Genomic DNA, 71665 nt, shown 5'->3' with positions numbered 1-71665 from the left:
TTCTCACTTAGAATCATAGAATCATAGAATCATTGAGGTTGGAAAAGACCTCTAAGATCATCGAGTCCAACCGTCAACCCAACACCACCATGCCCACTAAACCATGTCCCTAAGTGCCTCATCTACACGTCTTTTAAATACCTCCAGGGATGGGGACTCCACCACTTCCCTGGGCAGCCTGTTCCAATGTTTCACCACTCTTTCAGTAAAGAAATTTTTCCTTATATCCAATCTAAACCTCCCCTGGCGCAACTTGAGGCCATTTCCTCTCGTCCTATCGCTTGTTACTTCGGAGAAGAGACCGACACCCACCTCGCTATAACCTCCTCTCAGGGAGTTGTAGAGAGCGATGAGGTCTCCCCTCAGCCTCCTTTTCTGCAGGCTAAACAACCCCAGTTCCCTCAGCCGTTCCTCATAAGACTTGTTCTCCAGACCCCTCACCAGCCTCCTTGCCCTTCTCTGCACACGCTCCAGCACCTCAACGTCCTTCTTGTAGTGAGGGGCCCAAACCTGAACACAGTATTCGAGGTGCGGCCTCACCAGTGCCGAGTACAGGGGCACGATCACTTCCCTACTCCTGCTGGCCACACTCTTTCTGATACAGGCCAGGATGCCATTGGCCTTCTTGGCCGCCCGGGCGCACTGCCGGCTCATGTTCAGCCGGCTGTCAACCAGCACCCCCAGGTCCTTTTCTGACAGGCAGCTTTCTAGCCACTCTTCCCCAAGCCTGTAGTGCTGCATGGGGTTGTTGTGGCCGAAGTGCAGGACCCGGCACTTGGCCTTGTTGAACCTTATACAGTTGGCCTGGGCCCATCGATCCAGCCTGTCCAGGTCCCTCTGCAGAGCCTTCCTACCCTTGAGCAGATCAACACTCCCGCCCAGCTTGGTGTCGTCTGCAAACTGACTGAGGGTGCACTCAATCCCCTCATCCAGATCATTGATAAAGATATTGAACAAGACCGGCCCCAAAACTGAGCCCTGGGGAACACCGCTCGTGACCGGCCGCCAACTGGATTGAACTCCATTCACCACAACTCTCTGGGCCCGGCCGTCCAGCCAGTTTTTGACCCAGCGCAGAGTACACCTGTCTAAGCCGTGAGCCGCCAGCTTCTCTAGGAGAATGCTGTGGGAGACGGTGTCAAAGGCCTTGCTGAAGTCCAGGTAGACCACATCCACAGCCTTTCCCTCATCCACTAGGCGGGTCACCTGGTCATAGAAGGAGATCAGGTTGGTCAAGCAGGACCTGCCTTTCATGAATCCGTGCTGGCTAGGCCTGATCCCCTGGTTGTCCCGCTCATGCCTTGTGAGCGCCCTCAAGATGAACCGCTCCATAATCTTCCCCGGCACCGAGGTCAGGCTGACAGGCCTGTAGTTCCCCGGATCCTCCTTCCGGCCCTTCTTGTGGATGGGCGTCACATTGGCAAGCCTCCAGTCATCCGGGACCTCCCCTGTTAACCAGGACTGCTGATAAATAATGGAGAGTGGCTTGGTGAGCACTTCCGCCAGCTCCCTCAGCACTCTCGGGTGGATCCCATCCGGCCCCATAGACTTGTGAGTGTCCAGGTGGCGTAGCAGGTCATTGACTGCTTCCTCTTGGATTACGGGGGGTTCATCCTGCTCACCGTCCCCGTCTTCCAGCTCGGGGGGCTGAGTACCCTGAGGATAACTGGTCTGCCTGTTAAAGACTGAGGCAAAGAAGGCATTGAGTACCTCAGCCTTTTCCTCATCCTCAGTGACAATGTTCCCCCCTGCATCCAATAAAGGATGGAGATTCTCCTTGGCTCTCTTCTTATCATTAATATATTTGTAAAAACTTTTTTTGTTGTCTTTAACAACAGCGGCCAGATTGCATTCTAGCTGGGCTTTTGCCTTTCTCATTTCTTCTCTGCACGACCTAATGAGATCCGTACTTCTTGTACGTACAAGTCAGAAGTTTCTTCATTAAGATCAGGAGTAAGATCAGCCCTTCTACTCTCTCTGGGGAACTGCCCGCTGGAAACTGGAGCAGCAATTTTCCTGGAAGAACCTCTTTCTGTGATTGTTTTCCCTTGCAATTCACGTACCCGTGCCCCTAGGGCTGCAGTAGGTTTCCCATCCCACTTCCTCATGTCCTCTCCGTGGTCACGCAGATAAAACCATAGGGTGCCCCGTGGTGTGCACCCTTTATATTCTCTCTCTTGAGCAAAAGAATGCTGACTCCTAATAGCCGAGATATTGGTCCGTACAGGTGAGGAGTAGGACCTACCCTCTCTGAGTTGCTGGATCTCCCGGGACAGTTTCTCCACAGCCAAGATGAGGGAGGAAGAGAGACTTTCCTCATAGTGCTGGAGTTGACCAGCCAATTCATCCACTGTTTGTTCCTCTCCATCTTTCCAGGTCATCACTGCCAATGAATTGGCATATGACGATGGTGCGCTCCTTATAAACTTCCGCCACATGGGTCATGTGCACTGCACTTGGCTTCCCTACCCTCTAATTCCAGGCTACTGGCTCCATTATCCCAGCATCGGAGCAGCCAGGTGACAACATGCTCACCTGGACGATAGCTGAAATATTTTCGTATATCTTGCAGCTCACTCAGGGATAGAGGTCGGGTGGTCACTGCCTCGTTTATGAGTTCTTCCTCTTCTTCCTCCCTCATCAGCAGCCGGCTCTCCTCCTCCTCTTCTCGTGATGGCCCTTCTCCAGGGTAGTCTGCCTCGTACACTTATTCCTCCGGCTCCCTTTTAGAAGAAGTTTCTTCCTCCCTTACTAAACGAGCTGACTTCAGCTTCCAAGATTTCTTCTTGTGTACAGGGGCGACTGATATCGGCACAGGTTGGCTCTTTGGATCAGCCACAGGGCGTGTCGCCAGGGTCTGAGTGGCCGCAGTGCCTGTCGCCGGGGTCTGAGTGGCCGCAGGGCCTGTTGCCAGAGTCTGAGTAGCCACAGTGCATGTCACCGGGGTCTGAGTGGCCACGGGGCCTGTCGCTGGGGTCTGAGTAGCTGCAGAGCATGTCACTGGGGTCTGAGTGGCCGCAGAGCATGTTGCCGGGGTCGGAGTGGCCGGAGTGCGTATCGTTTTACCGTCAGATCCAGAGACCTTCTCTTCCCTTTGAGGGTACTGAATGGTGTTGAACAGGGCTCGGTAGGCATGGGCCAGGCCCCAGCACGTTGCAATGATCTGCATCTCTCTGGAGTTGCCAGGGTGACAGCATACTTTGTCCAAATATTCTACTAACTTTTCAGGATTCTGCACTTGCTCAGGGGTGAAGTTCCAAAACACTGGGGGTGCCCATTGGCCTAGGTACTTGCCCATCTTGTCCCACACACCCTGCCACTCATAACTATTCAGCCTTGGGGCAGATCTCTGGATGATATTCTTAAATTGCTTACCAACTTTAGACAGAACCAAAACAATATTCCAAAGAAATACCAATAGAAGTATCTTAACTACCCAAGGCTGTTCAAAATACTGAAAAGTTACTGTAATGATGGAGGAAACATCATAGAAGAAGGTGGTGACACTGCCATTCTGTATTTCCTCTGTAAAAAAACTCTCAGAAAAGTTACTGCAATTGCTAGTTGTCTCCACGAAATGGTCTCCGTGGTACAGTAATGGCTTCATTGCAAAACTTACATACCACACTAAGGTCAAGGTCAATGTTCTAAAAACAAACCTCACAAGTGAAACATCACTATTCACTGCAGACCACAGCAAACTGCAAAAAACCAACACCAATCTTTAACATGTACAGCAAAAAAAGGAGCACGATGCAGATTACACAAATCGAGAACAGAGAAACCAACATTGTGACCCACAACTATTAACAGATATAAGTTCCTTAATACACTCCCGTTAATCTGTTATTATCTCAAACCCTTCGTGCCCCACGGTGGGCGCCAAAAAAGGACTGTCGTGGTTTAATCTCAGTCGGCAACTGAGCACCACACAGCCGCTTGCTCACTTCCCCTCTCCCCCAGTGGGATGGGGGAGAGAATTGGAAGAGCACAAGTGAGAAAAACTCGTGGGTTGAGATAAAAAACAGTTTAATAATTGAAATAAAATTATAATAATAATAATAATAATGGTAAGACACAAAGCAAGTGATGCACAGTACAATTGCTCACCACCCGCTGACTGATGCCCAGCCAGTCCCCGAGCAGCGGCCCCCCCCGGCCAGCTTTCCCCGGTTTATGTACTGAGCATGATGTCACATGGTATGGAATGTCCCTTTGGCCAGTTTGGCTGTGCCCCCTCCCAGCTTCTTGTGCACCTCCAGCCTTCTCAGTCGGTGGAGCATGGGAAACTAAAAAGTCCTTGGCTCGTGTAAGCATTACCTAGCAACAACTAAAACATCGGTGCCTTATCAACTTAGTTCTCATCCTAAATCCAAAACACAGCACTGTACCAGCTACTAGGAAGGAAATTAACTCTATCCCTGCTGAAACCAGGACAGCTTGCAAGGTCGCATGTACCTGAGTAGATGATAGGGCTGGAGCATGCCCCCGGCTTGTGCAGCAGCTTCTGATGTCACAGGTGTCTCTGTAGCAGTTACGGCAGGAGCATGCAGCAAGCTTGTCCAGGTGCTTATGATGTCAAATATGCCTGAGCAGGTCATAGGGCAGGAGCATGCCCCTGGCTTCTGCAGCAGCTTGTGACGTAACTGATGGCTGTTGAGGTGATAGGACAGAAACACGGCCCTGATTTATTCAGGTTCCTGGAAGGCCACTGGTTGGCTGAGTAGCCAATAGGTGTGGAGCAGGACAGCAACATGTGCAGCTGTTCTGATGTCACATTTGCCTGAGTAGGTGATAGGGTAGGAGGAGGCCTCTGGCTTGTGCAGCTGCTTGAGATGTCACATGTGCCTCGGTAAGTGACAGGGCGGAAGCGGCCCCACTGGGTTGTGCGGGTGCTTGTGAGGTCACACGATCGCAAGTAGGGGATAGGGCAGGAGGAGGCCCCTGACTTATGCAGCTACTTGTGATGTCACTGGTGGCTGACTGTTAGGGCAGGTACAGGCCCCTGCAGTGTTTAAGTGCTGGTGATTTCACTGGCGGCTCTGTAACTCTTACGGCAGGAGCATGCACTGTCGTGGAGCAGTGGAATGCACCTCACGCAAAAGAGAGAAGTAGCGATATGTTTTATTGAGGTAAAATAATAATTTGACAGAGTTCAATAAATCTGATGGAATTTAATAAAGTTTAACAGTGGTTTGACAAGGTTCAATAAGTTTGATGGCAATGTTCACCTTATTAATTACTGCATGGAAGAAACATACAAAGGAAAACCAAGTTAGAATCGAGTTAGAATGATTCACACAGAGACCGGAAATGTAAAGAGTAAGGAGGACCCTCCCACTGAGCCATGAGGTTCAGAGTGGACCCCCTTGCTTTCTAAACTCCTTATGGAGCCTAAGTGTGGCTAGGTCCAATCTTAGTCTCAGTCTTGGACAACGGTTTATGTCTAATGGAATCATCCATACAATGCTTATAATAATATTGAGTAGCTACATGGATTAGTAATGTTTCATAGTATTAATTCAGCATGCTACCAGTCACTTACTGAGGATCTGTCGCAGGTAAGGGATCTCTCCACGTTGGATAAGGAAGGATCTCTTAGTCTCAGGTAAGGAATCGCTAACCTTGAGAGGCATCCCTGCTCAAGGGGAGAGTCACCTGGCATGCAGTCCAGCTGCCATTCAGGGAGAGCTCAAACTGGGCCCATCCTGATGGTAATATTTACAGAGTGAAGTAGTTGGCTGCTAGTCAATAGTATAGACAAGATGTCTTTGTTTTAGCTCTGGTATCTTGTTCTGTACTTTGGTTATCCTGCATTTCTGGGTTTCGAAACCACCTTTCGAAATATTTTTCAAGGCACCTTCACTCCCTTGTACGTGAGCCAGGGGCTTTCCAGCTCGCCGGTTCACCACAAGGATGTGAGGCCTGTTGCTCCTTAGTCAGCCTGAACCAAAGTACAGCGAGAAGACAAGTGTATCCGTCACAAGCCAGGTACCCATGCCTGCCCTATCAGCTAATCTGCCAGGCGTGACATAAGCACCTGCACAAGCCAGGTTCCATTCAATGCCCTATGAGCATTCCCACCACCAGTGACATAAACACCTCCACAAGCCAGGTTCCTGCACCTGCTCTATCAGGTACTCAGCCACAACTCATAACAGCCCCATGCAACACTACAGGCTTGGGGAAGAGTGGCTGGAAAGCTGCCCGGCAGAAAAGGACCTGGGGGTGCTGGTTGACAGCCGGATGAACATGAGCCGGCAGTGTGCCCAGGTGGCCAAGAAGGCCAATGGCATCATGGCCTGTATCAGAACTAGTGTGGCCAGCAGGAGTAGGGAAGTGATCGTGCCCCTGTACTCGGCACTGGTGAGGCCACACTTCAAATACTGTGTTCAGGTTTGGGCCCCTCACTACAAGAAGGACGTTGAGTTCCTGGAGCATGTCCAAAGAAGGGCAACAGCACTGGTGAGGGGTCTGGAGAACAAGTCTTCTGAGGAGTGGCTGAGGGAACTGGGGTTGTTCAGCCTGGAGAAAAGGAAGCTCAGGGAAGACATAGTCGCTCTCTACAACTACCTGAAAGGAAGTTGTAGCGAGGTGGGTGTCAGTATTTTCCCAAGTTACAAGTGATAGGATGAGAGGAAACAGCCTCAAGTTGCACCAGGGAGGCTTACATTGGATATTAGGAAAAATTTCTTCACTGAAAGGGTTATCAAGCACTGGAACAGGCTGCCCAGGGGAGTGGTTGAGTCCCCATCCCTGGAGGTATTTAAAAGATGTGTAGATGTGGTGCTTAGGGACATGGTTTAGTGGTGGACTTGCTAGTGTTAGGTTAACAGTTGGACTCAATGATCTTAAGGGTCTTTTCCAACTTAATGATTCTATGATTCTATGATTCTAAAACTGCCCCCAAGCAGCTTTGGACCAAGCTGCACAAAGGGCACCAGCAGCCTATCCCGTCGCTCCTCCCAGAGCCACCTCTGGCCAGGAAGAGCTCAGAGAGACTTTCTAGAGACACGGACAGCTCTGCCGGCTGGCCTGCCTGCCCACAGGTCCCTCGAGGAAGAACTTTAATCCCTGTTCAGCTGTTGGGATTGCCATGGAGAAACAATCCTCATTTGGTACCTACAGGCTGAAAAGCCAAAGCCAGAATTAAAAACACGTGTTGTACTTGCATATGTAATTCACGGGGTAGTTTTTCTCTGTAGGTGTGGAGTCAATTGGTGGAAGCTGGTAACTGGTGGGACTGGTAAGAGCGTTAAGTGTTGCACGTCCAGGGAACCCCTGGCACTCGGGCTGGCACCTTTTGGACCATGAAGCCCTCCGAGGACCCAGGCAGCAGCATCTGCAGAAAACACAGAGAGCTGCCTGCAGTTGTCTGCCTGCAGAGGGGCTGCCTTTCACTGGGAACAAAACTGAGGGACAAGGAGCCCCCAGGGGACAGGCGGGTGTTTGCCCCATCCTCGCCAGCCCCACAACCACAGTGCCACCATAGACCAAAGCCAGGTAGGGCGTTGCACTTGGGAGGGGACCATGGCGCAACCTCCCCGGCCCCTGCCCCGATGGGACACTGCCTAGTCAGGAGAAATGCCCAAGCCAGGACTGGAAGGAAACAAGAGGTGCCGGGGCAGGAGGGACTGTGAGGCAGGCAAAGGCTGGGGCAAACCTGGACCCCTGCTGGGCATGGGCAAAAATATCTGCTTTGAGCAGGGTGGGGGCAGGGGCAGAATGGCATGCCCCATGGGGAGCCAGGGGCACAAAGAGATGCCCTGAGCAGCACAGGGACAAAACTAAATGCCCCATACAGGGCAGGGGCAAAACTAGCCACCCCAATTTGGGCAGGGGCGTAAAAGGCCACCTGAGCAGGGCTAGAGTAAATCCAGGCACCCTGTGTGGGGAAGGGGAAAAATGAGCCTCTGCAAGCAAAGGAGGGGAAAAACTCAGCCGTCCCGAGGGTCATGATGAAAGCAAGCCACCTGAGCAAGGCTGTGGCCAAACCGGATGCCTCAAGCAAAACACAAAAAGAGAAAAAGCCTCCCCGAGTGGAGCAGGGGCAAAACTAACTGCCCTGAGCTGAGCAGGAGTACAACTGCCCTGAGCAGGACTGGGGAAAACCAGATGCCGCAAGCAGGGCAGGGGCCAAACTGGCCAGTTCAAGTGTGGCAGGAATAACAAATGGCTGCCTCGTCGGGGCAGGAGCAATACTCACTGCCCTTCAAGCGAGTCAGGGGGTTAAACTAGATGCTAAAAAGCCACCCACAAACATTTTTCAGAGCTCCACGGTGAGAGAGCAGCTGGCTGGGGGCCTGGCAGCCAGCCAAGGTCCACCCAGCAGAGTTGCTGAAGGTGTTTCTTTGGTAGCTCTAGTTCAGAGTCAGTCTGTGGCTGTATCTTGGGGGGCAGATAAAATTTATTGGAAATGAACCTGTAAGAGACCAGGTGCTTTGCTACACGAGTCTCACAGACACAGTCCTGTACCTGGGAATAGTGGAAAAGAAACCCTCAGCAACCCGCATGTGCCAGCCAAAGCTGTGAACAGGCACGCTTACAGCCCTGGGCAGGTTTTTATTCATCCAGCTGGTCTGGTTCAGGAAAGAGATGGGAGCTCTGCCAGCGGATGAACAGCCCTTCGCCAGCAGTGCGTGGGGAAGTCCAGTGGCTGCTGGCGTGTGGGAAGTGCCCGGGCTGTGGCAGCTGTGTGGCCTCAAGGGGACATGTCCCCATGCGGGCCCATGTCACAAAGGGGCAGTGATGCAGCACCCGCCCGGTGCTTGTGACCTCACCTGGCCAGGGCTTGGGATCCCGAAAAGCGGGCCAGCGAAAGCTAGTTGGGCTGAGCTGGCCTTCGGGATAACTTGGCTCCTTCCTTTGCTACTTGCGTGCCTACTTTTTTCCAACCATTTATCGTTTACTGCCCACTTCTCCCCAGCTTCCATCCTCTTTCAAAGGTAATTCTGATCTGACTTTCAGGACAGATCATAGAGTAGGTAGGTACGGGATAAATGTATAGGCTGGTCTATACCTTCTGAGCTGTAGGCTAAGCTATTACATCTTTATAGGCTGGCCAGGGCTATGGGTAGAGTTCCTATTTGCTAATTCTTATTTCTTTACCATACCCTAAGATAGATAAGTAGGGGGGTGGTACTGTAGTCTGAGGCGTTGGGCTCAGCCTAGAATGACAAGAGGCCCACTCTGGTTGATGCGGTAGAAAGGGAGACAGAAAAGGAAGACGGCAAAGGCAGCCATTAAAGTAGCAGCCAAAAGCCCGTCACTCCGGCATACAAGGTGAGAAAGTTTGGGCTGGAGAGCCAGAGGCCTCTGCTGCTAACGCTAGCCACAGGTAAGCAGCAGCTCCTCTTCAGAGAAGGTGACACACAATGCAGTCTTTCAAAAGGGCCTTGGTAATTGCTGTCAATTGGAGTCCTGTGGCAGGGACAGTAGGGCCATCAGCCTGCAGCTCTGCAGCAGTTACAAGTACCACTGAAACACTTTTGATGGCGGATGCTGTTCTGTAGTTGCATTTGGGGTTTTTTTTAATCATTTTGTTGAGCTACAATTATTTCTTTGCCATCAGGTGACAGGATTGGCACTGATCTCTTTCTGGAGCGCATCCTGTCATCCTTTGTCATCCAAAGCTTTCCCCTCTGTTCCTGAGAGGAGCGATGGCCGCAATGGGGAACGACTCCTGTGAGTAACGACTTCACCAGCAGGCTTGGACTTTGTGAATCCCCAAAGGCAACGGACATGGCTGCTGCGCCATCCCTGAATGTTGATGTGCTGACAACCTAGAGTGAATTCTGGGGCATTTCCTGATAGCAGCCAGATCTACCCAGGTGTTTTCGATTAGACACAGGAAAACGCATTTTGTCACTCCTCTGCCACTATGTACAAGACTTGGAAAGATATCATTGCTCGTAGAAAGATCTGACATCAGTAGGGTTACCTTCTGTGCTAGGTACTTGCTTGTTTTCATCAAGTTACAATCGGGAAAAGGGAAGACTTGACCTGATAATCCAATTCATGACTCTAGGGGGAAAGGAAGGTAGCCCAAGGCACAGAAATCAGTGTGGGTTCATTGGCCTTTCGGCAAAGGCAGCGGGGGAACAGAGTATTTTCCAAAACCGCTTCTTGACCAGTAATTGTCAACGGCAGTGATAGGCTTCCTCCGATGGTTCTGTGTTGGAGGTTGGAGCTGGTTCTTCTGCATGCTCCTGTAGAGAACCTGACTTTTAAATATGCTTTCGGGCAACAATATCGTCTCCTCTCTTTTCAAATGTCATTTCCCTGCAGTCCTTGCCGAGGGAATGGCTCCGCCACAAAGGATCCTCTTTCCCCTGGAGAAGATTTGCATGGCCTGGCAGCAAAGACAGAGACCTGGAGCAGGACTCCACAACCTGGGCAATACGTGCTTCCTCAACTCTGTCCTGCAGTGCCTGACGTACACACCCCCTCTGGCCAACTACCTGCTCTCTCGGGAGCACAGCCGGTCCTGTGAGTCCTTTTAGGAACATCTCCCTGCCCATCAGCTGGGCACTTCCCGAGGATTCCCAGCATCTGGAATTTGATTTAGGAGAAAAGCAGCCCTTCTTTGTCAGCCCCCCGAGTTGGTGTTCTTTGAACACTCAAGCCTAGAAGCCGCTTGTCGTGTCTAGGTGTGCTCATCTTCAGAAAGGCACCTCTTTCTAGCCCCGGGTCTCGGTCCCTGTTCCTGCAAGTTAAACTCTCTTTGCTTATTGCACAGAAAACTTCTGTCAGTTAAGCATCCCTCTGAAGAAAGTTTTCTATGCACTAAAATGTCGTGGGCTTGTTGGGACATTGGCACCTTGGGAGAAGAGGAGTAGAGACTGTTCTTATAACTTCAAGATCTCCGTAGGTTTCCCATCGCTATGGATATTTTGCTCACCTGAGAAGCTTCCTTCCCTCCCTCCCTCCCTCCCTCCCTCTTTAGGTCGTCAGCAAGGCTTCTGCATGATGTGCGTAATGGAGGCGCACGTTAACAAGGTCCTGCATTCCTCAGCCAGTGCCATCCAGCCTTGGACTGTGGTCAATGTCCTCACACGTAAGTCATTTCAGGTGCTTTTACATGTTTTCTTCCCTTCTTGTAGGAGAGAACTACTAACTTCTTCTTTCTTAGGAATAGGAGAACATTTCCAGCTTGGCATGCAGGAAGACGCCCACGAGTTCTTACGCTATACTGTCGATGCCATGCAGAGAGCTTGTCTGAGTGGAAGCAGCGAGTAAGCACGAGCAAATTACCTTTTCTATGTTCCTGAGCCCTTGGGACTCCTTGATGTACTCCCATCAAGGAAACCCTACGCCCAGGGTTTTCAGACAAAGCAAAACTCTTGGAGGAGATAACTCTCTGCCTTACCATTTGTCTCCAGCTTGGACATCTCTTCTCAAGCAACTACCATCGTCCATCAAATATTTGGGGGCTCTCTAAGATCCAGAGGTACTTTTTAAAAATATTACTGTCCTTAGAATGATCTGTGGCTCTTTCTCTGTTTGTGGTAAACAGCTTCTAGTATGCAGCAGTATGTCCAGTGTGTCTAAAATAGCATGTGTTAGTCGTTGAAATGGGCAGAGTTAGTCTCCTTCCCAACCTGAGAAGCATTTCTCTTTGCCTTCCAGTAACATGCTTGAGCTGCAAAGCCATTTCCGACACCTACGAGGCATTCCTTGATATTCCTTTGGATATCAAGGTAAGATGGCTTGAAATTGTGGTGCAAAATGTTTCAAGGCCCCTGAAGGGGGCCTAGTTTAACTCCAGTAAACTCCGTTGACTTAAAACTGTGGGCTCTTACCATGCAAGAGCTTGGTGGTGGGTGGGAAGGGAACTGGGTTTCTGTGCTCCTTCTGTGGAAGCCCTGGCAATACTCTCCCTGTGCTGTGTGCTGGGTGTCAGCTGGGCGAAGAGTAAGGATGGTATCTACAGCCACGATGACACTGTCATACCACCCTGCTCTGGACTACCTCAATACACGTCTGATTGCTGTATGGATGGGGTTGATTTGCTTATGCTAGTTTTGACCATGCATACCACAGGCAACTCTGGTACTGCCCAGGGTAGCTGTTTATTGGGATAACACTGGTACCACACGGGTAGCTATTTCCTGGGATTTTGAGTTTCCAGGAGTTTAGTGCTCCCCTTTCTTTCTCATCCAGGCAGCCTCATCTCTCAATGAAGCTCTGGAAGACTTTGTCAAACCTGAGCAGCTGGATGGTGAAAATGGCTATAAATGTAGCAAGTAAGATTATTACTAATGACATCTTCATAGTAGATATTGGGTGTCGTGGTTTAACCTCAGCCGGCAACTGAGCACCACACAGCCACTCGCTCACTCTCCCCCCACCCGGTGGGATAGGGGAGAGAATCGGAAGAGTAAAAGTGAGAAAACTCGTGGGTTGACATAAGAACAGCTTAATAACTGAAATAAAATAATAAAATAATAATAATAATAATAATAATAATAATAATAATAATAATAATAATAATAATAGAATATACAAAGCAAGTGATGCACAATGCAATTGCTCACCACCCGCCAACCAATGTCCAGCCAGTCCCCGAGCAGCGGCCCCCCTGGCCAGCTTTCCCCCAGCTTTATATACTGAGCATGACGTCATATGGTATGGAATGTCCCTTTGGCCAGTTTGCGTCAGCTGTCCTGGCTGTGCCCCCTCCCAGCTTCTTGTGCACCTGCAGCCTTCTCAGTCAGTAGAGCATGGGAAGCTGAAAAGTCCTTGACTAGTGTAAGCACTACCTAGCAACAACTAAAACATTGGTGTGTTATCAACATTACTCTCATCCTAAATCCAAAACACAGCACTGTACCAGCTGCTAGGAAGAAAATTAACTCTATCCCAGCTGAAACCAGGACACTGGGTTACGGTATTGCATGTCTGGGAGCACTAGTTATGTTTTGACTTAATTGAGAAACCCAGTCATGAGACATCTTGGGTTTTTTTTCTTTTGTTTTCTTCCCTGTACAAGTAATCCACCCGAATCATCTAGAACTTGGAAAATAACGCATTTGTTTCTAAGACAGGTAATTTTTTTCCCTTCTGCCTGAATATTTGGAAAGCTTTGATGAGAATTTTATTCCTGGCATTGTCTGCCCTGGAGGTGGTCAACCCTCCTAGCTATGAAGTTGCCCACCGAACTACCCCTATGGCCAGAAGGGAAAAGACATGTCCCATATGCAGTGGTGAGCCGAAGCGAGGAGGAGCTCTGGACAGTGCTTCGGCAGCAGCAGCTTCCTCGAGAAAGCAATCAACAGGTTCATTTCCAAGGCTTTTTGGATGCTGGGGTCTCTGTCCAGGAGACCTCAGTCCTCAGAGCCGTAGCAGCCCCTGCTGGCTGCTAGTTCTTGTATTGTAAAGACTGCAGACTGCTGCTCTCCAAAGTGAGCCACCCTAGACCAAAGCTACCTTCAGAGATGGCGTATGGACTTAAGGGGTCTGAAATGCAAACGTGCATACGATAGTTGGGCAAAACAAGCCTTAAGTCAACCATACATGGATGGGTGGCAGAGCAGGGAGAAGACAGGTTGCAACAGCTGGGTCTGTGTTTGTTTTCAAGGTGTGAACAGCTGGCCACTGCGTCCAAGAGGCTTACAATACATCGTTCCTCCAATGTCCTGACAGTGTGCTTGAAGAGATTTGATGCTTTCTCTGGCAGAAAGATCAGCAAGGTATGTATACAAGTGCACTGCAACTTTGTCTGCTTGGAAGAAGACCTTTTCCGAAGGAGAATCCTTTTTTGGAAATTGTGAAAGTCTGCACACGACGGCTATCGAGTGCAGCCGTCTAAGAAAAATCAATGCAACAGCTATGCCTTGCTCTTTCCCTTGTGGTAAGAGGAAAGTTCCAATGTGAAGACAAGCACCTCCAGTGATCGTGAAGAGCTGGTTTGGCTGAGAAGAGTTTTCTGCCACTTCAATGATGAAATGGCAACACCTGGTTTGGATGAACCAAGAAGATCTATTTCTACACCTCTAGCCTGTGTTTGGTGGCAAGGTTTTCTCAGGCTGCTTCCTAAAGACTCTCAGGATAATTTTTGAGTCTTCTTGGTCCCTCCTCAGGTTGTGCAGTACCCGGAATATTTGGACCTTGGCACATACATGTCGCAAGCGGCTGGAGAACCACTCCTCTATTCCTTGTATGCCGTCCTGGTACATGAAGGTTACGGCTGTCAGGCAGGACACTATTACTGCTTCGTAAAGGTAAAAGTCAACTCTGTGATTTGCGTTGGTGTATTGTGTCCTGCAGGGGTGTCCTGCCTGTGTTTTTGTTTCAAAACCCCTGCAGTTTGTCTGAAGATAGCGTTGCCTTTCCTTGCAGGCCAGTGATGGACGTTGGTACAAGATGAATGATGCCTCTGTAGGTCTTTGTGACATCAAGACAGTTCTCTGCCAGCGTGCTTATTTACTCTTCTATGCCAGGTAATAACAAGGTGCAAGGGTGTTCAGAATACACTCCCTCTCCTGTTACTGATCTTGTTGTTGCTGTTCTCCTCCGGCGGGTTTTCCTTTCTGTCCTAGGAGAGAATGACTGTTTGTCCAGTTGAGTTCTGTCTGTTCTGCATTTCGCCAGGTCCTTTCTTCTCCCTCCTTGTCTGGCACTAAACTGTTGTGCTTGTGCAAATTGCTAGCTGCCTGCTCTCCGAGACTGGCTAGCTGCGAAAAGAGGTGAAATGGAGGTCCAAGAGGGTATATAAATGAGTTACTGCTCTGAAAGGGACAGACATGGCTGGAAGACCATGATCTCATTTCCAGCTTCTAGTGCTGGTTCAGTCTTATGCATGTCATATCAAGTGCTGCCAGAAGATGACCGGATGAGACTGAAGCCACGAGGAGGCTGCAAGAACAACCCTAGACTAAGATCACTGCTGTTTCTGCAGGCACCATGATTTGACCCCTGGCGCAGATGCTGAATGCCGAGAGACAAAGAGCACTTCCATGGCAAAGCTGAATCAAGTGCTGAAGAGTCCATTCTCTCGAGGCACTGCAGGACTGAGAAATCAAGAAGGTGGAGAAAATATGCAGAGGATCCAAGGGAAGAGAAAAACACGGGACTCTGCAGGAACTCCACCTCAGCCCTGCGGCAGGAAGAGAGCGCACTCTGACACTGAGGAGGAGAAGAAGCTGAACAGAAGCCAACCAGACTCTCTGCCTCCCAGGCGGAGGCGCACTTGCAGCGTGGAAACGCAGAAGCGTACTCGCCGTCAGCTGGCGCATGGCAGTGGGAACCTGCGCAGCTCTTCCCACAGGGAGAGAAACAGCCCTGGTGATGGCAGAAGCCCAGGAGGGGAAGGTGTGCATGGCTCTAGCAGCCACAGAACAGACTTGCATCCTGGTTTGGTAGGCGAGCAGCAGCCAGGGAAATACTCACTTGACCAACGTGCGCTCCCACCAGTGCCAGTTCACCCGGAGTCTGCAGGCTCTTGCCAGGCAAACGGAAAACAAACATGCAGAAAGAGGAAACAGTCCTGTGCAGAGGGGGGTGAAAGTGCACCCGAAAGAAAGCGGCGAAAGACAGAAGCGAGTATTCTGGTGATCTAGAATTGAAAAAGAAATGCAAGAAAGTGAAGAAGAAAAAGAAACCCAAGGAGAACTCTGGAGAGGAGGACTAAAAAGTAAGCAAAATTTGCAGCATCACCAGCAAACGTGTCACTCTTTGCCAGGTGTTTCAGGTCCGTGGCTTATGGACAGAAGCGTTCAGTACTTGTGACTGAGCTTGCCATCACAACCTGCAATTTACCATCAAGGGCCGCAGACAAACAGTATCAAAAGCATGCTAACCATCAAACTTGACACTTACGATCGAAACAATAAAATTGCCGTCATAACCAAACCCAGTCCTAAGTGGTGCTTCTGAGTTCTGTAGAGAGTTTGACCACGCAAGAAAGAACAGAGGGGTTCGGGGGTTTTTTGAAATTTTTTAACTCGAGACTCCCTTTATGAAAGCACCCTTGTGATGCAGAAGGGTGGAAGCTTTCTACACTTGCTGAGTGTATTAAATTAGCACGTAGAGATCTCAGGGAAAAAAAATGCCCAGGAAAAGAGCATCTTCAGTGCTGCTCGGTTAGAGGCTCAGGTCCCCTGTGTGTGATTCATGTTGTCTTCTCCCAAGTGTGACATCTGGTGCAAGAGAGACAAAGAAACCAAGGCATTACAAACATTGCCACTGACGGTCCCCATCAACAGGGTCATCTTGTTAAGACGATGGGTTTCCACTCTTTTCACTCCTTGTTTTGGTGAAGAAGCTGGTTTCCTGGTAAGCTTGGGCAGTGGAGTTTGAGTAAAAAAGACAACACTTCACCTTGAAGATGCTTCTGCAGTGTCCCACAAGAGCTGCAGTTCATGTGCCTTCTGGCCCATTTCTGAGCCTGTCACAAGGCATCCTAGATATGAAATTAGTTTCTGAGGCAAAAGCGAGGCAGAAACATGTAGGCATTTCTCCTCACAGAAAGTATAAAACACCCAGCTCCCAAGCCTACCATAAGACTCACTGCAAAATGAGCGAAGGCGCTTCTCCATCGGCATCCTCTTTCATCTCCAAATGCCAGCGCTTGGGACTACTGTGCCCTCAAGAAATCGAATCCAGCAAGAGAGGCGTTGGGAATGGGGACGTGAGCAGGAACAGGGTCCAGGTGAGCAGCCAAGCGCAGGGATCTTTCTTGGCAGCAGTCATGCTCTGGTGACCTGTGTAAAAGTCAGTTCTTCACCGGCCTAGGAGAGAGGCAAGGACACTTTAGTATAGAATTACCAGGGGAATTTATTCTTTTTATTTAAATCTGTGTATTGCACCTGCAACTGCACCATGAAACAGTTCTCTATGACTGCCCTATCATCTTCTCAGGCACATATGACATCAAAAACCAACTTCACAAATCGCATAGAAAACTCCTGCTCTATCAGCTCCTCAGCCACCAGTAACAGCACAAGCACCTGAAAAAGCAATGGGCTAGTTCCTGCCACGAATGACATCACAGACACATAAGCAGGCCATGCGTCTTCTCTTATCTATCTGTTACTCAGTCACAAGTGACATCACTGGCATCTGCACACGTAATTTGAAAACTCCTGCCCTATCAGCTACTCAGCAGCAGGTGACACCACAAGTACCTGCAGCAGAAGCCAGGTTCCTGCTCCTTCCCCATCAGCTGCTCAGCCACCAGTGTCTTCACAAGGACCTGCACAGTATGAGCATCCTCAGTTTCAACAGGCCATCTTTTTCACCTCCATCTCTATCTTGTCTCCTGTCTCTCCGGGCTCTTCTCTCTGCCAGGCACTTTTCTCAGTCACTCCATGACTTCCCAGTGCCTTTTACTGTTATTGTGCTTCTGTGACAGATGTTACCCTGAAAGTACTGTCCCAGCCATGTGACCTGCACCTATTTCTCTTCTCCCTCTGCTTTGCGCCCTGGCTGTTTGATGCATTTTTTGACCCCATAGGCCCTTGTGCCCGGGCTCCCTCCTGCTGTTAAACCCTGTTCCTGCAAGAGAAGTGACAATCAGCCAGTGTGTCCGCCATGGAATCCTACCTGCACCTCTCTGACCTGGACAGCTAGTGGGAATTGTCACCATCAGCCCCAGCTGTGCTTGAAGTCTTCTCCTGGCACAGGCTCAGCTCTGGGTGTGCTTGGTGTGGAACATGGTTCCTGAAGGAGAAAAGCAAAACTCAAAGTAACTCCTGGGCAATGTCTTGCTGGGAGAACTGAGTTGAAAGCAGCTCTCCCAGGTTGGCAGCAAGGCAGGTTGGCAGCAAGCCCCAAGGCTGGTCCAGGGGTGCTCCCTGCCCCTCAGCTCGGCCACAGGTCCCACACCCGCCTCTCTTGTTACCAAAAGGGATTTGCTTGCATTCTTTTCTTCTAGTTTGCGCACAGGTACTGGGAAAAAAGGCAGCAGAAGTATGCACTAGCTAAAACCCCTTTTTATTGCTAGCAATAAGGGTGCTCTCAGCTGGGAGCATGAGAAGGACGCTGTGTTACAACTCTTGATTCCTTATAGGCAATCTCAAGACTATTCATATACTCATTTTTACAATTTACAAAACCTATTAGTTTTGGCCAAGGTATCACCTGTTACCATTCACTTTTGAGTATTTGTACATGCAAACCCTCTGTGCAAGTGTGCTTAGTGCATATTTATTAGCTGAGTTTGCACCATTTTGTTGCAACTTTGCTGCTTTCAGCCAGTTTGGTCTGGTTTCTTCTAGCAGCAAACCCACTTGCATAGGAGAGGTCACGGTCAGTCAAGTTCTCTTGGAAGCCATCTTCACATTGTAGCTTTTTCTTATGTAGCACTTTTCAGCAGGACTTTGGAAAGCCCGTTCCCAGCTGTGAGCGCCAGGCCAAGGGCACGGGGCAGAAACAGCCCCCACCCCCGAGGGCCCCAGCCCCCAACCGGCCTCTGCCCCCAAACTGCTACAACTTCCAAACGGCTCTCCCTCTAACTGAATTATCTTCAGGTTTGAGAAGAGAACCGTACGCTTCCAGATTCAGTAGTCTGACTGTTAAGAGGGCGATCTGGGCTTCAACTCCAGAGCAAAAGAATTTCCGTTACAGAATCTCAGCCACCCCCTCCATGATCATCTTGTCAGTGGCCCACAAACACTGTGTTGTAAAAAATCTAGCGGCTATTAAAAAGTATCCTCTCCTCCTTCCAAATCTTTGTGTCCTTCATACCCACAGACTACTGCAGTAATTATCATACTATTTATTCTGTAATTACCACCGACCTGAAAACCCTCCAAAGCGCGGATAAGAACCATCACTAACCAGGCACCCACCTCTTCGTCCTCTTGCAGCAAGGCCTCTGTGGCCGAGCATGTCTACATGGACATCTCTGCTTGACAGGAGATGGCCGGCCTGGGGAAAAAAAAACAAACCTTACATTGCTTTGGCTCTAGTAATTCTAGCAAAGAATTTATGATACTGATACAAATAAGTTCAAGAGAAAGGATAGTGGAAGAGGCAGAAAATGTGATGTGTCTCACCCACCTTTAATTTCGGAGGAAGTTTCACGGGTGGTTTTTGTTTAATCACTGCACAGCACAAGTGAAAAAACACACACCTGCTGTTTAAGGAGAACTGAAAACTACAAGAGTAAGACTATTGAGTCTGCATAATTACTCTTCTTTCCAGATTCCACCTTAATGGATCTTCAAAAGACAGTAGAAAAGGTTGTTTATGCAGGAAACCACCAGACTGAATTCCAATACAGCCAATATTCACACTGCCATCAATTGCCCCACCTACTCACAAGAATCCCTCAGCTCAATCCCAAACACCTCCTCCCACCACCTCCATCTCGGAAGAGATCTTTAAGCCCCCCAACAAACCACTGCCTCATCCCCACGTGAGCAACCTGCCCTGATCCTCTTTCCTTTTTCCTCCCTCCCTGGCCATACCACACTGAGCTGGTATTTCGTTCCCTCCTCACACAACCAGATCACATACAGACACAGTACTAATCCTGCATATGAAAAATGCCTGTGGTCACCAGGGACCGGTCTTCCCCAGCCTCACCACTGTGTCCTGGTGTGCGTCATTGATGTAGTCGTCATCCATTCTCCTTACACCCTGGGACCAGGATGGCCACCCCGCTGAACACACAGGGAGAACAGTCACGTGGAGAGGAAAGGGGTTGCCATCGGACCGTGGAAAAGCCCAGGTCTGAACCAGGTTCTCCAGGTGCTACAGTTCTTGGCCTGATCCCAGGTGTAACCAGTCCTGAGGAGCCATGTGGCAAACTGTAAATACTATCTGTTGGTAAGCTGAGCACGCTTACGCCACAAAAAGACAGGGGCGGGAAGAAAAAAAAGGCACATTTTCTTCATGAACAGAGCATCACATTGAAACTGGGAATCTTAGTACGTTCCAGAAGTCTTGTGGAGAAAAAATGGTGGGATCCCAAGACAGCAAGTCAAGCCCAAGAACTGCAGGAGAGAGGATGTGTGAATGTCATCAGCTGCCATTAAAAAGCAAACAGCCCAAGGGATGGGGTAGCAGCAACAGCAAGAGGAGAGGAAGCACTTGCAGGAACCAAGATTAAACCCAGGGCAGGGACTGCCTGCCAGACTCAGGAGCGGGAAGAAAGGGCCGAGCTGGAACCTGCACAAACAGAGCTTATAGAGGAAGAGAGATGAGGTAAAGAGGGAGTGGGTGAGTTGAAAACAGTCAAGTAAGAGGAGAGGGTATTCGTACAGGTATTTTGTCCGGTAGCGTATAAATACTTAGCTCTCAAAGGTCACATCTCAGTGAAAACTGCTCAGAGAGACTGTCAAAGAAACCATTAAGTGAAATTTTGGAAGGATACGCCCACATAGGTTAGTCCCCAACCTCAGAAAGTACTTGAAAATGTCACTAGAAATCTTGCTCCAAGATTTTTCATTTATCTTTTTTAATATATATATATATATATAAAAACTACTTATTATCTAAAACCTATTTTCTTTGCAGAAAAACTTCAGTCTGAATAACAAAGACTTTTCAGTAACTCATAAAAAGTTGTATTAAAAGAATAAATTAAAAGAATTAAAGAAAAGCTCTGTAGCCATCACTAGCTACAGAACACCATAGTTCCCCCTCTGTTCCTGTGAAAACCAAGCTTTGAAAGTTGGCCAAATGATGAAAAAAATCACAAGTGAATCTTTATTACAATCTAATATTGGTTTAATTACTGCATGATCAACCACTTCACTGAAAGCTTCCTGCAAGTCTTCAAAAGCAACCAAATAAATAATTGTGTTATATACTACCGCCAAAAAGATTACTGACAGTTACTGTCCACATTTTTTCTGACTTATTGAGAGGGACTCCATTTTAGGTGATGTTTTAACTCAAAAACTTCTGAAATTTTTGTTTAGAAGCCAGGCTGGAGTTTTTGTGCTGGGGCCACTGCAGAGCCTGCAGCGCCTGCTCCCGAGGACCCCAGCACAGAGGCAGCAGTGAGGATCAGAAATACTCACTGAGTATTTCTGGATGTGTGAAGATAACAGGATGCCACCTCCCTCTTGACCACAGTGTCCTTCTCCCTCAGAGGCTGCTGCTTCTCCTTGCTTAGGTTCGTATCCAGCTGTTGAAGAAAAGCACACCAGTTTTTAAACACCCTTACTCTTGGAGCAGGGCTCAGCAGGAAAACACCATTTAGAGGACAATCCATTACAAATGTGTGGTGGCAAATATGACTGCTATCAAGCTTATCGGATATTCATTGGATTTCGGTTGCGCTAGAAAGCTAAAATCCACTGGGAGAGAAACCAGAGATGCGGCTCGAACTAAAACCTGGTTTCAGCCTTTTGAGGCAAGTTTACTCTTCTCTTTTTTCTTTAAATACTGTCCCAAGCAAATCAAGCGCAGAGTGAAGGATCTAGCCAGGAGGACCAGAAGTGACCGAAACAAACCACTATTGAACAGCTCATTTTGATCTAAGAAAGAGCAGGCCAAATGATAAAAGCAGAGTCTCCTCAAAGAAGAGGTACATGCAAGTGGAAGAGGTGAAGCAGGCCAGCGGAAGACTTCAGAAATCATCTCCGTTCCTCTACTTGCTACAGAGATATTGCCACAGAAATTAGAAAATACTAGTGCATGGAGAGAGGGAATGCGGCGCTAGCTTACCAGCGTCTGCTCACAGAGCGCCAGCACATGTCCGCCCAGTGCTTCCTGATGTGCCTGTCCCAAGGCAGAGATGCCCATACAGGCAGAGGAGGTGCTTGGACCTGCATCGGACTTTTCCCTTTCCTTCTTTACCCTCGTACTGGGTAAATTGTCCCAGCTGGTGGGAGAAGCAAAGCAAAAGTCAGCAATGACTCATGGCCTACGTGCTATCCCAAAAATCACAGCAGGCATCCTGCCTGCACTCCTGACGCTGGTTATCCCAGACACCCAGCGCTGGAGCAAGCAGCACTGAGTGCTGGCAGTTCATGGGTCCTCAGCCTGGGCACTACCTGCACCAAACAGGAGTTAGTAAGGACACTGCTGAAATGTCAAGTCAGAGAGGATATCAATTCAATAGCTCCTTTGGAAACCACCAAATCCTCGTCAAATCCAAAGAGTTTTGTAGTGCCCCCAGCTTTTGATTCATGCTCAGGTAAGACTGCCCGCTAAATGGACACGAGGAGAGCAGAGACAGAAGGGTGCGCTGCAGCCCATACCCGAGGAGCAAAACTAGAGGATCCTACGAAACTGAATGGCCTTTCACAAGGAACAGCTGCGTGCAACAGGCATGTGGCACTAAGGGCTGAATTCCCTCCACAGGAAAGCGTTAGAGTAAGGTCTGCCCCGAGCAAGTAGGCACCCTGTGTATGACACCATCTGCCAGGGAAACAGCCAGCACATAAAGGTGGTCACAAGCAGAAGAAAACACATGCAGGAAAAAAGAAGCCACCAGTCTTGCTTCATCTGCCACGATGCCGCTTCAAAGCCTGTGAGAGAAGGCAAGGAGAAAGGGGGAAAAACAAATCAGTGACAAAAAATGCTTCAGACAAAAGAGGACAAGGGGAATAGAGAAAACAGAGGTAGGCAGTGATCACCCAGATTTTCCTTCCTATGCTTTCAGTCTGAAAAGCGGTCAGAAATGCTGAGTTTCTGCATCCTGCATGTGGTGTCTGGTGCAAGTTCCTCCAACATCAATATCTCCCGAGTGCCAGGGCACGTCAGAGCAATCCTAGTGATGGATTAAGTTCCTCCTCCTCCCTCTCTCCGCAGCTGTCCCACACTAAAGCTCTGTCTAATGCCATGTACTGGCAAGCTCTGGAGAAAAGAGACGATCCCACTGTGGTGTGTACCCTGCAGCCAGGAAGTGCTGCTGCTTTTCCTATGCGATGCCTTCACTCCCTTCCACAGGAGGCAGAAGTACAAACTGAACCATCACACAGTTACGCCCATCCCCCCCTCCACCAGAAATGCAAAAATGCAAAAATCAACTCCCCAGCTTCTAGGTCTTCCTGCTCAGCAGGGCTGAATGACAAGAAAAGCAGCGCAGCAGGCAATGCACTCCTGGGAAGCAGGTCCCCAGTAACACACTCCCCTCCCCAGCCTGAGCCGGTGCATCCCCACCACCACAGTGGTGCCCAAACTGCGGGAGCGGATGTTTCTGGTCCCCTGGCCACACTGTTGACTTGCAGGATGCACGTGATGGCCATCCCCACTGCTCACAGGGTCCAGCTCTCCATAGGACCAGGGCTGCAGCTGAGGGCAGGGGACAGCCCCGCTGCAGAACCGCTGCAGGGCCAGCAACCACAGACCTGCCTCGGGTGCAACGTCCCACAACAGGGCAGGAAGGGCAGGAGCCCCGGGCCTCGAGGGACCTGCAGCCCAACAGCACACAGAGCACACGAATGGCACCCAGCCGCCCGCTAGAGGATTGCATCACTTGTCCCACATGAGACTTGGAAATAACTTGGAAAAATTAGAATATAAAAGACCTATATTAAGGTTGCATGATCCACAGAACAGAGGCAAAAATCCTCTAATGTGGTGATCCGTGTTTTTATCTCAAGGATCTGAAGTATTCAAAAATCCTATAATTACAGAATTCTCTTTTTATTGATTAAAGACAAAACAGAATTTCAGTTCTCACTTTACGAAAGTAACTTTCCTCCATGTTGCAAGAGGACAGGCAAGGAGAGCAGAGTCCAGATGCACGGACTGCACATGTTTGCTCTTGACCGGGGCTGGCTCGCGGGGGCGCAGCCACCAAGACATTAAAACAGGGCGGCTGAAACCTCCTGCATGTCACGTCTCACCCAAAGCCAGGACAGAAAGCCTGCACCCAGCTGCCCAAACCCCCCAAATGTGAACTGAGGCTCCTGCCCCAGACCTGACCACGGCCAGACAGACCAGGCAGGAGGTAGAGCTGGATTTACAGCACTGGTGCTCGGCTGCAAAGACCTGCTCCACCTGGGATCGTAACTGAGACAAGTTAATTTCTGCTATGAGGGTGTATATGCACCGCACAGCAGCAGATTACCAACCGGTAAGATCTCCCTGATAGATTTTAGTGTCTGCAAAGCTTAAGCTTTTGGTGGGAAAGTTTTACATTTGAGGGAAAATCAATAGATTTCCATTAGTAAGAAATACTTGACACAGTAGCTCCAACTCAAATTATTTCCCTTCCTGAAACAGCTTGGAAAATTTCATATCAAGTTTCATGAAAAAGTGGATTTTTTTTTTCCCCATCACTTACATAGACTTATGAAAATTACAGTTGTGGCTCATACCCACCACTGCAGGCCAGGCTGGCTGGAGGGCTTGTAACACACAAACCCGCACACCGTTTCCCTTGGACATTGCTGCAGGGACCCTCACGCAGGTGGTAACAGGGAGGAAAGCACAGCCTGGGGTCAGGAGGGGAAAGTGTGAGAAGGTAGCAAATAACACAAAGTCCTTTGATTTCAGAAGCACGCAATTATCTGCAAATGAATTTCCACCATGAAAATTTTCAACCTTAAAATGTGGGGTTTTGAAAATTTCCCCCAGGAAAACTCCAGGACAGGAATCGTCATTTTTTCCCCTTTTACTCCAGCCAGAACAGCCCTGAACAAGGAAGCTTGACATCGCTTCAACGATTTCGGCAACCACTTGCAAGAACACCGCGTACTCATCAAACCACAGCTATGGCAACACAGACCTGGGATGGGTCTTAAACTTCAGGAAACAAGGTGGGAAGTCTGAACCAAAAAGCTAAATAAGGAAAAGCCTTGGTGATGAAGTCACCGGGCTACCACAACACTGCCTGGAGCAGCTCCACGTGGGGACCAGCCCACTTTGATTTTCCATCGGCAAATGCAGATAGGACAAATTCATTTTAATACATACTAGCTAATTAGTATGAAAGCAGATTTTCCCATACACTGGGAGCCCAACGGTAGCTCCCTAATGCCGCATCTTAGGAAGACAGACAAGCAATTCCCTGTTTCTCGTCCTCTCAAGAACATCCTTCTCTAAGATGCTAAAGCCCACGACATCCCACCATCAAAGACAGCAATAACAAGTTCCCTGTCCGTGGACTGAGACATTGCCTGTTCTCGCTGCCCACTGTTCACATCGCTGCCCCTGGGCACTCGTACCTCTAACATATATTCTTAAGAGGAAGGCTGTATCCCTGGCTTTCAAGGGAATTATAAAGTCAGGGACAAGGAGTGACAGCTGTGTCACTGGCAAGTCACCCCTTCTGACACTCGAGGAGCAGCACATTCATGCTCTGGGAGCAGTGGGGAGGACCTCTGCCTGAATGGATTAATACAGCACGAGGTGTTGCAAATCCTCTGAGCCCTTCCTCGCTCCCTCCATTTCTTTGTCTCTTCCCCCGCCTCCCGTTCATTCACTATCATCCTCACATTAATAAACGAGTTTCAAGGCTGGTATGAAAATTTCTGAGCAGATCAAAATCCAAACCCACTTTTGCCCATAATACTCTACCACTCCTCCCACTTACCTAGTCCTGTCCCACCTTCTCTCTTTCACCTGTTTTTCTCCAAAACAGAGGCATGTCACATCCTAGAGAGGGGAAAAAACACCCCAAACCAAAAAACAATTGTTTTTGCAAGAAAGATCCAAAAGGAAACAGGAGGTACAGTGCATAACAGACCTTTCAGGAGGAGGAGTTTCAGGGAGAGTTTTCTGCCCACAAAGCACCAGAGCCCCTGGGAAGAAAACTGATCATGACTACAGCCTCTGAAGACCCTTTTTCCCCTCCTCTGTTCTTACTCAGCATTTACACCCAAGGCTTGAACATCCAGGTTCTGCAGCTGCTGTACACCCTGATCCAACACGGCCTGAACTGCATCACTCCCCCCGAGGGCGCTAATTGCCTGCAGGCAATTTAGCGAGCGTGGACTGAAACTCCCAGACTCTGGCAGCCACCTTGATATGGACCATCATTTAACCAGACCTGAAACATTGGAGGATCCCTGTGGTTTCACACTGGATACCAAACCTGGGACATTCCTCTAACACAACACTAACAAACAAACACAAATCTCCTTGGCTGTGAGAGCTACAGTATGAGCCCAGCGTCAAGCTGCCCTGCCATACTGGCATTACAGCTTCTAGTCTGTCCAGCATCTGTACAAACGTGTGCAGCATTACCTACAGAGATGACCACTTCAATGTAAGAGACAACTCCTGCACACAAGATCATGCAGGAAAAAAAAGGTTACTGTACCAAGGCTGATGGAAAATCTGACTGCAAATATTCAACCTCTGGCTAGAAGCTACATAAGAACATACTACTTTGGTGAACATCAAAAAACATGCATGGCTTTCACAAACTCTTCATTGCCCCATCTGAGAGTCGAGGGACAGAACACAAGCTCCTAAAAGCTCTTTCACAGGCACAGCCCTGGAAAAAAAACCCACTGCTTCTCTACCAGTGCACAAACAGATTATGAAAAGTTTAATTTTGAAGTCTATGTGGACAGTTCCTCAAATTAGACAAGTAATTTTAATGAGGATAAACCTTTTGCCTTGAAACCGGCAACTGATGGGGACGTGGACCCAGCATCACAGACCAGACACCAGAAACAGATGCAGGAACGCCCCACCTCCTCGCTGAGCCATCTCCTGTCTTTTTGGAAGCCATTAGCTGACACGTAAAGAGCAGGAAGTTGCACGTCAAGTGAAACACTACGAAAAAAATTCTGAAAGAGTAACTTGTTCAGTTCAAAAAGAGGACTGCACAATGCCATGTACAAAACACCACCCTACGCACAGGGAAAGCTCTACAAGTCAGATGTGGTATCCCATAATGACAAACAATGGCTCTTCACATCAGTTTTCAGAAGCAACCAAAAAAAGTCAAAGCAGGTACTTTCATCCTCACAAGATGTATATCATTGAAGTGCTTCTCATAATAAATTCTCTTCTCTACTCTAAAGGATCCCCCTTTTCTCCGCTCCCAAGGTAAACTCTAGAGCTATTGATGGGTTTTCAGAGAAAGGAACACGTAGTTCAGGGCTCAGGGCTATGAATGGAGAACATTTACAAAACATGATAAAGACAAGTAAAGCAAAGAGCAAACGTTAATGGGAAAACCTGGGAGCAGAATGAGAAACACCACACAAGTAAAACTGTCCCAAGCCCTTACGCCTCCATCAAGGACCACAAGCCCTGAGGCTGATGGTGGCTGTCGGATGGGTTTCCCTCCCCAAGAGGGAAACACCTCTCAGTTCTCTGTGCTCAGACCAAGGAAGGAAAAGGCAATACACCCCTTCATCTAAAGGCATGCTGCTCCCTTCAAAGGTAATTTTTCATTTCTTTAGGTCAACTGCCTGGCCAGTTACAACACCTGCTTACACTGACTCCATCCACCCTTACCCACATGAAGTTGTGACATGCTGAGTAAGCGTGGAGGGTCAGGTGGACTTTGACACACACACCCCGCTACCAGGGGACTGTTTTTTTAACCTGTTTACATTTAGCCATTGCTTTGAAGCGAGGCATATGTTGGAGGCATACAGGTCTATTCCTTTTCTTTGTCTATGTTGAAGGCATGGTACTGGGTACGGACCTGCCTCCAAGACAAAGAAAACTCTTCAACTAACTAGGAAAACTGTGGTGATACTACCTGGGACTTTCGCTGTCTGTAAAGGAGAAGTCCTGAAGCCAAAACAGGAATGGACCTGCTGCCAATATAGACAATGCTCTTCGGGTAGCTACCTTAGAAGATTCTGGGGCTGCTGCCTGGGAATTCGCTCGTCTCCGGAGGAAACCAAAAGAGTCCGGGAACTTCGTGGGAGGAGTTCCAGAGTGCTGTTGGGCACAGACCTGCCTCCAACATACACCAAATTCTTTGGGTATCTCCCCTGGTGGAGTCTGGGGCTGCTACCCAGGACTTCAGCTCCCTCCAGAGCAGAACAAAACATTTTAGCAGATGCCTGTGAGGAGTCACGGGGAGCTATAGGGCATGGACCCGCTTCCCATTTCTATCAGCAATCAGTGATCAGTGGCACCGATCTCCTTCACACCAACACTGACACACTTTTCTCTCTGGTTTCTGGAATACTTTTCATTATACCGGTATATTTTAGCTTTTTGCGCCTTCAAAATTCCAGAGATTTCACTTTGCTCCTGAATGAATTGCCCCGTACTCCTATTTCCCATTCAACATGATATTTAGGTTTGCTTCCTACAAGTCTCTCCTGCCCAGCTCCCCGATATGCACACACGTGAACCAAGCCATCTAGTTCCTCCCTCCAGACTGCCCATGCCTTGTATTAAAGCTGCTCTTACCAAGATCGTCAGTTAATATGCTCCTCACCAGATCTCCAAACAATGAGCCAACTCTCAGTCTCCCTTACCAGCCATGTGCCTTTGGCACGTTTGACTGTGGGTTTTTTTTTGACGATGCCTTGCCCGACCATGGTTTTTTCAGGTCAGCCTGTCCCTGGATCCCTCCAGTGACTCCAGATGTCCTCTTGCTCTCCTACGGGGAGTCCTGGTCACCAAAAGGGGCAGTTGGGAGCCCCAGGCCGGGTCTGAACTAAGAACTGAAAGCAGGCATCGTGCGAGCAGTCTGAAAACACACACCAGGGTGAGTCGGTCTGAGCGCAGGAGGAGTTTCTTCTCCATTCTGCGCTCACACGCTGATCACCTCCTCCCAAAGCAGAAGGTGCTTCTGCAGGAGAACAAAGTCTCTGCACCTAATGGTCTTCCCATCACAGAGACAGGGATAACCCTGAGCTGTAACACTCAGATGTGCCAACAACACGCCAGATCCTGCACACGCAGGAGGAGTCCCCGGGCAGTGGGCTGGGCTCCAGTGGCCGGGCAGGGGGGTCCCGGGATGGGGCTGCTGGAGGAGGCGTCTGCTCCCGACATCCCTTAACAGCTTCACAGTTGGCAGGATCTGGTCGAGCCGTGAGCATTCCCAAGATGGCGTGCCTATAATCCTTATGCAATGGGGGACTGATCCCTTGATAATGTGCCCACAGGGATAAATTTGTAACCCAGCTCCTAGAGCATTATGTGGGCACCCAAACAGGAGCTGTGCTAGGAAATCCTGGGTTAATAGGAACGATTGGACTGGGAAAAAAAGATGTTCACAAAACATTAGAAGGCGTAAATGGCTCGGCTGCAGGCATAGTGACCAAGTTTGTCCTTTGGGGGATGAAAAGAGAGGCTCACCAGAGTACGCACAAGACCTCCGGCAAGTAACACATCACTCCCAGCTATCAAGTCGATAGTGGTACTGGCTGTAAAGCAGGAGGAAACCTGAGCGCATCAGGCTACAGGCTGAGCTCTGTACAATCTGAATTTTCAAGTTTGTGAAGAATCAAGTACAAATGCACAGCTGCAAAGAGCAGCTTCAACTTACAGAGGTTTAAACCTGATGGAGTCAAGTAGTAGACGTGAGTATTATAGAGGAAAGCGGTGAATTATAGGGGAATGAACATCACGTAACTCTGACAATAATGTACCTAATGGAAATGGAAATCCCTTGTGGCTCCTGTCATTAGACAAACACATACCATCCTGCAAGAGGACAGAACAAGCCAGGGTCAGCCAGTACGACTGCCAGTGGCACAAGAGGTCCTTTTTCCCTTGTCCCTGTCCAGGCGATGCTGATCAAGCCCCAGGCACCTGCAGCCATGTTTGGAGTCCGCCATTCACTGGACACAACTCCCCTGATACTGGATGTCTGATACACGTTTCATAAAACAACGTACCCCCCAGAGTTTTTGTTTGTTAACCTTGAGCCGTGAGGAGGGGGTGCATGTGGCCAAGCGGTGACACAAGGGCTTTGGTCCCCCTGTCTCCCAAGCAAAGCTAGAAATGGCGTTATCACCATTGAGCTCCCATGGGACATAAAGGAAACCTGTCAGGAAACCGTTGCGTCCTGCTGCGTGGGCTTTGAACTAGCCCTGGTGAAAGAGGTGACCAGCAGATGGTCACTAGAGGACACTCGGGCTGCAAGGGTATGCATCTCCCAGAGGTCACTTACCTGGAGGGAGGTCGGTTTTGACGGCCCTGTGCCAGAAGGACGTGGACTGCACAGGCAGGCATTTATAGATGTGACTGTTGGACTTCTCAGGGAAGTAATCACCTAGGGCAGAGGACAACAGCACAAAAGCAGTGAAGTTCTGGCCTTTTACTCAAGCCAAGGAGGCAACTTCTCCAGGACGTGTTCTCCCTAACAGCTGCAGAAGAGCCAGCTGTCTGAAAACATCTACAGCTCATTCAAGGGGTGAGCTGAGTCTTTTGTACCCCACTTTCACAGGGAAACATGAAAGTGTGCTTGTCTTGTCCAAACAAACAGCTGGAGAAATGTTACTCACTTGGTCCAGGCATGATCTTGGTGTTTATCTTGGCAAGTCCACAGATGGCATAGGCTGGAGCCACATACTTCCCATTCCTGGTCATGGAGGGCTCCACACAATAACGAGGACCTGGAGAGCAGCTGCCTTCTGCGGGAGGTTTTGCCCCTTTACATGCGTAAGCGGGGGCTTTGGCTTTGGTGGGATTGTGGTTCAGGTAACCTAGGAAGAACAGCATATGAAAGGACACCTGCAGGCAGCTGCATTTCAAAGCTCCTTTGTAACTGGGGGAGACTGAGCTGCCCAGCTCATGAAATTCCCTTCCTGGGGGACTTTTTCCTCCACGAGTAATAAATGCGAGCTATACAGTGCCTTGTAGTGCCCAAGAGTCAATCTCTAAGAACAAACGGTTGTGCAACTGCATCGCTAAATAATCTTAAAAAGAAACTGGACCTCCTGCCAGCCTGGTTCCAGTCATAACCATGGAGAAAGGAAAAAAAACCCAAAACCAATGTAGGCACTTGCTAATTAATTGTAATATCACCGCTATTCTCTCATTATGAAGTATTTTAGCCCTATAAGCAGCTGGTAAGCTAACTTGAAGCACGTGTAAAGAACTCTTGTGTGATTTTTTGCTTTCCCAGCAGCTCAGATGGGAGGATCACCAGCAAATGCTGCACAGTCACGTGCTTTTACTGGTGAGAAAAGCAGCCCTCTCCCAGCCATGGCAAAGCAGAGCTTTATAAGGAAAAAGGGGGCAGGGAGGGGTGGGGTAAAGGGAAAGGGGGTTGTAGCTGATTTTACCACGGGTGTCCTCAACGTGCCGCACACCCCTCTGATCCCCGTTTTACCTGCTGTCCCTGGGACTGAGTATTTGGGTGAAATACTCAGGAGAAGGGAGAATTGGCCTAAAAGAGGTAGCGGCAAGAGAGCTTAAAGGAGAAGTCCTGAATCAGCAGGAAGTGGTGCTTCTCTTGTAGAGAAGGTTGTGAAATATCTCAGGAGAAACATGAGCAGCAGCTACAAGTAGTTTGTGAATAAGGAGAACAGGCCAGGAGTCAAAATGAAAATGCCTGAACAGCATTAAGCTGAAAATTGTTTGCCACTCTGGCAGAGTTTCACATGCATGCCATCCCATGCTGTAAAAATAATGTGCCTTTTGGGGAAAAGGAGGGAAAAAAACCACCAAAACTAAACCAAGAAGGTCTTTTTCTTTTCAGACCAAACCTCCGCTTCCTGCCACACAAACCTTTCACTTGTGCTCTGGTTTTCCCTGTTGAAAGGCTTTGCTTATTTGGTTCTCCTGCCCTCCTGCAACAACCACCTCTCCAGGACTAAAGCATCCCTCCTCTCATTTTACAGTCTCCCTCCCCTCCACCAAGCCTTGGCTAATCACAGGCGGGATGTTTCCTTTGGCCTTGCCCGCCTATCTGTTAGGAACTCCTTTGTCCTGGACCGACCCGGGTCTGCATCTGCAAATGGCCCGTGCTGTCCTTTGCTCCAGCTGTACCAAGCCGCTAGCAAAGTCCTACCCTAACTGGAGGAGGAGCCTTTTTTCCAAGGTTGGGGAAGACTGTGCAGTGCAGGTGAGTAGGAAAGGAGGCAGCAAGGACTTTCTCTGGTTCTTGTTTCTGCTTCTCTGGGAAGATGGGGCACTTCCCAACTCTGGCCTGACCTGGGCTGCAAAGGGAAGGGCCTGGGGGGAGCCTGGACTTGGATGATTTGTGACGGCAAACCAAACATTTCCACTTGAGCACGCGAACTACAACGTCATGACCCCAAGGGGCTCAAGTCTGTAAGACTCAGAAAGACTTAGCTGAGAAAATAATGAGTCCAAATGAACAGGATGCCCATGCTCTGAGCACAGCACTACACTATAAGCTTTCTCGACTGAACCTCTACTTTTCTACACAAATGCTAGTGATCTCCATAGAGAGGGAAAGGTGGTTTAGCCAGTTCTCCTCCAAAGCCCTTGCACTGGTAAATCCAAAGGAACAACAGGGCCCTTCTGCAGATCACCACAGCAAGCAGAAAGGCAATCGTCTGTTAAATCCATCTGGAGAACCATTCCAGCGGAAAACAGAATCCTTACCGGACTGTTGGCAGAATGTCCATGCCATTTCCAAACATTTACAAATGTTACACCAAATCACAGTATCTCCTGGTGGATTTTCACTTTCTGACCTCTTTAGTTGGATACCATCCTTAAATTTGCAAAAAATATTAATGAGAACTCTTATTATTGTAATAGACTTTATCCCATTTGACGTGTGGAATCAAACTTCACAACTCAAAAGAGTTACAAAGCAGGTATGTTTATTACGGCGCCGGGTGCAAGGGGGATAGCTCCTCCTAGCTTGCACACTGTACGTTGCATTAACTGTCCCTTATATGGTTCTGCGGTGTACATATTCATTACCATAGGCTGGGTTAGTACAACTAGTTCTAAGAAAAGGCGGGGATATTTTAATTATTTCCAGGAACCTATTATCATAGGCTCCCTCCTCCTGGCGCACGCGTACTGCCGTCTGGTGGTCATCTATTGGGGTCTTTTGGAGGAAGATTCACAGTCTTCTTCACCGTGTACCTTCACCTTTGGCCCAGAATGCTGAGTTGGCTGAGCTTCAGACCGCAAGGCTGGTTTCAACCAGATGGTCGCTGAGTGTATACATTTAAGTTTCTGTTATCTACCCAACTTCTGTAACTTCTGCTAACAATACGGTTACAGTGTCTTTGCCAAACATGCTGTTATGCTTGCAACAGCATCTATGCTATCGGAGTTGCTAGCTACAATAGTTTATGCTAACAATTACCCATTTGTTCCCTAATTCACCATTAATAACTTTTGTTTGGATTGTGATTAAGCTTTGCTTTGCCATATGTCATAGACCCAAATGATCGAACACACCGATAGCGATTAATCTCGCATTTGCCCCCCGCGTGGGAAAGTCCTCCTCCTCCTCCACCATCTCTCCGTTCACGCCCAGCCATTTCACACATGTAGAGGCAAGAGAGGCTCGCACCCTCACTCTGCAGGGCTGTTACCCCAACCACTGCATCACGCCATTACCCATGCCATAAGGGGCGGAGTGTGGCGAGATGCTCCTGACCTCGAGTATGGCATGGGACAGTGGGAAGCACTTACATAGCGTGCTTGCACTGCTCACACAGCCGCATGGACCCACTCACACACAGAAACCTGTGACCAACCACGTATAACTACTTGCGGATCACCAGCCCTTTTGAGACACATCCAGCTTTGTACGTAAAGGACATGTCTACGTCAACCTGTCAGTCATAGGACTGACCAGAGAAAGCGCAATCCCATAAATAAGGCACCCCAACGCTAACTCAGGGTAGCTCTCGTTGCCTGGTCCGGGGGTGCTGCGCGGCAAAGGAGAAGTCCTTACGTCGTGGTGGAGAACACGACAGGTCCACAATTTCCTCGACGGTTGCTCATCAGCGGGTAAGATTAATCGTTAATACTGTTGTACCTTGCCTACACGGTAAGTGAGATTTCCCCTTCTCTCTTTCACTCATGCCTAGATTGCTTGCACTCCACTCAGGCTTAATTACGTTGATTGTCAACTTCTATTATTATAATAAGGTTGATCAGACTTGGTCCATAGACCATTGCCCTTTTATCGTCTGATACCCACAGAAGCCTTGTCGTGTGACAGGCATCCACCTCTGATGGAAGTTCTAATCAATAGCCCGTGTTTGGCAAAGAAAGCTGGCGAGAGAAGCACCAGGATGTACGCAAAGAGAAAGCCCGACAGAAGTTTCCTCTGCCGATCAAAAAATTGAAGGGAAAAAAGGACTCAAAAACCAGAGCGGCCTTTTCCGTCATCACGATTTAAAGCAGAGCAAGCAGCTTTTATTTTAACCCTGTTGAAGAAATCCCTAATAAGGCCTCACTCAGAACACAGCTTCAGGGTTCAGGAGGCTCAGGTAGACCAGATTAAATGCTCAGAGCTACCAACATAGAACAGGGAAATGAGGAGGCTATTATATAAAGTAATATTTGTACAAGGAAAAAAAAAACAACAGCTTTTTTATTATTATAACAAGTGTGATGTTTACTTCAGAAAAAGATGGGGATGAGGGAAAATAACCTGCCTAGGTTGAAGGTAGAGCATGACCAGTTAAGGAATGACCAGGGATTACTCCGTCCAGAGAGGGCAGGAGAGACATCCCAGGATTAGGGTGAATTTTACTTCTGAGGAAACAGCATCAACACCCTGGCAGCGTGAAGGCTACAGAAGACTACTGGGAAGACTGCAGTCCCAGGCTTTTTGTGGGACCATTATTCTGCAAGGGGCTTTGCCTTGGCAAAACAATGGCAAACCAAACATTGCCACTTGAGCATGTGAACTACAACATCATGATCCCAAGGGGCTCAAGTCTGTCAGACTCAGATAGACTGAGCTGAGAAAATAATGAGTCCAAATGAAATGTATCTCCAGGAGATAAAACTGTCGGGAGGAGCCGGCTCATCCTGGGACTCGGTACCACTCAGGCACACAACCTACCAGTCCAGAAGTACCCCTGAAAAGACCTCAGCGGTCTGCATTAACACACCAGCACGCACTTGGGATGTAAACACTACCAAGTCATCTCTCATTTGCATCACGTACAGAGGACCCAATTTAGCAAATTGAGCCTTACTTCTGCTGAAACTTTCCTTACAGGCAGCTCATTTTCTGTGGTCGTAAACTGTACTAAAGACCTCTTCTAGCACAAAGGCTCAAACCCTGCCTACGGCGAAGAAGCCGTTTAGACAAGCCCCAGTTTTCTTTCCTCACTGCTGCCTTGCTTCCCAGAAATCAATCAATACCAAAAGCTCCGTATGAAGATTGCATAAAAAAGCCAGTTGCAAGTGCCTTTACTTGTTGCTATTTTTGTCAGGCATTGTTCTAGGAAGAAACTAGCTTCTCCTGCTTGCTTTGCTACAGCTTTATTACCTTTAGAGACAACACTTCTTACCTCTGCTACTCCAATACAGCCTCACAGCCCAGCAAAATCATACTGCAGGTAGGAAACCTTCACCATACAAAGACGGGAACCACAACATACAGGAGCGTGTTATTCTCAAAGAACAGGCTCTTTCAACCACTCTTCCTCCTGCTTACCAAAGTTCAGAGTGTGTTAGAAAACAACAGCAAAAAAGCAAGGTTCTCTCTCACGTTTTATGGAGCCCATTATATCAGCCGTTCAACATTAAGTCCAGCTCCAGTCTGAACCCCAGAATAAGAAATGCCGTCTTAAAGATCTCCAGAAAAAAGAAGGGCTTTGAAGTGGCAAGACCAGAGAACATTCATGAAAGCCCCATCATGCAAGTACACATCCTTGATCACAGACCAACTGCACCGTTACCTGAGTAAGCGATGTTCTCCGCTAACTGGCAGCCACCGACACCTGGAAAATAGCTCAGGGTCTCCTGTTTATTAGCACAAAGCACGTAGGTTGGAATTGGAGCTGGGGAAGAAAACCATAGGCAGTCAGTCTGCTTTCATTCAAGTCCATTAAGGTAAGTCCAGTTCACGTTTAGGAGGACTCACAGCAGGTCCCACCCGTCCCTGCAGACCCCCATACCACTCCTGTGCAGCCTCCCGAGGAGCAATAAGCACAGAACAGAACAAGAAACCTTCCTTCAAAACAAGGCCCACAGCCTGCTCTTTCAACAAGATGCACAGAGCACCAGCTGAGAATAACCTCTGCTTTAACTACACCTAGCTCCGCTGTCTACATAAGGAGATCAGCTCCCAAATGATCCACAGCCCTAAAAACACAGATCTTCCCCAAGGCAACGGTAGGTTGTCCTGGTTTCGGCTGGGACAGAGTTAATTTCCTCTCTAGTAGATGGTACAGTGCTGTGTTTTGGATTTAGGATGAGAATAATGTTGATAACACACTGATGTTTTAGTTGTTGCTCAGCAGTGCTCACACTAAGTCAAGGACTTTTCAGCTTCCCACACTGCCCTGCCAGCGAGGAGGCTGGAGGTGCACAAGAAGCTGGGAGGGGGCACAGCAATTGCATTGTGCATCACTTGTTTTGTATATTCTTTTATCATTATTATTATTATTTCCCCTTCCTTTTCTGTCCTATTAAATTGCCTTTATCGCAACCCATGGGTTTTACCTTTTTTCCAATTCTCTCCCCATCCCACTGCGGGGGAGTGAGCGAACGGCTGTGTGGTGTTTAGCTGCCTGCCGGGTTAAACCACAACATAGGTAAATACCAGAGCAGAGGGACACCTGGTCATTCAGGTTAAGCTGATGGGGAGAAGGACTAGAAAGAGAAAAATAAGATGAGGGAAAAGACTGTGGAGCCGAGAGAGAAAGAAAGGTGCAGGGAAAAGGCCAGACAGATGGAGAAATCAAGAAAAATAGGGACAAGGAGTCTTGCAGAGAGATGGAGGAAGAAAAAGTAGGGTTGGGGAGCAGCACAGAGGGATAGAGAACTGGGGGGAAGGAGAGAAATAAGGAAGGAGGGATAGAGAAAGATGGGGACAGGGAATGGGGCATACAGACGGAGAGAGAAAAAGGACAGTGAAGAGGACAGAGCAGTCTAAGAAATAAAGAGAGGGTCAGACCTGGACAAAGAGACCAAGAGGAAAACTAACAGCAACGGGCTGGAGGACAGAGGTGGAGGAAGAGGAAAGAAAGGCCAAGAAGCAGGACAGAGGAAGAGAGAATGGAAAAAAGGGAGAGCCGGCTGGACAGGGGGATATAGCAAGAAATGATGGGACAGGCAGTGGGACAGAGATATAAAGAAAAAAAGATGGGAGAGGAAGCAGGACAGAGGCACAGCAAGAGGGAAAAAAGGTCAGGGAGCAGGACAGAGGTGGAGAAAGAAGCAGGGAGAGAGGGACAGAGAGAGAAAAAAGAGACAGGAAGGACGGGGGACAAAGAGGGAAAGACAAGGAGAGGGGCAGGACACGGATTGTCAGAGAAAGACAGGCAGCAAGCAGGACAGGGTGATAGGGAGAGAGAAAGGGACAGGGAGGCAGGACAAAGTGACAGACAGGCAGAAGTAAGAGACAGGGAGCAGGACAGAGATGGACGGGGAAAAAGCCTGGGATGGGCAACAGGACAAGAGAGATGGAGAAGGAAAAGACAACGCTGGGCTGCAGGACAAAAAAGGTGGGGACAAGAAAAAGAACAGAGGGATAGCGAGAGGAAAGAAAAAGGGACAGGGATCTGGGCAGAGATGGAGAAAGAAGCAGCAGGGACAGGGGAAGAGAGGCAGAAAGAGGGAGCAGGACAGAGAAAGGAAAATAAGGACAGGGAGCAGGAGGGAGATGGAGAAATAATCTGGGGAAATAAGCAGGACAGAGAGGGAGCAAAAAAGGAATAGGGTCAGGGAGCAGGACAGAGTGACACACAAGAATAATGACAGAGAGAGAAAGACAGGGTTTTAGAGCCTCAGAGAGAGATGGAGAAAGAAAGAGAGGGACCAGGAGCCCTGTGAAGAAATGGAAGACAAAAAAGAAAGGGGGTCAGGGAGCCGCAGAGACGGACAGCAAGAGTAAGAGATGGACAGGAAGAAGGACAGGGACAGTGGGATACAGAATGAAAAAAAACCCAGAGACAGTGAGCAGGGCAGAGGGAGAGAGAGAGAAAGAGAAGGAAGGAGAGAGAAAGAGGAGGACGGGGACAGGGTGTTGGACATACAGGCACATGCTGGCCACGCTATTTCTGACACAAGCCAGGATGTTATTGGCCACCTTGGCCACCTGGGCACACTGCTGGCTCATATTCAGCCAGCTGTCAACCAACACCCCCAGGTCCTTTTCCGCCAGGCAGCTTCCCTGCCACTCTTCCCCAAGCCTGCAGCGTTGCATGGGACTGTTATGATCCAAGTGCAGGACCCGGCACTGAGCCTTGTTGAACCCCATACAATTGGCCAGGAGAAAGTGCAAGAGAAGGATGAGGAGAAATAAAGGAAATGGATGAGGAGAAATAAAGGAAATGGATGAGGAGAAATAAAGGAAATGGATGAGGAGAAGTTGGAGGAAGAGGTGAAGGAGGAGGAGAAGGAGGAGGAGAAGGAGGAGAATGAGCAACACAAGAAGGAAGATGAGGGTAAGGAGGAGCAAAAAATAGAATGAGGATGAAAAGGAGCAGGACGAGGAGGAGGAGAAAGATGAGAAATGAGCAAGAGAAAGAAGAAGAGGAGGAGGAGGAATAAGAGGAAGAAAATTAAGAAGAATAGGAGGAGAAGGAGAAGGAAGAACAGGAGAAAGAACAGGATGATGAGGAGGAGAAAGAAAAAGAGGAATATGAGGCAGGAGAAGTTAAAGAGGAGGAGGAGTAGAAAGAGGGTGAAGAACAGGAGGAGGAGGAGAAGGAAGAAGAGGAAGTAGAAGAAGAGGAGAAGGTGGAAAATGAACAGAAGGAACAGGAGGATGAGGATAAAGAACAGGAGAGTAAACAGAATAACAGGAAGAGGAGGAAGAAAAAGAGAAGGAAATAGGAGGAGGATGAGTTGGAGGAGGAGGATGAGTTGGAGGAGGAGGATGAGTTGGAGGAGGAGGATGAGTTGGAGGAGGAGGAGAAGAAGGAGGGGTTGTCGTGGTTTAACCTCAGATGGCAACTGAGCACCATACAGTCGCTCGCTCACTCTCCCCCCCCTCCATGGGATGGGGGAGAGAATTGGAAGAGTAAAAGTGAGAAAACCCGTGGGTTGAGATAAGAACAGTTTAATAATTGAAATAAAATAACAACAACAACAACGATAATGGAATATATAAAGCAAGTGATGCACAATGCAATTGCTCACCACCCGCTGACCAATGACCAGCCAGTCCTCGAGCAGCGGTCCCCCCCGGCCAGCTTTCCCCCAGTTTATGTACTGAGCATGACGTCCCATGGTATGGAATGTCCCTTTAGCCAGTTTGCGTCAGCTGTCCTGGCTGTGCTCCCTCCCAGCTTCTTGTGTGCCTCCAGCCTTCTCAGTCGGTAGAGCATGGGAACTGAAAAGTCCTTGGCTAGTTTAAGCACTACTTAGCAACTACTAAAACATCGGTGTGTTATCGACACTGTTCTCATCCTACATCCAAAACACAGCACTGTGCCAGCTACTAGGAAGAAAATTAACTCTATCCCAGCTGAAACGAGGACAGGGATATAAGGAGAAGGACTATGAAGAACAAGAAGAACAGGAGGAGGATGAACACGCAGAGGATAAACATGCAGAGGCATATGAGGAGGAGGAGGAGAAGGAGAACGAGGAAGAACTGGATGGAGACAAAAAGGAGGAGGAAGAAAAAGAATAGGAGGAGGAGGAAGAGCCATAGGAAGAACAAGATGAAGAACATGAGAAAGAACAAGAAGAACAGGAAGGACAAGAGCAGGAAGAGAGGAGTACGAGGAGGAACATAAAAAGGAAAAGAAGGAAGGAGAAAAGGAGGAGGAGGAAGAACAGGAGGTAGAGGAGGAAGAAATGGAGGAAAAGAATGAACAGGAGGAGGAGAAACAGGAAGAGGAAGAAGAGCAGGAGGAGGAAAGAAAAGGAGGAGAAAGAAAAGGGGGAGGAGGACAAGGAGAAATGAGAACAGGAGGAGGAAGAGGAAGAACAGGAGGAGAAAGAAAAGGAGGCAGAAGAACAGGACGCAGAGAAAGAACAGGAGGAGAAGGAAGAACAGCAGGAGGAGGAGGAGGAGAAGGAAGAGAAGGAGAATCAGGGGGAAAAGGAGGAGGAAGAAGAGCAGGAGGAGGGAGGAGGAGGAACGGGAGAAGGAGGAGGAAGAACAAGATGAAGAAGAACAGGAGAAGGAGGAGGAGGAGGAGGAAGAACAGGACGAAGAGGAGGATGACGATGACGAAGAACCAGAGGAGGAGGAGCAGGAGGACGTGGAAAAGGAGGAAGAAGAACAGGGAAGAGGAAGAGGAGGAGGAGGAGGAGGAGGAGGAAACACCTCCAAATTCACTCTAGAGTGTCAGCACATCAAAATTCTTGGATGGAGCACCTGCTACATCCGTTTGTCCATGGGGATTCACTAAATCCAAGCCTACTGGTGAAGCCATTACTCACAGGAGTCGTTCCACATCACGGCCATCACTCATCTCGGGAACAGACGGGAAAGCTCTGGATGACAAAGGGTCTCAGGACGCGCTCCAGAAACAGAAGACCAGTGCAAGAAGATCCCCATCACCTAATCGCATAGAAATAACTCTCGCTCAATGAAATGATTATTGAAAACAAAACACACAGAACAGCACCCACCATCAAAACTCTCTCAGTGGTAGTTTTACCACTGAACTGGTGGTTCAGCTGCAGGCTGACAACCTTACCATCACTGTCACAGGTCCCCAAAAGAAATAATAACTGGCAAATGGTAACTCTACCCAGAGGTCCTACCTATTGAGCCTTTAAAGGTAGAACAGCTCAGCCTACAGCTCTGGAGGTACAGACCAGCCTACACTTATATCCTGTGTCTACCTACTCGATGATCTGTCCAGAAAGTCAAATCATTAATTATGATGATTATGATTATTATCCTTCGAAAGAGGATGGAACTGGGGGGGGGGGGAAGAGGGGAGGAAGAAAGAAAGAAATTGCTGGGGAAAAAGAAAACTGTAGGCACACAATTCATAAAGAAAGGAGCCGAGTTATCCCAAAGGGCAGCTCAGCCCAACTCACTTTGGCTGGTGAAAAGCTGTGCAGCTTGGAGGAAAAAAAACTGACTTTGGTGCTGGTGATGTAAGTTTGCAGGAGGCTGCCATTGATTTATGTTGCAATTATTTTGTCCAGTGCTTTGTTAACTATTCAAGGTCGGGGAGGTTCAAAGTAAATACTTGGCATGGCATCTAATCTCAAGGGAGATCGATCAGAAATATCCTGGACAAACTGGGCATCCTGGCTTGTATAAATCAGGCTGTTAGGAGATAACTTGTTTTATCAGCAAAACCACAGGAATTTGGCTGCAACAGCTGAAGCATGAAACTAAAGGTGAAGGAGAGTTAATTCCAACAAGGGGAGATCACGACCACTGACTCACGGCCCACTGACTCAAGAAACCCTCCGACCCAAAAGAAGAGGAAGGCTGAGCATGCGGACTAATTAGCATAAGAAGCAAGAGAATCATTTAACCAATCGGAGATAGAATATAAATAGTGTGACGTTTTGATAATTGGGGAGCTAGTCTTTTGTGGGCTACCACCGAGCTCCCTACTTTGCGCCAACTAGACTAAAAGAAATGGAAATACCTCGCCTCAGTGTGTAAATTGGCGTTGCGCACCAGGTAACGAGCCCGCATTCAGGACAACACTGGGATGCACACAAATGTCTGAGTTCAGACCTGAAACTGCAGAAAATCCTTGACACGGCTCCTTTTCACTTTCCTCATACCTGCGTGCATGCTGTAACTTCCTCGTTTCCCTGAAGTCCTCCCAGACTAACAGGGAAGTGGCTTCTGTCCAGTCCATGTGCCATGAAGAGAAACAGTTTTGACCACTAAGGGAGTAGCAAACAACTGCAGCTGCAGAAGCAAAGGGGCAGCTGCACCTCAGCTTCAGAGGTGCCCAAAGCTGCCCTGAGCCTCAGGGGCCCCTGGCACCCTGGCATTTGCTTGGCCCTGAAGCTCTGTGGGGCCTGCCAGTGCTGGGGAGCCCCAGGGACAGAAGTGAAGGACAGTGGTCAGCCCCCGTGGGGGCTCCCATCACGCAGCTCCTCCTGCCAGGGCTGTGGCTGGCAGCACAGGCAGACCCACTTTTTGGAAAGACGTGCCAATCCACAGCAACCCAGGGAAGCTCCCTCCCGGCAGCTCCCCTCCTGTCCTCTCCCCTCACCCTCCCTCTCCTCCGCTCTCCTCCCTCCTTTCCCTTTCCCTTCCCTCCCCTCCCTCCCTGAGCAGGCCCAGACCCCATGAGAGTACTTAGGGACGGCTGAGCTGTGCACACACCTTGTGCTGATGAGAGAACAGCTCCCGCTGCAATGGCCCTTCCTGAAGGCCGTCTCTCCGCAGGCCCAGTGTCCCGGCTGGCTGAGCAGAGAGCTGCGGCGCGGCGGGGCAGCGGGCGCAGGGCAGCTCTGTCAGGAGAGGCCCGGGCTGCCTGTGCCCGCCCAGCAACGGCCATGCCATTGGCCACGGCTGAGCCAATCAGCAGAGCTGGAGGCAGCCTGTCAGTCACAGCTGGCCTGGGGCGGGGCCAGAGGGGGCAGAGGCCGAGTGGCCTGAGGAGAAATGGGTGAGAGATGGGCTGGGGGCAGCCGGGGTGAGGGGGGAACCAGGGACAGGGCCAGGGCCAGGGCCAGGGGAGGGACCAGGACCAGGACCAGGACCAGGGGTGCTGCAGGAGCAGGAGCAGGTATCTGCCAGTGCGGATGGGCCTGGGGGCAGGGACCTGGAGACCTCATCACCCACAGGCCCTGCCATGGCCCAGTTCAGCAGCCCTGGGCCCGAGTGCTCAGCCCCAGGGCCAAGCCCACAGCCAGGGTCAGAGCGGTTCCTGCTGGTGCCCCGAGGGTCACCAGCCCCAGGCCTGGCAGCTGGAGGTCGGTGTTTCATGTCCACAGGCCAGGGGAAGGTAGAGTGGCCTCCTGTCTGACAGGCGGCTCCAAGCTTTGGAGCAGGCGTGCTCTGGTGGGGACAGAGCAGGTGCCTTTCCTGTCCCCAGGCCTTCATGTGGGTGTCGTGCTCAGGGACAACCCCATCTCTGTTGACAGCCTTTCCTAAATGGGGATTTCCAGACATGGAAGTTGTTTCTGCCTCCTGGTGGGAGCACGCTCCGGGGCTTTGTTGTCAGAGAAGCAAGTGGGGAGTGCCCCTGGTTGGATGCAGCTCCCTTGGCAGATGCTTGTGCCTCCCTCTCAGCCCCAAGGTCTGATACGAGCCTTTCCCCACACCCAAGCTGTGCTGCCGGCTTTTGGGAAATGGGGGTACAGAAGGTGGATGGTTTTACCACAGCCGGAAAGTTCCAGTCAACCTGTGAGGGAGTTTTTTTCTTCCTGGTTCTTGAAGTAACTTTTTTAAAAAAAAAAAAAAAAAAGTATTTTTGCCAAGGAAACTTCACCAAGGGAAGTACAGTGTTTAGGCCTGATTGCTCCTTGTGTGGATTGTATCTGTCCTCAGCCAGGCACACAGCAGCTTTCAGGCGAGGAGCGGGACTATTCCAAGGTGAAGTGAGCAGTCGGGATCCCAAGCCTGTTTTGTTGAAGGCAATCAGGTGAAAATGTGCAGTTAGAGCTGTCTGCGTTGCTTACCCTTTTGATTGCAGTCCTCTCCTCCAGTTCTCTGTAACGCTCACTTCTGCTACTCGGCTCCATCAGGTTTAAATCTCTGTAAATTGATGCTACACTTTGCAACTGTTTCTACTTGATTCTTCACAGGTTTGAAAATTCCCTCTTCAGGTCTCTCTGCTTTCTTCTCCCCCATGTCCCGCAGAACCGTATTTGACGGCAGGGGCTGCAGAGCCTGTGTTTCCTCCCCGTGGTGAGGAAAATAGGGAAATGAAAAAGAAAGTGATGGTGATTCTGAAAAGACCCCTTTCTTTGTGCTCATTTTCCCATTTCGTTGCCTGTTGTGGGTTCTGAAGTGATGGGAGTTCCTCTGAGTCTTAGCAATCCCTGTTTGCATCCCTGTGCTCAGGAGGGGCATCAGCAACTCTGCGTGGGCATTGCTTATGTCAGACAAGTAACCGTAGCCCTTTCTGAAAAATAGCTCCTGGGCGAGTTAGTTCCTAGGCCATAAGAGAAGGGTTTCTGTTTGCACCTGCAGGGACTCGGGAGCAAACCCTGCCGACGGAAACCCTCAGGAGAAAGGGAAGACTGGAGAGAGAAGAACAGATCAGTCGAGTTACGCTGCTTTACCCCAGACGGTGTCAGCCCTCCTGGCACGGTGACTCTGGGTAAGGGTGCTCCCAGGGTGTTTTCTAACCTTTTCCAGTGCTCACCACCGGAGAGCTGTTGGCCCTGGGGGAAGGGTGGCGCCCCCCTTCTTTGTGCACCCCAGGATCTTGTCAGGCTGCATAACCTCCTGCGCAAACAGAAGTGGCCGATAGTCGACTTCTTCAAGGAGGCTGGTGTGGGCAGGAGGAAGATCCCAGGAGCAGACTTCATTCAAGTCATCAAAGGGGTACGTAGGGAGCAGAACGGGAGTGAACTGCTGCCCCTGCCATATGTCCTTGCGTGCAGACCCCGGGTGGTTTCAGTGGAGGAAATGGTGGCGGTTCAGCAAGGGGCACTTTCTCTTGTCTTACCCTTGGAGGACGACTCCCACAGTCTGGAAAGCTGGAGGGGAAAGGGAGGGCAAGGATGTGAGGAGTGGGATGTCATCTAGAGCGGGTTGCGGGAGTGAGGGTACCCATTGCCTCATGGTCTCCAAAGAGAGTCGCTGCTCAGTACTGTGGCTGCCCGGACCCTGCTGCAGATGCTGAAGTGGCATCATGTTTCCCAGTGTCGATACCCGACCTTTCCCCCACCAGTCTCGTATATATATTCCCACTGCACTCTTTTCAGCACATATCTGTGCAGCACTGCTTCCCCCTGAGCCTCACTTCCCGCAGGGTACAGCGGTACGGAGCTGTGAGGAGCACGCTCAGGTCTAGGAGGGTTTGGCAGTGCAGGTGTTAACTGATGCTCTAGTCCCAGCCAAAATAAGCCGTCTCAAAACTCAGGGGGCTGGGAAGTTTGCCATGTTAACAGGCGAGAGGTCTGCAGAAGGCAGCGAAATCCCAGTAAAGCCCAGTAAAGTTGTTAATGCTTAAAGCTCACCAGGTTTTTTTGTGCTGTGCTTCCCTGCAGAACAACAGCAAATCTCATCCCGCCTACCTGTGGGGCAAGCCTTCATGTTTTTGTGATCACACTGCCATTTTCTGTATTGGTTGCCAGACCAACGTTCCCATGAGAGACAAGGGTCAGGGGGACGTGGTCATCTTGTTGATTTCCCCGAAATGGGGGAATTTGAGAAGCAGTGGAGATCTGAGTGAAGGTCAAACCCGGTGTCTGGAGATGAGGAAAGGCCACTGCAGAGAGACCAGAGCAGGTGAGAGGAGCACAGTGTGTTGGGAGAGCATCTCTGCGTCCTCATTGACAGGAGATGCCAGAGTGGATCCAGCATATGGTTCCCTGAGACCATATAGCGGCCTATAGCAGAGTGGCCAGGAGGAGACGGCTGGGGAAGAGCTTGAGAGGCCAGGGGATGTGCGATACTGCAGTCAGCCCAGTGGCAGGAGAGAGGTTATTCAGGCCTTGGGGTTGGGCTCAAAATCTGAAGCCAGAGGTGTAACGCCCTGTACGGGATTGTGGTAGTTAGCATTGATCATCCAGCTGATCCAAACCAGACCCTTTCTCCAGCTGTTGGCGGCAGCTGAAAAGCAGAGGTTCAGAAGACCTTGCTTTCTAAAACCTGACCCAGACCAGAAGGCTTGTCGTGGTACCTGTGTTGTCTCTCACTGCAGTTGTCACATCTTTGAGAGCAGAGGCATTTGGCTGCCAGTTTGTAGTACTGACTGTTTTGCAGATTAAAAGTAGTTTGTGAGCATGGAAGAGAATGGGGCATGGACATGGGCTGTACCCGCATCTCCTTTGCCGGGCAGCACCCCCGGACCAGGCAACGAGAGCTACCCCGAGTTAGCATTGGAGCGCCTTATTTATGGGATTGCGCTTTCTCTGGTCAGTCCTATGACTGACAGGTTGACGTAGACATGTCCTTTACGTACAAAGCTGGATGTGTCTCAAAAGGGCTGGTGATCCGCAAGTAGTTATACGTGGTTGGTCACAGGTTTCTGTGTGTGAGTGGGTCCATGCGGCTGTGTGAGCAGTGCAAGCACGCTATGTAAGTGCTTCCCACTGTCCCATGCCATACTCGAGGTCAGGAGCATCTCGCCACACTCCGCCCCTTATGGCATGGGTAATGGCGTGATGCAGTGGTTGGGGTAACAGCCCTGCAGAGTGAGGGTGCGAGCCTCTCTTGCCTCTACATGTGTGAAATGGCTGGGCGTGAACGGAGAGATGGTGGAGGAGGAGGAGGACTTTTCCACGCGGGGGGCAAATGCGAGATTAATCGCTATCGGTGTGTTCGATCATTTGGGTCTATGACATATGGCAAAGCAAAGCTTAATCACAATCCAAACAAAAGTTATTAATGGTGAATTAGGGAACAAATGGGTAATTGTTAGCATAAACTATTGTAGCTAGCAACTCCGATAGCATAGATGCTGTTGCAAGCATAACAGCATGTTTGGCAAAGACACTGTAACCGTATTGTTAGCAGAAGTTACAGAAGTTGGGTAGATAACAGAAACTTAAATGTATACACTCAGCGACCATCTGGTTGAAACCAGCCTTGCGGTCTGAAGCTCAGCCAACTCAGCATTCTGGGCCAAAGGTGAAGGTACACGGTGAAGAAGACTGTGAATCTTCCTCCAAAAGACCCCAATAGACGACCACCAGACGGCAGTACGCGTGCGCCAGGAGGAGGGAGCCTATGATAATAGGTTCCTGGAAATAATTAAAATATCCCCGCCTTTTCTTAGAACTAGTTGTACTAACCCAGCCTATGGTAATGAATATGTACACCGCAGAACCATATAAGGGACAGTTAATGCAACGTACAGTGTGCAAGCTAGGAGGAGCTATCCCCCTTGCACCCGGCGCCGTAATAAACATACCTGCTTTGTAACTCTTTTGAGTTGTGAAGTTTGATTCCACACGTCAAATGGGATAAAGTCTATTACAATAATAAGAGTTCTCATTAATATTTTTTGCAAATTTAAGGATGGTATCCAACTAAAGAGGTCAGAAAGTGAAAATCCACCAGGAGATACTGTGATTTGGTGTAACATTTGTAAATGTTTGGAAATGGCATGGACATCGTGTTTGATTTGTCGAGATTTGTTAACATCGGTGCAAGAGGTGGTATGAATCAATGCACAGACACCTCCTTGTTGCAGGGTAAGCATAGCAAGTACTAGACAATTTTGTCCTACTGTCAAAGCTGAAGAAGAATTTTCCTTTTGCAAGGCTAAAGTGGCATCTACTGTGCGATTGTCTGTGGCTTCCATGGTAGCAGATAGATTTTTAAGAGCTCTTTCTAGTTTGTTTATCCCAAGTCTGGGAAGCAAGGTTCTGACTGAATGTCTCCATCCGGAATCACGGGGGGTTCCTCATATACTGGGGTGAAGAGGTGGAGGGTCAGATCTACGTATGCGGCAGGGGCTGCGTTAACCCCCCCGCCTCTCGCTGCACGAATGACCGCAGGCAGAGGCACTGTGAAACAAACATCAAACCTTTAATGAATTAAGAAAGAAATAGAGATATGGGAGAGGGCTGGGGCTGGAGTGGGTGGGTGCAGGTGGCATGTTGCGGGGATCCGTGCTCCACACCTTCTCTATCAACCTATCAACAGTGGTCGGGGGGGCGTGGGACACTTCTTCCCCCGCCATCCCTCTGGGTTCTAGCTCGCTTGGTGGGCACGTTGTTGCCGTCGGATGCCCTCCGCTTGCTGCTGCCCGCTTGCTGCCTGCTGCTGCCCACCGCCACACTGTCCCCGTCCGGCTTCCCCTCCCACAGGGTTTTTGAGTGTTTTACCGCCCGGCACACCACCATCTTCTTCCTCTTCTTGGGTGGGATGTTGTCCCGCGGGGAGATCTCTTGCGTGTTGGGGGTGCTGGCTGGTGTGGAGCGCTTGGCCTGCTTGCCGCCCGCCTTGCCTGATCTGGGCACCACCTGGCTGGAGACGACGCCTGGCGGCAGCGGCGACCAGGTAAGAACCAATCGGGGCTGCCTCTGCAGTGCTTCCTCCACCAGTTGGGCCATGTGATGCTGGGGGACAGCTGTGGGGCTGGCCAAGGGACTCAGCAGCTGGATCTGCAGGGGGCTCAGCAGGGGACTCTCTGGACAACCCTTCAGGGGATCCTTTGGGTGACTCTCCACAGGACTGACCTCTGACGTCTCCTCTGAAGTCTCCTCTGAACTGTCCAGAGAGCTCTCCTCGGAAGTCTCCAAGGGACTCAGAGGCAGCCAAGTGGGGAGGTCTGCCGTCACCCCACCCTGCTTCCCCTTGGGGTCCTGCAAGGGGGAGGCTGCCACCCCCCAGAAGGGGTCAACGTCCCCCAGCATCACTGCTGCCAGGCGGTCCTCAGGGCAGTTGCCCTCCACCCCGCCCTCCAAGAAGTCAGGGACGTTGTTAAAGGAGGCAGTGCTGGCAAGGCTGTCAGGGACATTGGGGAAGTTATTTTCGCCGTCCACCAGCATCACCGCCACCACTTGCTCCTTGTTCCAACTGCCCTCTGCCCTGTATTCCAAGAGGTGGGGGAGCTTGTTGAGGGAGGTGGTCAAGTTGGGGACGTCGGGGACATTGGGGATGGTGTCCTCACTGTCTCCCAACCCTGCTGCCACCACTTGCTCCTTGGGGCAGCCGCCCTCCGCCACATACTCAGAGATGTCGGGAAGCTCATCGAGGACCTTGGCGGTCAAGATGGGGACACTGGCAGTCAAGATGGTGTCCTTGCGGTCCCCTAGCCGTGCCCCCGCTGCTTGGTCCTGGGGGCAGTCACCGTCTGCCACATACTCCGAGAAGTCATGGAGCTCATTGAGGAAAGCGGTGCTGTCGAGGCTGTTGGGGAAATCAGGGAGATCAGGGACGGTGTCCTTGCTGTCCCCCAACCCCACTGCCACCGCTCGCTCCTTGGGGCAGCCGTGCTCCACCACATACTTGGAGAGGTCAGGGAGTTCATTGAGGAAAGCAGTCAAGTCGAGGACATCAGGGACAGTGTCCTCGCTGTCCCACAGTCCCGCCACCACTGCTTGCTCCTTGGGGCAGCCGTCCTCCGCCACATACTCAGAGAGGTCGGGGAGCTCATGGAGGAAGGCGGTCAAGCTGGGGCTGTCGGGGACATCAAGGACGGTGTCCTCGCCGTCCGTGTTGTCAGGCCAGGCGAGCATCTGGTTGACGGTGGTGTCCTCTGCCTGCTCAGGAAAGGCCTCGGCAAAGGAGGCTGGCCCCTGCTCGGGCAGGTCCACGGGCTTCCCCAGGGCTGCCGGGGTGGTCACCGCTGCTGAAAAAGCAAACAAAGCCAACCCGACCCCGGGCTGATGCAAGCTTTCCTCAGCTTGGCCGCCCACCTGTGGGCTCTGCCACCCCCAAAAACTCACCTTTGGGCTTTGTCGTGGTTCTGCCAGTTGGTGGAGCCAAGGCGGTCTGGTGGGGGCTGGCGGCAGGGACACTGTCCTCAATGGCCGCCCCGTCGTCGTTGGAGGCCTCCAACGGCTTCTGGGCGCTGCCAGGCAGGGTATGGAGCACAGGGGGGCCCCGCACCCAATGCTGAGCTGTCGGGCGGCGGGGTGGTGGGTTGCCGGGGCGGGCAGGGACATGCAGCAGGCAGGAGCCTGTGGGGTACAGGGGCTCCCCCTGGACCACAGCCCATGGCCCCAGCCCCATCGGCTGGTGGGGCACCAGCGTCCCCGTCACCACCTGCTGTCCCCAGCTGTAGGCAGGGGGAGAGGGAGCAGGCACACAGGGGAGCTGCACCATGGTGGGGAGCGGCACCCCACGGGGGAGCTGCACCACCTGCCCCAGGGCCCCCAGGGGCCCTGGCACCCCCTGCCAGATGGTGGCCTGTGCTGGCTGGTAGGTGACGGTGTGGACCTGGGCATGCTTAGAGGACACCGGCAGCCCCGGGAGAGAGGGCAGCACGCAGGTAGTGGCCGGTGGCAGCATGGCCAGGGTGGTGAAGCGCACGCTGGGCAGCTCCGACGCCATCAGCAGCCAGAGAGGGAACCTCTCTGTTGGGGGAAGCGAAGAGGGGTGATGGCGTGAGATATTGGTGGGTCAAGCTGGTTGGGGGTGTTCTGGTTTAACCCGGCAAGCAGCTAAACACCACACAGCCGTTTGCTCACTCTCCCCCGATACTGGGATGGGGGAGAGAATCGGGAACGACACCAGTCCCAAGGCCTCTCTCAACACTCCAAACCTTGCAAACTCGCTCAGCTGGAGTGTAGGCACGAGCCAGCTGGGTGAGACTCAGCGTCCAAATATAAGCAGCGAGGGACGCCTGGTCACAATCCAACACTCAGGGATGTCACAGTCCATTGCTAGGTGACATCACAGTCCATCGCTTGGAGACATCTCAGTCCATCTCTCGGGGACAACAGAACCCATCGCTCGGGGACGCGGTAACATCAGAACCCATCACTTGGTGACATCACTGTCCATCGCTCAGGGACGTCACAACGGGCCATCCTCACTGACGGCGCTCGCCCCGGCAGCGCTGTGGCCCCAGCACACGCATCTGGGGTTACTGCAGCACCACTGCCCGCTCCATCCCCCATCTCTTGTCTTGTTCTCGGCATCAGTGTTTCACACCAGTCACCGAGGCCTCGCCCGTGTCTTCCCAGGACCCCGTCAGGTCGCTCTGGCCGTGGCAGGCATCTCCAGGCACATATGGCAAGAGGGTTCACTTGGTAACACCTCGTGCCTCCCTGGGAGGCTGCAGGACAAAGTCCCACAGGCTCTCCCCACACTCCAGCACTGCTGGCCAGCCCTCTGGGCTCCCCTGCCCAGAGCGGCGGCAGCAAGCAGCGGCAGGACACGCAAGGAGGGATACACCTGGACAAGTATCAGACACTCAGACAAGCGGCGTGTCTGAACAGGGGACGTTCCCCGAGCAACTGAGCCTGGACCCACTGACTGGAAGAGACAGCAAGGGGCAGAGCCTGCGCCGAACAGCACGGGAGATTTAAGCAGGTGAAAACAATCGGCCCAGCTGATTGCAACGGACGCCAGAGCATATGTATTTCCCACTGGGCAGGCGCATGGCAGCGGGCAGGTGTGCAGCAGCATGGTGAGCTGCCAGCAAAAAGCAGCATCCCCTGCTTCTCCTGAGCTTCTAGCACCTGGTAGAACCAATGCAGCCACACGGACAGAGCTCCTGCTCAAGCATGCGACCACCCAGTTTTTGGCTGTGGGATGAGTGAAGGGATATTCCTAGAGGTGGAAAGTGATTGCAAGCAAGACTGTAGGAGGTGTGACCACATTGATGAACTGCTCTGCTTGGTGGCTGAGCTGCAGGAGGAGGTGAGCACATTGAGGAGTATTTGAGAGTCTGAGAGGGAGATGCATCAATGGAGCCGTACTCTGCCACCTATGATGCATAGAATCCAACTCAGCGTGGCCACTACAGAGGCAGGTCCTAGATTTGCTTTGTGCCGGGAGGAAGGCGGTGTCACCAGTGATAAGGAGGGGTGGAAGAAGGTTACAGCACGGAGCAGTAAGAGAAACCCCTCCTTACCCTTAAGCTATCCTCTACCATACCCTTACAGAACAGGTACGAGGCCCTGGGTACGGTAGATGAAGTGCATAGTGAGAAAGAGGAGGAACCTGTGCAAGCAGTCCTGCCAAGATCAGAGAGACCAACCTCTCGTAGCATGAACACCAGTGCCGAGAAGAAACAACGGCGAGTTATGGTCATTGGCAGTTGCCTCCTGCATGGAATGGAAGCACCCATTTGCAGACCAGACCCTCTTTTCAGGGACGATTGCTGCCTCCCTGGGGCCCGAATTAGGGACATCATCACAAGACTGAAGAACCTAGTTCAAACTTCCGACTACTATCCTTTTCTGCTCCTTCACGTGGGTATGAATGATGTCACAACAAAAAGTCTGAGGTCAATCAAAAGAGACTTCAGAGCCCTGGGAAGAAGTCTAAAAACTTCGGGAGCACAGGTAGTATTTTCCTCAGTCCTCCCAGTAATGGGGGGAGACTCTGGAAGCAAGAGGCGAGCCCAGGATATCGATACCTGGCTCCAGGACTGGTGCCTCCACCAAAACTTGGGCGTTTGAAACCATGGAAGAGCCTTTGAGAGACAAGGTCTGTTGGGGCCTGACAGGATCCACCCATCCCGATGGGGAAAAGGGGTCTTTGGGGATAAACTGATGGGGCTGATCGAGAGCATTTTAAACTAGAATCGATGGGGGAAGGGGATACCAACAGGATTGCAGTAGGCAAGCCGAGGGTTGGTGTGGCATCACCTGAGGGTGGCAGTGCTAGTGGGAACAGTTACACTGCTCCTGGGAGCACAGAGGGCGCAGGAGCAGATCTGAAATGCTTGTGCACCAACGCAGGCAGTTTGAGAAACAAACAGGATGAACTGGAAGCCTTGGTCCGTTCCCAGAACTACAATATCATCGGTATTAGTGAGACTTGGTGGAACGAGTCCCATGCCTCGAGTGCTGCGATCGAGGGCTACAGGCTGTACAGGAGGTGTAGGCAGGGCAGGCGAGGTGGAGGTGTTGCACTGTATGTAAGGGAGAGGTTTGATTGCACAGCCCTTACAGTTAGTGATGATGCAGTTGAGAGCCTCTGGGTGAGGATTAGGGGGATAGAAAACAAAGGAGATGTCGTAGTGGGTGTATACTACCTATCGCCCAGCCAGGATGTTAGCACTGATGAGTTATTCTACAGGCAATTAGGAGACATTTCTGGATGGGTAGCCCTTGTCCTTATGGGAGATTTCAACTTCCCAGACATCAGCTAGGCATATCGTACTGCTGTGAGAAGCAGGTATTGGAAATTCTTGAAGTTTGTAGGAAAGAACTTCTTGCCACAGGTACTCGGTGAGCCAACTAGGAAAGATGCCCTCCTAGACTTGCTATTTGTGAATAGAGAAGGACTCGTGGGGGATGTGATGGTAGGTGGCTGTCTTGGCCACAGTGATCACGAAATGGTTGAGTTTAAAATTTTCAGTGTAATGAGAGAAAAGGACAGCAGAGTTGCTACCTTGGGCTTCAGGAGAGCAAACTTTAAGCCATTCAGCAGAGTACCCTGGGAATCTGCTTTTGAGGGCTTAGGAGTCCACGAGTGCTGGTCAGTCTTTAAGAAGCACTTTTGAGAAGCACAGGAGCAGGCAATTCCACTGTGTCATAAGCCAAGCAAGCAGGGCAGAAGGCCAGCTTGGCTGAAGAGGGAACTCCTCGTGGAGCTCAAGAGGAAAAATGAGTTGTACACTCTCTGGAAGCAAGGTCAGGCTTTGCAGGAAGATTACAGAGCCGTGGCTCGTTTATGCGGGGAGAAGACATGAAAGGCCAAAGCTCAGTTAGAGTTGAAACTGGCCAGTGTTGTTTCAGATGACAAGAAGGGCTTTTTAAAGTATGTTAATGGCAAGAGGAAGTCTAAAGAAAACATTGGAGCAATACTTGTTGAAGATGGTCATCCGACTAATAGGGATGAAGAAGCAGCGGAGGCGTTCAATGCTTTTTTTTGCCTCAGTCTTTAATAATACTGCTAGACTTTGGGCTGCCCAGTCCACTGAGTTGGAGGACCACGAGTGTGGGAACAGTGACTTTCCTTTTGTGGCCACTGCAATTGTCAGGGACCAGCTGTATCAGCTGAATGTTCACAAAACCATGGGGCCTGGTGGGATTCATCCCAGAGTTCTGAAGGAGCTAGCGGATGTTACAGCAGGACCCCTCTCTATCATCTACCAAAGGTCTTGGGAGTCTGGGGAGGTCCCTGCTGACTGGAAGCTAGCCAGCGTTATTCCAATCTACAAAAAGGGCATGAGGGAAGACCCAGGGAACTACAGACCTGTTGGTCTAACCTCAGCACCTGGAAGATCATCCTGGGTGCTACTGAAAGGCAATGCAATCATCAGGCACAGTCAACATGGGTTCACAAAAGGAAAGTCCTGTTGAACTAATTTGATATCCTTCTACAATAAGGTCACCCGCCTCGTGGATGAAGGGAAGGTGGTGGATGTAGTTTTTCTGGATTTTGGTTAAGGCTTTTGATACTGTCCCTCACAGCATCCTTCTGGACAAGTTGTCCAGCTGTGGGATGAGCAGGTTCACGGTGCGCTGGGTGAAGAACTGGCTGGAGGGCAGGGCTCCAAGGGCTGCAGTGAATGGGGCTACATCTGGCTGGCGACCGGTCACCAGTGGTGTTCCTCGGGGCTCAGTCCTAGGGCCAGTTCTGTTCACTGTTTTGATCAGTGATTTGGATGCAGGAGGTGAATGCACCGTTACCATGTTTGCTGATGATACCAATCTGGGAGGTGCTGTTGACTCTCGTGAGGGACAAGAGGCCTTGCAGTGGGATCTAGATAGATGGGAGCATTGGGCAATCATCAACGGCATGAAATTGAACAAGTCCAAATGCCGGATTCTGCACCTGGGATGGAATAACGCCGGGCACAAGTCTAACCTGGGAGAGGAGTGGCTGGAGAGCAGTCCTGCAGAAAGGGGTCTGGGCGTGCTGGTTGGCAGCAGGCTCAATAGGAGCCAGCAGTGTGCCCAGGCAGCCAACAAGGCAAACTGCATCCTGGGGGGCATCGAACACAGCAAAACCAGCCAGTCAAGAGAGGGGATTGTCCCGCTGTATTCAGCGTTGGTGCGGCCTCACCTGGAGTTCTGTGTGCGGTTCTGGGCCCCACCATTTAAGAAGGACATTCAGGTCCTCGAATGCGTCCAGAGGAGGGCAACAAAGCCGGTGAAAGGGCTGGAAGGCATGTCCTCTTGAGGAGCGGCTGAGGACTCTGGGTTTGTCTCATTTGGAGAGAAGGCTGAGGGGCGACCTCACTGCTCTCTACAGCTTCCTGAGGAGGGGACGTGGAGAGGGAGGTGCTGATCTCTTCTCCCTGGGATCCAGGGGCAGGACGCCTGGGAATGGGTCAAAGCTGAACCAGGGGAGGTTCAGACTTGTCATGAGGAATCCTTTCTTTACCAGGAGGGTGTTCAAACCCTGGAACAGGCTTCCTGGAGAGGTGGTCAATGCCCCAAGCCTGTCAGTATTTAAGAGGCATTTGGACAATGCCCTTAATAACATGCTTTAACTTTTGGTCAGCCCTGAAGTTTGTGTTCTGGGATTCTTCTTTTCTTTTGTTTTCCTCCTTCTCTCAAGCAGAGTAACTCTCTGTGGTTACTCTGAGAGCTGCGGGGGGTGGCGGTGCAGCTGCTCCAGGGGACAGGAGTTTTGGGGCAGGGACAACGCTCGGGGCGAGACGCTGAGCAGCAGCGGCACAGCGCAGTGCCATGCTGACGCAAATGGGACTGTGCCTGCTCGGCATCCAGACCAGCTCCCACCACCCCAGCAGCATTGCTGGGACTACCCTAAGGTGGGGCTCAGCCCCCCCCGACACCTGGCACTGGGGACCTCACCCTGCACCTTCCGCAAGCCAGACCCGGAAAGGTGAGGCCGCTTCCTGAAGGCGCCGTTGGCTGCATCGGCCCCAAGTTGTGGAGCTCGGATGGGAAATGGTCAATAGAGATGAGGTTTCCAGGCACTTTCTGGCCAGTGCAATGATTTTATTTTCAATTGTATTTTCCCCCATCCTGGTCCTGCAGCTGCCCAAGGTGCAGCCAGGCAAGGGGAGCAGGGTCCCTGCCTGGCCTGCAGCTCCCACCCTCGGCATTATTGGGGTGATCTGGGGTTATTTTACTGTGGCAATGAAGCAAAGCCAGGCTCTGGAGCTGAGGGTGGTGGGACCCGAAGAAGGGTGTGATTGTCTTGAGGCTTTTAAGGGCTTTGCACCGAGCCCTGTCCCTGCTGGAGGGGACACAGGTTGTGTTCAAGATGAAGGCGTTGCAGCCCTTGTTGTCATGGGTGTCTGTCCTGCCTCCAGCCCCCCAGGTCTGTCCTTGTCCCAGGGGCTCAGTGCTGCTTTCTGCGTGGGGCTGTGTCCGTGAGTCCTGCAGGGACCCATCTGTCCTGGCTCCCCTGCCAAAGGGCTGCTTCCTCTGGGGAAGGGGACAGGGGAGTCACCCCCTGCCATTGCCTGCCCTGCTGGCGGTGACTCAGCCCTGGGGACGGCTCTGTGCCCTTCGGGGCTCACCAGCTCTGATTTGGGGCTCAGCGGGGCTTTTGCACCTCTTGGGTGCCGTTTCCCAGTGCCCCCTGCGCTCTCTCCCCCCTCCCACACAGGCACGGAGTGGTTCTGGTGAAATGGCTTTTAATGGAAAAAAAAAAAAGAGCAACTGTGTGATGAAAGCTATTATAACACACACACCCCCCAACTACACCACCACCACCCCCACACACACCCCCCTCCAACCCACCCCCACCCCCCCATCTCCATCTCATCCCTGCTGTGGGTCTAATCCCACCCTCCCACCCCAGTGCTGGCTGCGAGAGCCCTGCGCTTGCTGGGTGGGTTTGGCCAGGCGCTCCTCTGCTTTTTTCCCTGCTTTTCTGACATGCCAGGCTGGGACATGCCAGGCTGGGACATGCCAGGGTGGGGTGGTGGCAGGTCCCTCCAGGCTGCCCACCATGGTTCCTGGGGCTCCATCCCGACGGTAGTGAGTTGCTCTATGCTCAGGACTGTGTTGGTCATCTCAGGGACGCTGTAGTCGGGGTTGAGCAGCCGATGTTGCAGTGGGGGATGGCTCCGCCGGTGCCACCAGGGTCCCCAGGCATCTGGACGCTGCTGGGAGCATCCTGGCTGACGAGGGAGCAACCCCAAAGCATCTCCTTGGGCAGTGCAATGTCACCTGCCGGGTCCCCAATGGCTAGGGTGTGGGGGGCAGCACAGTGGCTGAGGAGGATGTCGCTGCCCAGGGGGACGTTGCTGCCTGGGGCTGCCCCCGCCGGGGTGGCCGTGCTGCAGAGACTGAGCCGTGCAAACTGCCTCTCCATGTGCTGGTAGCCAGGGAAGCACGGCGGCAGTACCGGCAGGGCTGGAGCCACTGCTCTCCCCTGATGGTTGTAGGGTGCGAGGTGTCACGGTTGGCCCTGGGGGTCCCAGGGGCTGCCCAGGTTGGGGGGGTCCCGCAGCCCACGTGGCCCCACAGGGCAGAACCCGGCAGAGCAGCGGCACCGTGGCCAAGCGTGCCAGTGGCTGGTGGAGGCGGGTTGGTGCTCGTCCACTGGATGCAGAAGACCTGGGCATTGAAGAAGCAGCTGCATGGAGCCATCTGCAGACCTGCGCGGGTGAGTGGGAGCCGTGCTGGGCCGGGGGGACCCTCCAGGGGCACCTGCTGAGCCGGCCCCGATCACTGACATCCCCCGGATCTGCGCTAGGCACATGGGGACCTTGTGGTTGGGGCACTTCCCATGGCGTGAGCTGCTGTGCCAGTGGGACAGGGTTGCAGATCAGGAAGGAGACTCGCTCATAGGAAGTGAAATGGGACAGATGGCCATATCTGCTGGGGGTGTCATACCTGCTGGGGGTGCCTGGGGTGCCTAGGCTGCAGGAAGGGCTGCTCCTGCCCATGCAGTCGGCACAGCTTGGCTGAGCCTGAAAGAGAGCTGGGAGCGATCGCCGGCGGTCACCTCTGCTCCTTCCCCCAAGAGCATCCCTGGGCTGCAGGGGTCGGGGTTGGTCCCTGCCTTGGGGGTAGAAGGTTTCGGGATGGACAAAAGGCTGAAGCAGCCGGGGCACCAGGGGGGGCCCAGGGGCCATGCGGTGGGAGCTGCAGCACTGGCAGCACCACGGTCCGTTCTGTCTGTTGGCTGCTAAGGACTGTCTGGGGTTGCCGGCTCTGACCTTCTGTTTGAGGGACTCCCAGGAGGGAATGTGGGGGCTCCCCGTGTTCTGCCCTGCCCCCAACAGCCTCCCCAGCTCCTCATGGGGACGGAAAAGGTTAACAAAAGAGGAACAGCCAGTGGCTCAGTGCCCAAGTGGAAACCAGCAAGGAGCGGTGTGTCTCAAGGGTCCATACCGGGACCTATACAGTTTAATATCGATGGCGTGGATAGTAGGATCGAGTGCACCCTCAGCCAGGTTGCAGGTAACACCAAGCTGAGTGGTGCTGTTGATATGCTTGAGGGAAGGGATGCCATCCAGAGGGACCTGCTTGCTTTTCTCCAAAACAGAGGCATTTCACGTCCCAGAGAGGGGAAAAAACCAGCCAAACCAAAAAACCCCAACTTTTCTTGTAAGTAAGATGCAAAATGGAGCAGGAGGTAGAGAGCATAACAGACCTTTCAGGAGGAGGAGTTTCAGGGAGAGTTTTCTGCTCACAAAGCCCCAGAGCCCCTGGGAAGAAAACTGATCATGACTACAGCCTCTGAAGACCCTTTTTCCCCTCCTCTGTTCTTACTCAGGGTTTACACCCATGGCTTGAATGTCCACGTTCTGCAGCTGCTGTACACCCTTGCACAGATCTAACACAGCCTGAACTGCATCACTCCCCCCAAGCACGCTGATTGTCTGCGAGCAATGCAGTGAGCGTGGACTGACACTCCCAGACTCCAGCAGCCACCTGGATACGTACGATCCTTTCACCAGACCTGAAAAAACAGAGGATCCCTGGAGTTTCACACTAGATGCCAAACCTGGGAAATTCCTCTAGCATGACAATAACAAAGAAGCACAAATGGCCTTGGTTGTGAGAGCCACAGCATGATCCTCGTGCCAAGCTGCCCTTCTATACTGGCATTACAGCTTCTGGTCTGTCCAGCATCTGCATGAACGTGTGCAGCATTACCTACAGAGATGACCGTGCCAATGTAAGAGGCAACTCCTGTTCACAACGCTTGTGCAGGAATAAAAGAGTTACTGGGCACTGTAAAGGCTGATGCAAAAGGTTGCATTCAGGCTTTACCTACAAGACACAGGCCTGATGTTGCCGCAGTTCAGGTCAACATTTAAACAGCCAAAACTCAGAACAGTTAGGCTGACCCTTACTTAGATATTTATTTTCTTTGTCCTCCTTGATATGCCACTAAGCACATTCCCTCCTACCCACCGTCTTTCCTCCCAGCCTCACAGCTCTCTGAAAAATTGAAAAAGATTAGCAAAAAATGTAATTTATGTGTCTCTGACACAAACACTTCCCGAGCTCCTTCCCTGCTTTCGCACCCAGCAACAAATGGACCATGATTCCTGCCGGTTTGTTTGCCGCTGACAGGAGCCAGGGACCCCCGTCGATGCTGTTTTGGCAGAGAGGATTCCCCGTGCGGCTCCCCCGATGCGTGCAGGGTCCCCACCCCAGATTGCCACCACCCTCCCTCCTCCCATCCTCGCCTGCGTGCTCCCGTTCTCCCCACTCCCCTCCCAGCTGGGCCCGCTCCCTGCACCAGCTCCCTGCCTCCCCACGGGGCGCTCGCAGTTCCCAGGAGCACAAGCAGCCCCGTCTGCCTGCTCCTGCCTCTCCCCCGTCCTGCCGGAACATGCATTTCTGCAGCGGCACCGTGAGCTGCAGGAGGTAACACACAGGTTAGGGGTAACACTGGCTACCAAAACTACACCGCTGCTTGGGCCAGGTGAGTTTTAACCCCAGTTAAAAGTCAAAGCTCCCCAGCCCCATCCAGCAGCACAGCACGCACTGGTGCAAGCCAGCGGCACACGGAGAAGGTCTGTGAAGCAGCAGCGTTCACTGAACAGCGGCCAGGGAAAGGCTGTCATGAAAGCACAGCGTCAGCTGCTCCTGGAGAAGTACCAGCAAAGGGATCTACCTCGAGATGCAGGAAAAGCAGCAGCGAAATACATCAGAAATTACCATGTTCTAATGAAAGAAACACATTTCTGTCAATGTCCTTATATTCATCCTGGATAATTTCCTGTAGTTAAATAGGTTTTTAAACTCTGGCCTAAGTGAACAAAATACGTTAAAGCTGACATCTACAATTCCTTACGAGTCTTTCTACGTTCCCACCCCAGACATTACCCAATCTCTCCCCTAAAATACACTGGATGACATAAATTCTCGTCCTCCCCCAAGAAACCACACGCGGTCCAAAACCACATTGGTACTAAGCAGCAGGTAACCCGAGCCTGGGACACAACCCGGGGGCACCGGTGAGGCACAACCGGCCTGTGTTCCAGCAGTACAGAGCCCACGACTCTCAGCAAATACTCATCTTGGCAAATATTCACCTTCTGGCTAGCTGACACGTGAAGAGCAAGAAGTTGCACATCAAGTGAAACATTACTAAAAAAAGCTGTGAAAGAGTAACTTGTTCGGTTCAGAAAGAAGATTGGACAATGCCAAGTACAAACCACCACCCTACGCACAGGGAAAGCTCTACAAGTCAGATGCGGTACCCAAGAACGACAAAAAATGGCTGTCCACATCAGTTTTCTATAGGTTCAGGTCAGTTCTTTTAGTCAGACACAGAAATCGAAGTGATTTCTTCTTCTTTTGCTGAAGTAAGCATTTAAGTAGGTATTATATAAAGACTGCAAAAACAACCAAAAAAAGTTAAAGCAGGTACATTCAGCCTCAGAAGATGCATAACACTGAAGTGTTTCTCATATTAAATTCTCTCCTCAACTCTAAAGGGTCCCCCCTTTTCTCTGCTCCCAAGGTAAACTCCAGAGCTATTGATGGGTTTTCAGAGAAAGGAACATGTCGAGCAGGGCTCAGGGCTATAATGGAGAACATTTACAAAACACTATAAAGGCAAATAAACCGGAGAGCAAACGTTAATGGGAAAACCTGGGAGCAGAACGAGAAACACCACACAAGTAAAATTGTCCCAAGCCCTTACGCCTCCATCAAGGACCACAAGCCCTGAGGCTGATGGTGGCTGTCGGATGGGTTTCCCTCCCCCAGGGGGAAACACCTCTCAGTTCTCTGTGCTCAGACCAAGGAAGGAAAAGGCAATACACCCCGACATCTAACGGCATGCTGCTCCCTTCAAAGGTAATTTTTCATTTCTTTAGGTCAACTGCCTGGCCAGTTACAACACCTGCTTACACTGACTCCATCCACCCTTGATGGATCCAACCCACATGAAGTTGTGACATGCTGAGTAAGCGTGGAGGGTCAGGTGGACATTGACACACACACACACACACACACACACTGCTACCAGGGGACTGGTTCTTTAACCTATTTACATTTAGCCGTCGCTTTGAAGCCCAAGCGGGTCAGCATGCCCTTGCTACTGGAGGTTCTTGCTCTGTGTAGGTACTAAGGAAGACAGTTCTGGTGATACACTATTTTAAACGGGTAAAGCACAGCAGAACATGCTGTTCATGAGCTGCTGAGGATCATCCCCCAGGCATATCCGGAACAAGGGCAAAGCTTGTATATTTCAGATGCATTTGAGCTACGTGACTGGTAAACTTTCACCACCACCAGCCATTTCTCTAGACTGAAGGCTGACAGCAGTGTACAAGCACAGTATGTTCTGGACATTCCTGGGTAGAAATCCTAGAGGCTTCCCTTAAGGACAGAAATCCAAAGAGCTACAGTAAGCTTTTTAAATTAAGCATAGCAAATAGAAAGCAAACAAACAAACAAGAAGCAACAGGTAAATCCCCGAGGCACACTAATGAGGAACAAAATGTCTTCCATTAAGTCCCCTCCCCCTCACAAAACGGACAAGTCGCTTAAAGGCATTTCTGCAAAGAAACTCTGGATGGAAGATAACCCTGATAACTGCAGCACAAGTGACCAACATGGAAACGGCAGCACTGACCCTTCTCCTGCTCCTCCTACGAGCTCTTCACCAGTTACATGAAGAGGCAAAACCAAGGATAACTCAACAGATCTGAGAAGAATTTGGCCCCCAAAAATTCAAAATGATCAAGAAGTCTATTTGAAATACGGATTCACATCCACTGTTGTGGATGACGAACCTCACCCTGAGCACATGTCGTGCCTTGACATAGCAGCTAAGGACAGTATGAAGTCACCACCACGAGCAGACGTTCAAATCTGAAGCATCCAGAACATGCAGACAAACCTCCACCATTTTTTCAGTGATGTTTCAAGTCACGCAATACTCAAGCCAGGACTTCACCAAATGCCACTAAACTTAATGGCAGCAGCCTCTTGGCAGGTTTCTTACTCAAAAGCAAAAACCAAAAAGCCACGTACCCTTGGGGAAATGTTTGCCCTTCCGTGCAGCTGGTGTCTTCCCATGACTCTTCCTCGAGGCAGGAGAAAGCACCATGTATTTGGAAGTCTACACAAATTTAGGAGTACACTTAGCCCTCCGACAGGCGTTATCTGTGGGCCAGAAGTCCTCCCACACCCCAAAAGTGCCTGTTAGTCGTCTGGCAGTCGTTCTCCATGGACACCTATCTAAAACAGTCCGACGCTCACCAGAAATGAGTTGGACCACAGCAGAAGTGACACTGGCCGACCTGGACAGCCTTACAAGACCAGAAACGATGGTTACAAGACAGAAAATGCAAAACAAACCACCAGAACAGCAAAAAAACAACAGGAAGACAGATCATACACAAACCAGAGCCCCCTATCCAAACCCTAAAAAGAAAACAACCTAAAATAGGACTCTCCAAGAAACATCCAGAACATAAGCTAAGGCAAAAAACTCCACACAACCCAGGAAGCCAGGACCAAAAAGCCCAGATCCTGTCCCTAAAAAGAACACGCTTTAATCCTATCCCACTTACACTCTGGCGTCCCATAACCCTACCACACTATAACCCTAGCACACTGTAAGCCTAGAACCCCGTAACCCTAGCACCCAGTAACACTAGCTCTCCCTAACACTAATATATGACAACCCTAGAAAACTGTTACCCTAGCACTGCATAACCCTAGAACCCCATAGACCTAGCACCCCGTAACCCTAGCACCCCGTAACCCTAGGACATTGTCGCCCTAATATATCAAAACACTGTACACAAACTCCCTGGAGATCTCCTCCAGGGCCCTCAGGCGGCCCCAGAACTAACTCAGACATCACAACTTTGAAGTGGGAGGGGGACAGAGCCACCAGGACATCACCAGCCTCCATCTCCACATCATCCGTCACACCCTGAAAAAGTCCCTGGGTTAAACGCTATCAGGGACAAAGGCTGAGGCACTCGGAGACTTTGAACTGGCCCGCCATGACCAGCTTCAGCTCATCATTTCTGTGTCAGAGCCACCGGGCAGATGACCCCGTCCTCCCTGCAAGACCCCTCAGGGCAGCCAGCACCCAGCGCTGGGTGGCTGGATACTGCCCTTGTTCAATGGGGAGGTGCTTCCTGGGAGCAGGATCTCTCACAGGGGCACTGGGAAACCCTTGTCAGGCCTGGATGCAGCACATGCTCCTCCGTATCTCACCAAAAACCAGGGGCGGAGGAAGGCTGCTCTGGTGGCCTCCAAGAGAACCAGCTCACCTGGGCTGCTCTGCAGCCACCGGGCACCTTTGCTGTCAGGCGGGTCTCAGCGCTGCTCTGCAAACGGCTGTCACCCCCCTGCAGGACACGCTCCAGCAAACGGTACGTCTCAACTGGGTCTCCCTGGGGACAAAGATCGAAAAGGAGCAGTATGGTTTGCTTTGTCCCCATTCCCAGAGTGCCGCGAGAGAGACCTGCCACCCCCAAACCAGCTGCGTGACGTGGACATAACATACAAGCTGCAGACATGGGTCAGGACAGCTGTGGGGAGCGGGCAAGACATTCTGCGGTGCCCCCGGCGTTGGCAGAAAGCAGAGCTGGAGACAATGGAGGGAAGCCCAGGGCAGCCGGCGGCCGGTGGTGGGGCCCGGCAGGGTGCAGCACCTGCAGAAATGCCTGGCTCCTTCAGCCTCAGCCCTGGGGCTGCAGCACAGGGCCGGCACCAGCTGGGGCTTCGCTGGGAAAAAACAGGCACAGGTGACCCTGTCAGCCTGCATGCGTACCCGGAAGCGGGATCTGGCAACCTGTCCCTCTGCCCATCGCTGCCACAGGATCCAGAAAGCAGCACCACCAGCCCTGGCATGGTCCTGAGCCATCTCTCGATGGACAAATCATTAACCAACAGGCCTAAAAATTGCCCAGAATTAAGCAATTCTCCAGATTTTGCAGGCAGCACGTTTTTTTGAGCTGCCTGGTGGTGCTGTTCCTGGGGAGCGCTCAAGAAACAGGGCAGCTGCCTGTACCTGCAGGCAGGCGGTGGAGTGTGCGCAGCAGGAGCGAGCGGTGGTTTGTGCAGCTGTTGAACCGGTTTCAGCTTTATATGTGTCCAGCCTGGTACGCCTGGTTCCTTTTTCCTTGCAGATTATATTTAGAGCTTAAATAGAGTTTTTTTTTAAAAAGCAAAACCAACAAACAAAAAACCAAACAAAAAACAGCTGGCCAAATTTTTTCCTCTCAGCTGGGCTTTTTTCCCCCAGTCCTGGCCACTCTGCAAGGCGATGATCGTCACCAATATTATGGCGTGGGACTGGGCCCAGGGCAGGGCTTTTGCAGGCAGCACATTTCTTGAGGCTCCCGGTCATGCAGTCCCTGGGGAGTGCTCGAGAAATGGGGGCAGTTGCCCACAACTGATATTTTTGGTGTCTCCCCATCACTCTCTGCCCGGCTCCCTCACCCCATTTTTTAATTCCTCCCTCTCCTTCTTTAGCCCAGCACTATTTTTTTCTTTCTCTCTCTCTCTCCGTCTGACCCCCGTCTGTATTTTGTAATTCCTCCCTGTCTGTCCTACAGCCTGTTGCTATTTTTTTCTTTCTCCACATCTCTCTCTCCCGCTCCCTGTCCTCCTCTTTCTTCTGTCACCATGTCCTGCTTCCTGGCCGCCTTTTTTCTCCCTGCCCTGCAGCCCGTCCCCTCTTTCCGGCCTGTATCCCCTGCTCGGATGGCTGGGCCTTCTCCTCTCTGGGCCTCCTCCTGCTCCCCATCCCCTTTCGCTCTTCCTCCGTCTCCACCCTGCAGGCCATCGCAGTTCTGTCCTTCTCCGCCTCCTTTACCCTGATCCGCATCCCTCCGTTTCTCAGGCTCGCTGGAGTGTTTCCCGTCCTCCTCTTGCTCTGTGTCCCACTCTCCATCCCTGCCTCTCCCTTTCTCTCTCCCCTCCTTTTCCCTCCCACCCTTTCACCCCGTCCCTCTGTCCTGCTCCCTGTCCCACTTCTCCATCACTCCACTCTCCTGGCGCCTTTTCTGTCTCTCTGCCCCCCTGGCCCGCTCCCTCACCCCGCCTGTGTCAGTCCGTCCCTCTGTCCTCCTTCCTGCCCTTCTCCTTCTCTCTCTGTCCCTCTGTCCTGCTGCTCATCACTATTTTTCTCCCTGCACCCCGCTGTCCCCCTTCCCCTCCAGCTCTTTCCCGCTCTGTCCCTCTGCCGGCTCCTCACCAGGAGTTTTCCTTCCTCCACTCCCTGCCCAGCTCCTCCTCCCCATTCACTTCATCCCTCTGTCCTGCTCCCATCCCTCTGTCCGTCTCCCGTCCCTCTCCTGCCCCCCACCGCCCTGCCCCACCCCTCTCTGCCGCTCTGTCCCTCTCTCCTCCTCCTCCCTGCTCCACCAGGGCTCCAGGGCCTGGGCAGCCATGGGGCCTGTGGGGGGCGGGGCCCAGCTGGGGGACGGTGTCCCCGCAGGGTCAGACAGCAGGGAGGAGCGCCCCGTGGCATGCTGGGAGCTGTAGTCCTGGGGCACGGGGCTGCCAGGCGGCCATGTTGGTCTCGGGAGGCGCAGTCTCTGCTCCAGCTGTGGCCTGGCTGAGGTGAGGGCTGGGGCCGCCCAGGGTTGGTGGGGGAAGCTGCAAACTGCCCGGTGCGATGGGGTCCCGGTCAGCTGGAGCCGGGCTGAGCTGGGGCAGTGCCAGGAGTGACCCGAGAGCTGGGGAGGGGAAGGAGACACAGACAAACCCCCCAGGCACAGGCACCAGGCACCCTGACTCCCAGAGCCCCCCTGAGCCGCCCCAGCATTTTTAGTTACTGCAATAATAGGAGTAGTGTGCTTTGCTGTTAAGTCTCACAGGGCTTTCACTACAACTGCCCTGTTCAGGGACTGGAAATATTCAACTGCCTTGGAAAATCGCCAGCCAGGTTGTTATTGTTCAAGCCCTCTTTCCCTTGTTAAATATTGTTATATATTGTTAAATTGCTAAATTCATTGTTAAATATGAATATTTATTGTTAATTGTTAAATTAACAACATCGTTCTTAAATACGCCCTTGCATCGGCAAGATCCAGGCAGTCGGGAGTGTCTCCTGTCGGGAGCAGCCTGAGGAATCCAGGCTGCTGCCGTTCGGTGGCAGAGCTGAACACTTCTCCCCGCAAGTGCTCGGACAGTGGTTTCGCAGGTGCGGTCAGCCCGACTGGGAGCTTGCTGTCCGTGCTGTGCCGCTGCTTTGGCAGCCGCCTCGGTGTGGGAGGGGACAAATGTTCTGGCTTCCCGGCTGGAGCCTGGCAAGTTCACCGGGTGAGGTATGGACCATAGTGTGTAATGCGAACCCGGTGTCCTTCAGGAGTGTAAACCAGAGTGTAGTATTTTCTGGGGATTTTTTGGGTTTTTTGTTAGATCTCTGGGATTCATGTGACCCCTAATAGCCATTTGGTGGAATTTAAGCATACATTTAAAGTTAAGCACGTGCTGGCTGCTGCCCTGAGGTGTAGCTGGAATCCACTTGTGAGCTCCTGTGCCCACCACACTGGAGAAAGCAAATCTTTTTTTATTTGGTGATGAAAACAACTCGGGGAGTTGCACTGAAGTGCAGCACCGTTTTTAACCTCAGGTCTAAAGTGGCACCGGTCTTGCCGCATAACGCATCCTTCCCCAGGCTTTCACCAAACGGAAAGGATACATCAACCCAACCCCACAAACATATCCTGCCTTTTTTTTATCTTACCTGGAACGTCAGGACATGACCCTGCTGGGCCATCTCTGCCTCTCTGCGTGGAACCAAGGTGGTGTCTGTACATTCCAGGATAAAGACATAGCTTTTTTTTTTTTTTTTAGTGACTTTACCAGACGTCCTGAGGCTGGCTGTGTTAAGTTGGTTTACTGCACAGTTGGTCGAATGGACGAAAACAGTAAGCTCCGCTATTGCCTTTGGTGTTTTCTTGTTACTGTGTAGCTCATTTAAGTTATCTTCTCATGACCTGGCAAGCAGAAGCTTTCACTTCATTTTAGGCCTTGGTCTAATAGTCATGAATAGCAATATTGAAAGTCTTTCTGAGGTTTGGATCAGGCCCCTATATGCATTCTATAAAACTGCTTCTTGGCCACTGTTTACCTTTTTACTTTTTTTTTTTTTTTTTATCTTGAGCATTGAAACTCTGAAAGGGGCCGATGAGTTGCCCTCCCTCAGTTTGCTCCCTCCCCTCTGGGGAGTGCGGTTAATGTTCGCTTCTTGGCTTTGCAGAGGAAAAAATCCATTAATACACCACCTCACTTGAATTGCTCTTGTTGGAAACCGATTAAAAGCTTATTGCTGCCTCATCTCGCAACCGGCCTGCATTCTTGTTCTCATGTGATGGGCAACCTGTCGGCTTGTCGAAGTACTCTGCAGAACAATTCAATTACTCAAAGCAGCGATGCTGATACGAAGAGCTTACGTACTTCATTGCTAGGGATTCTGTGCTTTCCACACTGCAGGCTGGAAACGTGATTCGTGAGTGGGCTGTGGCATTAACAAGGGAAGGCAAAGCTGCTTCTCTGTGTGTTTCCTTTCCACCTCTTCCCTTATCCCCTCCCCTTCCTTTCCCTCTGTGAGGCTGTTTTTGTGGTGTACCTTCACTGGTGAAATGAGCTCCCCCACCAAACTGGGGGAGAGAGAAAAGGGGCAAGGTGAGAGGTGTCACAGTCCTCAGGTTGCAGATTTAATACGTACGCCCTCTTCAGAAAATACAGCGTGTGTGTGGGTCAGCAGTCCCTGCAGAGTTTTATTATTTATAGGCATTTCTAGAAATACAGGACTTCACACAGCGGGCTGAGCCGGTGCAGTGCTTCTTGTAAACTGAATCGTTTTTATCCTTGCTACAGTCTGGAGGTAGCGAGTGCCAGCTGATAGATGAGGATGGAATGAAAGCAAGCGATACACATGCGATGGTGATCCTGCCACAAGGCGTGCTGTTCTTTGATCTGGGAAAACACTGCAGGGACTCTATTGGAGGACAAGGTTTTCAGTGCTATTTCTGTATTTGATACCCAAGGGATTTTTTCCCTCTGCCTGTGTTTCTGTACAGGCATGTGCATGAAACAGAGGTGTTTCTGTGTGCCGTAACTGGGACCGATGAGAGCTGGGTGGGTGGGAAGATGTGCAATCCCGGAAGAAACTTCCTGCAGCTGCCCTGCCACGTACTTCAGGATAAAGCAGCTCTTTGCTGCAGGTCGTTTGCTGCCATCGAGAGCTACCGCGTGCATGGGAAGGTGTTGGGTTCCTCCTCCCTGCGGTCGACACTGGTCCTTACTGGGTAGCCTCCCACAGCAGCCAGTGGTGTACGCCCCTGTCAGTTGTTAGGCAAACATCTGCAGGTGGAATGCGTGGCATGTTCCTCCGATTCGTCCATTCTCCCCCTTACATAGCAACACATTTACAGTACTGAAATGTGCTCTTTTTATTGCTGTTAACGTTCAAAAATTTTGTTTTGGTCTGGTCTGCAAGGTATTTGGAAAACATCACTGTGGCATTTTGAGAATAAAATAGAACCATAGAATCATAGGATAGTTTGGGTTGGAAGGGACCTCTAAAGGCCATCTAGTCCAGCCCCCTGCCATGGGCAGGGACATCTTCAACTAGATCAGGTTGCTCAGAGCCCCGTCCAACCTGACCTGGAATGTTTCCAGGGATGGGGCATCCACCACCTCTCTGGGAAACCTGTGCCAGTGTTTCACCACCCGCAGCGTAAAAAATTTCTTCCTTATATCTAGTCTAAATCTATCCCCCTTTAGTTTAAAGCCATTCCCTCTTGTCCTGTCACAGCAGGCCTTGCTAAAAAGTTTGCCCCCATCTTTTTTATAAGCCCCCTTTAAGTACCGATAGACTGCAATAAGGTCTCCCCAAAGCCTTCTCTTCTCTAGGCTGAACAACCCCATCTCTCTCAGCCTTTCTTCAGAGGAGAGGTATTCCATCCCCCTGATTGTTTTTGTGACCCTCCTCTGGACCCACTCCAACAGGTCCGTGTCTTTCTTACGCTGAGGGCTCCAGAGCTGGATGCAGTACTCCAGGTGGGGTCTCACCAGAGCAGAGTAGAGGGGCAGAGTGACCTCCTTCCACCTGCTGGCCACGCTTCTTTGGATGCCACCCAGGATACGATTGGCCTTCTGGGCTGTGAGGGCACATTGCTGGCTCATGTCCAGCTTTTCATCCACCAGTACGCCAAGTCCTTCTCGGCAGGGCTGCTCTCCATCCCTTCATGCCCCAGCCTGTATGGATACCGGGGGTTGCCCCGACCCAGGTGCAGGACCTTGCACTTGGCCTTGTTAAACCTCATGAGGTTCACACAGGCCCACTTGTCCTGGTCCCTCTGGATGGCATCCCGCCCCTCTGGCGTGTCGACCGCACCACTCAGCCTGGTGTCACCTGCAAACTTGCTGAGGGTGCACTTGATCCCACTGTCTATGTCATTGATGAAGACATTGAACAGTACCGGTCCCAATACGGACCCCTGCGGGATGCCACTCATCAGCAATCTCCATCTGGACATTGAGCCGTTGGCCACTACCCTCTGGACATGACCATCTAACCAGTTCCTCACCCACCGGACAGTCCGCCCATCAAATCCATAGCTCTCCAGTTTAGAGAGAAGGATGTTGTGGGGGACCGTGTCAAAGGCCTTACAGATGTCCAGACAGAGGCCATCTGTAGCCCTTCCCGTGTCCACTGCTGTAGTCACTCCATCATAGAAGGCCACTAGGTTAGTCAGGCAGGACTTGCCCTTGGTGAAGCTACTCTGGCTGTCTCGAATCACCTCCCTGTCCTCCATGTGCCTTAGCATAGCTTCCAGGAGGATCTGTTCCATGATCTTCCGAGGCACAGAGGTGAGACTGACTGGTCTGTAGTTCCCCGGGTCTTCCTTTTTTCCCGTTTTAAAAATGGGGGTTATGTTTCCCCATACCTAACCCAGGTTAGGTTCCCATCCTTCCCCCTACCCCCCAAACTGTGCAGGATCCAGACCTTTTCCCCCTACCCCGCTATGTGTAGCCTGGCTTTGTTCGTTTTGCTGCCTCATACCAGGAATATAGCAAACAACTGAGATGTGCGCTGTGTGCTCCAGGCCAAAGAAAGTTTTCAATGGTCCCACTTTGTTTTAGGCAGCCTTGCAGCATGGTCCATTTTGGAAGGAACACTGGGAGGATGTATCGGAAGTTACTGAAAATGAGGTGATGCTGGTAGTGGTTCATTTTCAGTGCCTGGTTTGGGAAAGAAGATACTCAAATATTCTAAGATACAGAACTATTAGAGAAAACGAGTGCAAGGTAAGGAGCATCATGCTGCATTTATTGCTAAATGTATGTTTTCATTTCATTCAAACTGGGAAGTAAGCAAAGATTGTACCTGCAAAAGAATTCAAATAGCCGTCTGTTTCCCAGAGTGAGCATACAAGCACTGGGGAGCAGATTGCAGGATCTTCAGCCTGCTCTGGGTGATAAACCCTCAGGAAAGGAAAGAGAAACCCCACTTTTTTGAATACAGCTCTACTTCTCTTAATATTTCTTCTTGTTAGATTGTGTTGACGGTCAGACTCTAAGGACGTGATTAAACTGTTAAAAAATCAAGATATTGAAGGATTATTTACTGTATTAAATCCTCTTACAAGCAGTGCACTCTGTTGCCCTGTGGACAGTGACTGGCATGACTGGTAGTTTTCCTTTCCTTTTCTAGTACGAGGATGCATTTATGAAGGCAAATCCAGGGTACACGTGGTGCCCCACAAGAAACCAACCTGTGAAAACCCGGACATCCGCTGTTACAAACAGGAAGAAGCTACGGGCCTTTGCTTCAGACTCTGCAAAAGATTTACCAAGCCCGAGGAAAGTGGCAAAAAGTGAAGAAATGCCACAGCGTAACTTTGGGATGGCAGGTGAGATTTCCATCCCTGTTCCTCAAACGTAGCAGCCTCGTTTTGTTTGAGGATGCGGCGTTGGAATCAAACCGCAAGACCAGTTTTCTTTACTGCACATGGTACTGTAGTGCAAATACCTTTCATGTCCCAAATTAAGTTGCCAAGACTCTAGTTAAACCTCTGCATAAGAACCTGAAATTTTCCTTAGCACATGATTGCTTTCAAGAGTCGAGTCCAGACGTGTGGCATGTCATAACCCGTACCCCATTTGGGGTCCAGATTTGATTGATTTTTAGTTAAGGCTCATCTGCTGTTAGAGATTTTCATTTTCTAGTCAAAAAGGAAAATGCTGCTTGTGTGCATTCTTTTTCTCTTTCACAGAGTGCTGTACTATCTTTAGTAATTTACTGTTTCCAAAAATAATTTATGGGTGTCTGTGAAGGTGGGGGTGTTAACATTCTTGTGGGTGAATATACCAGTGGAGCCAACGTTTTGTCTGTAAATCAAGAGAAGCATAGTTTAATTGCACTTAAAACGTGCTCTTTTGCCCATTATACCTTGCAGGGGCAGATTCTAACCTTTTAAACATTAAAAAAAGAAATAAAATCAGATCCGTGAGTAAGTTAGGTGGAGCGCCTGAACTGGTGAAAGGCAGATAATCTCTCACTGATATCCACAAGTAGCAGAACTGTTGCAATCCTGACCTTGAAATACATTAATGTTAAATACTGGCAGCTTAAGAACCTAACAGTCAAGGTAGAAATAATTTCCCCCACCACCCTTTTTTCTTTTTTTTTTCTTTTTAGCGTTTTAAAGTTTCTAATTTTATAAATACTGAAGTATTTGAAACTCTG

The sequence above is a fragment of the Aptenodytes patagonicus genome, unplaced genomic scaffold (assembly GCF_965638725.1).
Source record: "Aptenodytes patagonicus unplaced genomic scaffold, bAptPat1.pri.cur scaffold_78, whole genome shotgun sequence".
Taxonomy (NCBI): domain Eukaryota; kingdom Metazoa; phylum Chordata; class Aves; order Sphenisciformes; family Spheniscidae; genus Aptenodytes; species Aptenodytes patagonicus.
Note: the sequence above shows the minus strand (reverse complement) of the source record.